The 72,089-nt window shown below is 38.9% G+C and overlaps 1 protein-coding gene and 1 pseudogene across 2 annotated transcripts; one reads left to right on the forward strand and one right to left on the reverse strand.

Annotated features, from left to right (window-relative positions):
- Window positions 1-20,815: 20,815 nt before the first annotated feature.
- ISL1 (ISL LIM homeobox 1) lies at window positions 20,816-33,018 on the forward strand. Of its 2 annotated transcripts, XM_003899654.5 has the most exons (6): window positions 20,816-22,036; window positions 22,866-23,055; window positions 25,816-26,075; window positions 27,992-28,278; window positions 29,568-29,735; window positions 31,794-33,018. In XM_003899654.5, exons 1-6 carry the CDS (start codon window positions 22,009-22,011, stop codon window positions 31,908-31,910), a joined length of 1,050 nt encoding a protein of 349 aa, XP_003899703.1. In that variant the 5' UTR covers window positions 20,816-22,008; the 3' UTR covers window positions 31,911-33,018. The 2 variants fall into 2 exon arrangements, with proteins under 2 accessions (XP_003899703.1, XP_009206656.1); XM_009208392.4 differs by lacking the exon at window positions 31,794-33,018 and having other exon boundaries at window positions 27,992-29,662.
- Window positions 33,019-67,560: 34,542 nt separating this feature from the next.
- LOC116275024 lies at window positions 67,561-68,286 on the reverse strand (annotated as a pseudogene).
- Between the last annotated feature and the right edge of the window lie 3,803 nt (window positions 68,287-72,089).

A 72,089-nucleotide genomic window follows, 5' to 3' on the forward strand; every position in this document is an offset into this window, starting at 1 on the left:
GATAGGGGAAAATCACTCCTTTTCTTTCTTCTTTCACCATTAAGACCCTGTTAATATGTCCCATTGGCTAAAGCCAACCAGAAGCCAGGGGAAAAGAGAATGTGGTTGAGACAGTGTGAATAGTTCAGCCTCTCACAGGAGGGCAGAGAAGGGTGGAAAGTTGATCTAGGGAAAACAAATAGAAAATGGTAACATATCCACGCATTACACATTAGTTACACTACCTGAAGCATATTACTTAACTTATGCTTCTGCCTCAACATCTTTAAAATACTACTGTCCAGGCACAGTGGCTCATTCCTGTAATCCCAGTGTTTTGGGAGGCCAAGACAGAAGAATCACTTGAGGCTAGGAGTTCGATACCAGCCTGCACAACATATGAGACCCGCCCCCCATCTCTACAAAAAATTTAAAAAAAAAAATAGCCCAGCACAGTGGTGTGAACTTTTAGTTCCAGCTACTCTGAAGGCTGAGGTGGCAGGATTACTTCAGCCCAGGAGTTTGAGGTTGCAGTGGGCTATGATCGCGTCACTACACTCCAGCTGGATGACAGAGCAAGATTTTGTCTCTAAATAATAATAATAATAGTAATAAATAAATAAATTATTGCTAATAGTATCTAATTTTTATTGATATTGTAGAAATGGCATATGAAAGTGGGTAGAAAATCATAATAACTCAATAAAACCTAGCTGTTATAATTTTTCCAAGTCAGTTTATGAAAAATCTTAAAGTATTCTTGCCATGAGATGTGGAGAGGGTAACTTGGAAAGTGGCAACTTTAGAAAGCATTCGAACATAAAGGACTAAATATATACAACAGTTAAAATTCAATGGAACACTGGGTCAATAATTTTTGTATCCTTCAGAAAAGAAAATACTTTTCAAATTATAAAAAGCAATTCCTTCTTAACTGTAAAATGTATAACAGTCTTTAGTTTTACTCTCCCTATAGCAGAGATGTCAACTTCTTTCATAGGCATAGCTAGTTGGGATCTGTGGTCTGTACACAGAAAATTCGCTTCCTAAAGATGTTCACCTGCCAATCCTCAAAACCTGTGAATATATTACCATGCATTGCAATGTATGGGATTAAGTTAAGAATCTTAAAATGAAGAGATTACCCAGGTGGGCTCAATGAATCAGAAGGGTCCTTATGAGAGGAAGCAGGAGAGTCAGAGTGAAAGAGGATGTGACAATGGAAGTAGAAGTTGAAGTGATTGGAGGAAGGAGTCAAAAGTGAAGCAAAGTATGTAGCCTCTAGAATTTGGAAAAGACAAATAAATCAATTCTCCCCTGAGCTTCCATAAGGAAGGCATCCCTGCTAATCTGTTTTCTTCTTTTTTCTTTTTCTTTCTTTTTTTTAGATAGACTCTCCTCTGTCACCCAGGCTGGAGTGTATGGTGTGATCTCAGCTCACTGAAACCTCTGCCTCCTGGGTTCAAGTGATTCTCCTGCCTCAGCCTCTTGAGTAGCTGGGATTACAGGCATGAGCCACCACATCCAGCTAATTTTTGTATTTTTAGTAGAGATACAGTTTTACTATCTTGGCCAGGCCAAGATTCCTGACCTCACATGATCAGCCCGCCTCGGCCCCCGAAAGTGCTGGGATTACAGGCATGAGCCACTGCTAACACAGCCTCCTGCCAACCTCTTGAATGTAGGACTTCTGATCTCCAGGACTGTATAATAAACTTGTGTTGAAATTAGCCTCTAAACTTGTGGTAATTTGTTACCACAAAAATAAAAAACTAACACTAATTGTTTTTCTCTGATTCAGCAGATCCACTTCCATCCTCTTCTGACTTGGTCTGTGCCACAGGAGGCTGACCTCTGGCTTCTAGCTGAGATCAATGAATAGAAGGTACTGGCAGGCAATGGGAAGGCTGGAAGAAAGAGGCCATGGTATTTATCCTTTTGTTACCTTTAGATCACTGCAGTTTTGGTATTGATACTGTTTCCCTACAGCCACCACTCATAACACCATCCTCTCTCCTCTAGCTTTCAGGATCCTAGGCCAGGACTCAGAATTCCCCACTGTTGCTAGTCTCGTGTGCTTCCCTAGCCCTGTTGGAGTATATATAGAATATATTACATATTATATGTAATATAATACATAATTCCTTCTTTAATAGTCCTCTATTAAACCTTTGGAGTGTGCTGTCTCTTTGATGCCAGTCCACTGATTCAACATAAAATATATTTTTCATAACTATTCATTTAAAACTCAATGAGTTGAGTCTTGAAATTCCCCTAAGGTACTCTGAAAGAATACAAAGCTTAAGGAAGTTTACGACAGCACAATGGTTCATCAGTAATTCAATTTTTAATTTTTTCACCTTTCAAACTGAGTTATAACATAGCTGCCCTTTGGCTGGGTGAGGTGTCTCATGCCTGTAATCTCAGCACTTTGGGAGGCCGAGGTGGGCGAATCCCTTGAGTCCAGGAGTTTGAGACGAGCCTGGGGAACATGGAGAAACTCTGTCTCTACAAAAAATACAAAAATTAGCTAGGCATGGTGGCACATGCCTGTAGTCCCGGTTGCTTCGAAGGCTGAGGCAGGAGGATCATTTGAGCTCAGGATGTGGAGGTTGCAGTGAGTCAAGATTGTGCCATTGCACTCCAGTCTGGGTGACAGAAGAAAACCCTGTCTCCAAAAATAAAAATAAAATAAAGTAAAATAAACCATAGCTGCCCCCACTTCAGAAAAATTGAATCTTACCATTTTAAAAAATTATGATTGTTCATATTTACATATAAAAATAGCATCTATAAAAGAGTTACAAAAATGTTTTCAAAGAACAAAAAATACGTTTTATAGGTACTTTTTTTTATTAATTAGCAAAGGTATAAAGAAGAATAGAGACACTTTATGAAGTTACACAATTTACTGCAATATAAATGGATCAGATAATGGTCAGATACATGGATCATTACAGAAAGGTAAATAGAATATGATTTTTCAAATGTATGTGCCTATCAGTTGCACATCTAATTTGTGTGCAGTCTATCAAAACTATTACCATAGTTGCTTTTTAAAATTATATCAATTCAATGCCAACTATCTGGATTGATCAAAAATATTTAGTCAGCCAGGTAAATAATATAATTTTTAAAATGTATGTTCCCATCAGCTGCACATTTATTTTGTGTGCAGTCTATCAAAACTCTTACTATAATTGCTTTTAAAAGTTATATCAATGCAATGCAACTATCTGGGTTGATCAAAATATTTAGTCAGCTGGGCATGGTTGCTCATTCCTGTAATCCCAGTACTTTGGGAAGCCAAGGTGGGAGGATCACTTGAGGCTAGGAATGTTAGAGACCAGCCTGAGCAACATAGCGAGACCCTGTCTCTACAAAAAAAGTTTTTAAACATTAGCTAGGCATGGTGGTGTGCACCTGTAATCCTAGCTACTCAGGAGGCTGAGGTGGGAGGTGGGAGGATTGCTCAAGCTCAGGAGTTCAAAGCTGAAGTGAGTTACGACTGCACCACTGCACTCCAGCCTGGATGACAGAATGAGACCTTGTTTCTTAAAAAGAAAAGTCTATTTTCTAGAGATTTTGCTCTCATACGAAAATAAATATTGAAAATGACTGTTACTTTACATCCAGCTCTTTTGAAATTGGTTGATCTGTATATAGACAGACCAACCTAATTATGCCCTGAAAGAACTGGGTCAAAGTTGCCAATAGAAGGAAATATATTTTATTATGTATTTAAATCACAAACATCTACACTTCATTGAATTAGATAAGTTAGGTAAAGTAATAATAAATCATAATCCTTAAAACTATTCACCAGTCCCTCAAATTGGTTGAATAACTGTATTTCATACAAATCATGGAGTTATCTCTCCATCTCTCAAACATCAAAACCTGAAGGTTAACTTCTGCTCTAAGGCATATGGTGAAAGACTACGGAAAATACAGCCAAAGTGGGCTTGAGACTTTTCACACGAATTAAAATTGTCTTAGGTTACCATTTTGCTATAGCTTCTACCTCAACTCTGAACTCCACTTGCCTCTTCCTACCTTATTCATGAATGAATATCACAAAAGATAACAGGATTTGTGGATGACTAAATACACATTATTGCTCCTGGAAATGCTACAGAGGCTTACATATAGAGACACCATAGGGTCAGTTCTACATTCTCACTGAAATGAAGGTACAAGAACAGGCTTTACTCTCTAGATAAGGCATATTTTTTAAATGCCTTGAGACAAAGTATTGTGACAATATAAAGTCAATTAAATATGCACATTAAGATTATAATTTTAGCACTTGCATTTACCTATAAAATAGGTTCCTATCTCTACAGGTATATTAAGAGCAGAAAAGATTTATGCCCATATTGTCTACACTAATCGTTTGTTTAAACTACCCTGAGCTGCTTTCCTTAGATTTATTGGTGGTACTCGTTAGTAAAATATTACATAACATGCTCGAAGTGTACAAATAAGCATGAATGCTTGCCTTTCTAAGGTCAATTTAACATTTTACACAATATTATAATACATAATTTGTGCTTAGCAAAGAAATTAAAGATAGGTTTCTAATTAAAATATATGATAATTGATGTCTTTGATATGAGGTTTAACTCCATTTTAACTTGATGTGTATTTTATTATAATGTGTGTGGAGTCTACATTAAAATTTTGTCATATAATATTATGCATTACACCATGGCTGATACTTATACACGTACAACATTAGTGATTATGTGTTCACATTAGTATTTATTTGCATATTATACATAATATGATATAATATTTTATATTATTTTCCTAGGATCACTGAGAAAATAGTAAATATATATATTTCTACAGAGCTAGAATAAATCATCAGCAAGTCATTAACAATTAAATCTCTAGTGTATTTCCCCTTCTTAAGTCTTCTGCCATTTGAACAGGAATTGACTATCACTACCACCAGTAATAGTAACAAGAGTAAAATAATAGTAATAATGTTATCACTACTATTGTAACTATACTGCTTACAGAACTAAGCTGCTTTGTATTTACAAATTATTTTCACATCAATTATCTTATTTTTGCAGATCAACCATGTATATTGAAATATAATATTTAATGGTAGAGGAACTTACTGCAGTAGTAGAAAAAGAAAATTTGCTTTGTTTATGTCTCATCTGTATTGCCACTAAGACTTATATTAACCTTCTTTAGGAGTAGACTTTCCATTTCTGCCTTTGTGAAATCTGCTTCTTTATTGCTTCTTTATGAAGCAATTACCTGCAAAATGCTTTTTCTGGTTTGGTGCTGGAAAACCAACCAAACTTTAAATGACATGGGGCTGCCTCAACCCACCAGAGACATTACCTGAGAGTAATAAATGCACTTCAACAGCCTGATCTGATAGATGTTGGGAACAAGCCTTAAATAGACAAATCAGGGCTGGGAGGGAGAACTTGCCCACCACCCCCCTCCCCCACCACCAACTTTTTGGGCCCTTGAGCTCTATTGGAACCAGCAGGGACATCCAAATTCTCCTCAGAGTTTAGAGACTGTCAAGATGCCTCAGCGGGGTCCTCATGCATCCTGGTCACAGTACCTGACTGAGCAATAGAGGACATATTAAGAAGAGGAGGATGCTAAAAATCAACTTGCTTCTTCATTCTGCCTTCTCAAGAGTCATTCCTTTCCTTTCAATTTGCCATGTGAACTGGACATGAAGCAGTATTCCAGTTTACAGACTGTGGAAGGCAAGAGGATAGAACACCTGTCAAGAACAAAGACTGGAAGACGGAACGGTGAATTTGGTTCTCTTTTGTCTGCTAAGCTGATCAACGGTAATTTCTTACTAATGTCAAGCAAGGACTAGATGTAAACTGCATGTTCTGTGGCATCTTTCCAGGAGTTACAGAGGGGAAATAAGGTGCAGTAGCATGCTTATATTACACCTTTTTGAACCATATTACATGGAAAATTTTGTGAGAGATTTCATCCTTTGGATACTGGAATTCCATACAGAGATAACTTTCATTTTCTGAATTTTCTTCCCAAGAAATTACAAGTTATCTTAACTAATGTAGACAAGCAGCCTATATTCCCTTTCAGATAACTCTAATTACTGTATAGACAAGATTTATAACACTTGCTTGAAAGACTAGGTACGTGAGATACATACATTTTCCAGTGGGAACTTCAGAATAAGTTTGGAAGGGGCCTCTTTCTAGCTGCTGGAGTGGAATATCTCTTGCTCCAATTTTAGAGAGAAAATCATTATAGACAATGTATTTTGGGCCAAGAACGTTTAGAATACTAGATAAGAAGAGAATTTCTCTGTAAATGTTAGAGGAGAGTGGAACTGTTCTTCATTTTGTTTCTGCTGGAAGTATTTATTTGCCCACCCAAAAAGATTCCAAAAGTATAGCTTACTGAGATTATTTTTAAAAGGTAAATATTTAGAAGAACACAACGTACTCAACATATTTTTAGAAAATGTTGATATTAGCAGCAGCAGCTAGTTGTTTATTTTATACAATTTTGAAACAAAGACTAATCAAGATAAATTCTACAAACTCTAACTTCATACTGATTCAGAATGTGAGAGTTGATGCTTTCTCTTTAAAAAGTATATATATTATGTATGTTATATACATTTTCTAGACATAGTTATGCTGTCTCTTTAAAAGTATATTTATATAAAATACATAGGGAACGTGTTTCATATATGTATATGTGTGTACATTTTTGCATATATGAAACACATGTCCTATGTTGATAGGAGAATATATATATAGCTCCCACTAACAAAGGACATTTTTTGCACAACATTGAAATGTACCTTAAAAAGTCTGGAATTATCAACCACAGTATGACCCTATATAATATGAATTATATGTGTAATGGACAATTTATAATTCTTCCATCCCCAATGCAGTGCAATATATCATATAATTTGTATCTTTCTTTTTTTCTCATCAGAGATGTTGTTTGGGATGAAAATAAAAACAGCCCCTGACATATGGGAACTGGTCTGACACTTACAGCTGGGTCTCAGCATTATCAGGAGTAGGCCTGGCTATCATAGCCAGGGCTTGATGTTCTCCTCTTGGACCAGACATTCTCAGGGAATATCAGCATGAGACGACGTAACTCTGTGACTGAAGAAGTGATACAAAAAAATAGATGATTCATGATTTTGTCTAAGCACAAGAAAAAAACAAGGTCACTGTAGAAACCACAGAAATACCAAACATCTTGGTCTCCTGGCTAATTTAAGTGATTGCTTCTGCTTTATCAATTACAGTTTTATTTTCCTTCTAGTCTTTCCTCCTTCTGGAAAAGATTTATTAAGGTGCATAATAATAGAATTATCTCCATTTCCTGATAGCATCCAACCCAAAGTGAGCAAACCCCCATTTCCTTGAACTCTCCCCAAATCACCCAAACAAAGCACAAATTCTCTAAATCCTAATACCCTCTTACTCAGACACTCACAATACCCCATGACGTTTAGTCTCTCCTGTGGCAATGAACAAGGAACCCAGTTTGTTCAAGTGCAGGTGAATTCCTGGTGGTCTTTGGCTGGGAGTCATTAACATATGTTAAAACTTTACCAGAATATTATGTATTGTATGATTTGATTTATAGTACATAGAGATGTGTAAAGGTTTATGAATATACAATTATGTATGTCATTATATATAATATATACCTATTTGTATTGTAAGTCCACACTTTTTGTCCTTTTTGGGCTAGGATAATAAAAAAATGGCTAACAGTGCCTACCCTGAGGGAGTAAAGACATATTGGCATATTTGAAGAAGAGACTTCACTTTTGAATCTACTTTTTGAAATTTATTGTTATTTTTTGAGACAGGGTCTCACTCTGTTACCGAGGCTAAAGTGCAGTGGCGCAACCATAGCTCACTGCAGACTCAACCTCCCAGGCTCAAGTGATCCTCCCACCTCAGCCTCTCGAGGAGCTGGGACTACAGGCATATGCCACCACGCCCTGCTAACTTTTTTAAGTTATTTTTTTAAGATATAGATGGTCTCACTATGTTGCCCTGGTTGGTCTCAAATTCCTGGGCTCAAGCAATCCTCCTACCTCATCCTCCCAAAGTGCTGGGATTACAGGTGTGAGCTACCACACCTGGCCTCAATTTCTTTCTTTCTTTCTTTCTTTTTTTTTTTTAGACAGAGTCTCACTCTGTTGCCCAGGCTGGATGGAGTGCAGTGGCAAGATCTCGGCTCACTGCAGCCTCCGCCTCCCCTGTTCAAGTGACTCTCCTGCCTCAGCTTCTCAAGTAGCTGGGACCACAGGTGCCCACCACCATGCCCTGGCTAATTTTTTATTTTTAGTAGAGATGGGGTTTCACTATGTTGGTCAGACTGGTCTCAAACTCCTGACCTCAAATGATCCGCCTGCCTCAGCCTCCCGAAGTGCTAGGATTACAGGCGTGAGCCACTGCTCCCAGACTGAAATCAGTTTGTTTTTTTTTTTGTTTTTTTTTTTTTTTTTACTCAATTATTTCTTTACGTTCCCAGAATAAAGGAAATAATTTGTAAAATTAAGGGAAATAATTGAGTATATCTTACTCTATTATTTTCCTTACATTTCCAGAGCTTGTAACAGGAATTGTTTGGCTGCAGGTATTAGAGATGTGCCTATCTACTTTGGTAAAGGAAAGGAAGGGCTTATCATCTTAATGTGCAGGAAGTCCACAGGTAAAGAATTGTGATAGGCAGAATTCAAAGATGGCCTCCAACAGCCTCACTTCCTGTTTATACATATGTCATTTGAGTGTGGACAGGACCTGTGAATATGATAGGATGTCACTCTCATGATTAGGTTACCTTGTATGGCAAAAGTGAAAGGATTTTGCAGACGTAATTAAGGTCCCAAATCAGTTGATTTGGAGTAAATAAAAAGGGAGATTATCCTGGGTTAACAAACTTCATCAGGTGAAATCCCTTAAAAGAGGAGCAAAATTCCTGAAGAAAGAAAGATTCTACTGTTGGCCCTAAAGATGCTAATAGCCATGTTATAAACTATGGAGATCAAGGTCCTAAACTAGTTGTTGACAAGTAGTCTCTGACCAACAGTCAACAAGAAAACAAAATGGTGACCTCGGTCATACAACTGCAAAAAAAAGAAAAAAAAAAGAATTCTTTCAACAATCTGAGTAATTTCGGAAGCTGATTCTTTGCCTGGTCAAGACTCCAGATGAGAATGATGCCTGGTTAACACCTTGATGATAGTTTTGTTAGACCTTGGGCAAAGGCACTGGTCAAGCCATGCTCAGACTTCTGACCCAAAGAAACTGAGATAATAAATGGATGTTGTTTTAAGCTGCTAAAGTTGAAGTAACTTGTTATACAGCAATATATAATTCCACAGTCCAGAGACAATATGATGGTTCTTGAAAATAATCAGTGATCCAGGCAACACCCATTGCATTTGAATTCCATCCTCAGTGTCACCCCAAAGTGAAAAGAAAGTGATGGAATTCCAGCCACAATACTCGGGTTCTAGTCAAGAAGAAGGGAAAGAAAAAAACGTCAGAGAAGTTTGTGTCAGTTGTCTGTCCCTCTTGTAAATAGTTTTCCCCGAAGACTCACATGACAACCTGTATTTATAAGCCCCACTCCTAGCTATAAGAGAGGCTAGAAAACAGAGTATTTTAGCTGGGAATATAGCCAATAGGTAAACAAACACAAATATCAGGATTATATTAGAAAGGAAGAATGAAGTCAAGGGAACAAGGACATTTTTTATACAAATAGCAATCTCTTCCTCAGAGAGGAAAAAAATAGGAAAAATTTTCCTCACATCAATCTTTTAATGCCATTTTTTTTTGTTTTAAAAGTTTCTGATAAGAGAAAATTTGCAAAGCAGAATGCTTCTAGCAAACACAGAAATATATTACAAGACATGTCAGCTGCGTGCTTCTGATCAGAGTGTAAAGAAAGGATTCTAGTCAATACTAATGCTCTTAATCTAGCTCCAGCTCTTCTGCCCCTAAATGCTTCATACCCATCCCTCTCCTTAATGAAGTTATTTGCTCCCTCACTGGGTGCATGTCCTGCCCTGTGGAAGGACTCACAAATATGATCCACAAAGCAACTGACTGATCTTTTCCCTGATCAGTGATGTTTAAACCCCAAATCCAAAACACGGAAAGAAATCTTGTATTTAAACACATTACAATTAAGTCATTTCCCTCTCCCTTCCCTCTGCCTCACAGAAAAGTCTGTGGTTGATTGATTTACTATAGAGCCAATATGACTACTTGAAAATCAGATACTGAAGTCAGCTCATAGCAAATTAAGTTTATGAGAAAAAAGGACTGGGATATGGACATACTGGAGCCTCATTCACAAGGGTCAGAAAGAGAAGGTGGCGAAACTGTCTAGAAAGCCTTGGTACGCAGCCAAGTGTCAGAGGGAGTGCCCAACGGGTATGAAGAGCTCAGATATGGATCAGGCTGACTCCAGGGTCTCATGGGCCAAGAGAAAAGGGTACCCAGGAAACGGTGTGTTTGTTCAGGTGAGCATTTGGGTGAACCAGTAGTTGATATCTGAGGAATTTCAGTCAAAGGCAGCAGGAGCCCAACTATCTGGCTGGGGGACCATTTGATAATTCACCAAAAATTTGTAGAGACAATAGTTTACAGTAATGGTTCAGATATGGACTCTCTCCTCAAAATTGTTTTTTTTTTTTTGAGTCTTGGAAGATGGTGGTAAACCCTATATGTAAACAAATTATAAAGTGATGTGTCGAAAAAAATAATACTCACAGAGTGCTAGGAATTATAGAATTAATTTGACCTTGGGAAAAGTAAAATATAGAGATGTTTTCTGGAAAGCCTATCTTGGGATCCTAAATAGTAGTATTACAAGATAGGAAAGTGCTTAAAATTGTAGTATTAGGCAATAGAAAATTCAGATTGGTGTTCCCGAGTAACCACCAACCAAACACCAATTAGGCTGAGCTAAACTCCTTTTTTTCTCCCTTCAAGTACCTTGTTTCATAAATGCGATGCTGCGTATTTGCCCTTTCCCCAAAACTTTATTGTAAAAATTGTGTAATAATGCTAATAACAATAACAAAGAATAGGACAACACAATGCAGTTTCTTTTCTTTTTTAATAGCTTTATTGAGGTATAAATGATATACAACGAACTGCTCATATTTAAAATATAATTTGGTAAGTTTTACCATAGCATACCCCCATTAAGCTATCACCACAATCAAAATAAGGAATATAAATAAGGAATATGTCTATCACTTCCAAAAATTTCCTCCAGCCCCTTTTTAATCTCTGCCCTTTACCTACTCCATCCCACAGCCACCACTGATCTGATTTCTTTCACTATCAGTTTGTCAAACATTAGTTTGTATATCCTAGAGTTTTACATAAGTGGAATTATAGTGTCCATTTTTGTTCCGGATTCTTTTACTCAGCATATTGAGACTCCCCCATGTTAAAGTATGCATCAATTGTTCTTTCCTTTTAATTGCTGAATAGTATTCCATTGTGTATCACTTACTTTTAGGCCTATCATCTTTGTTTCCTTTTCAACTCCTTTCCTTCTTTTTTCTTATTATTGACATGCTTATTATGGAAATCTTCATAATGGTACAAATGGGTAACGAAGCAGGAAAAATCAATTATAGAAAGCTTTGGCATTAGAATTAAAAACCAACCAACAAAACTAAACTAAACTGAAAACTAAAGAGTCTTTATTATTGTCAAAGTAGTAAATCTTTCTTAGAGTTATTTGAGATGCTTTGACAGACACAGAGGGGCTACTATTTCAGTCTGGGTGGCCTTGCCTAGAGCCCTCTAAACTGCACAATTTAGTGGCGCCTATTCAGTCTTACAAAGACTGTCATGTAACATGTTTTGCTTATACAAATGATCTCAATGAGGGGAGATTATGAAATGAGGTAAAATGTTAAATCTAGAAAGATAAGAGGAATACATTAAAAGTAAGGTCCTGGAAAGCCACAGGCTAATAGCTACCAATATTTTAAAAATGGTATTACCCCAAAGTGAATGTCATGAGAACTGAGGGAGAATGCAATTTTGATCACATGTGTTATCAGGAGTATTTCACTGTTGAAACACAAATTATTTTTTTAACAGTAAAAAATCCTTAGGTGTTCTCCATCTGCCGTGGGAAACACTTAGCAGCTTCTGCTTTTAGCCTAGCAAAGATCAACGCGACCTTGGCCAACCAGCTTGTATTTTGAAGAGTGTATTTTGTGAAACCTGTGAGTACAGAAGGATTCATGCTTGGTAGAATTTGTTGTCTCTTTTGCTCAGTATCTTACCATGATTAATCCCCAATCCATCTTTCTCTGCTGCTGCTGTTGCTGCTGTCAGACTCATATTTCTTTTCCATAACAGACGCTGTTCAAACGTTGCTGGATTCTGGCTGGGTGTGACCTTTTATGGGGCACTGCTGCCTCCTATCAGGCTTTTATGGGCATGTTGGTTTATGCACATGTGCATTCTGACCTTGTGACCTCCAGAATAGATTCTAAGAGAACAACTGTATCTGATTTTTCTGACATTTTGGGCACCCAAACTCTTCCCAAGTGCATAGGTGCAATGAATACTCCCTTGTGGTTTGGGTTTACATTCTTCTCACATCAGAAGAACTCATCTAGGAGAATGTGAAGCCAGGTCAGAACTGCTAACATAACAACAGTGTTGCTGGCAGCCATTCAAGTTGTTTTGCATAAATTTGAGCATGAGGCAGTGTTTTCACAACATCTTTCCCTTTTTATTGTGGTTTAAGTAAGCAGTGCAAATATTTGAATTACATTTTCTGATATAACCAAGTCTGCAGAAAGGACAATGGCTAACAAAACTCTGGAAAACTTTGAAACCATTTTTTAAAATTTCTTCTCAGACCTGGTCTTTTTTCCTTTCCGAATCCTGAATCTTATTGTTAGAGAAACCTAGTTATATTAAAAAGAGAAATCCGTATTATGATATTTCTAGTACTTTTAGTTTGTATTTTCTGTACTGACAGTATACCGATAGTGAGTTTACAAAGCTGAACAGTCTAGTATGACTAAAGATGTGACAAAAGTTTTTCAAATTATTGCCAAATACGCTGCTTTTCTACCATTAAAAAAAAAAACCCTCAACTCAGATTTTAAAGTTTTAAATGCCAAGTTAAAATAATTATGAATCTACTGTTCCCTAGTTCCATCCACTACCTGTTTTGGATCTGGGTTTTGCCCTTAAATACCTATTCTATCAGAATGAACTGGGTTACCATGCCCCATCTCTTTATGTTCCTCTTGACATTTACTCCATGTTTTCTTTTTCTAAATAAGCTTTTCCTTTCTGTTTTCAAAATTGAATACTTTTCTCATCTTAGCCAAGCACCTATTTTCACTCTTTCTTCTGATGGTTGATAAAGTCACCCACACTCAATTCTTTCTCGAATACTATATTCAAAAGTGTAATTGTTTCCATCCACTTACATTTTCCTCTGCTCTGAGAGCTCTACTAATGTTTCTTCCTCACTGATGGTCTAACCCAAAAGAAAATGCTTGCCCTCACATGGCATATCCAAAGTTACATCAGATCTGCTATGGCTCAGGTATAGGACAACAAAGAGACATATCACATGACATTAGGGACAACTACACTAACACTTCAGAATTGGAAGAAACACATCGTCAAGACCTAAAAGATATGACTTACACTTTTTCATACATTACATGACAATCCAAAGTCAGTGAAACTACACAGAGTGGTTCTCACTGTCACCAATGGTTTGTGCAGCTTATAACACGGAGAGTATAGAGTAAATCCAAAGACTGGGTCAAGAAGATAAAATAGCACATTGTACTACGTTCTGAAGTGAGACATAAAATAATTTAGGTCCTGATATTTAAGTGAAAGTCAGAAGGATTCTAGTTATGGGTAACGACATAGTTTCTGATTTAGCATTACTGTTCAAGATGCAGGGATCTTCCTGGGCTAGTACATGTATCTGGAAAGAGGAGGGAGATTCTTAAAATATAGCATAGCATCAATTTAGCAACATTCAAGTGATAGCACACATCATATGATAGTTCAATGTGTTTATAACTAGAGTTCAGTCATTTTAGAGTCAGAGTTCAGTCACTCTCCAATAATAGAGTGATAGCTACATATTTGTTACACATATATGAATCCTATTATTACTATATTTTGGTAATAGGTCCTTAAATAGACATTACAGAAAGTAAAGCAATTTGTTATACTTGCTTTTATTTTACATTTTTTATAAATTAGGAGGTGATGAAATTATCTACTCATATTAATTTCAATATATTAATATTTGCATTTAAAGATCAGCACAACATTGTTAAGCTACAAAAGTTAAATCGTAGTTATTCCTTACACATTGTCTAGGACTGATTGAGGTTTTATTTCCTGCTGAAATGGTGTGACTCAAGATTTCAGAAAAATAAGTGGTAAAACACACACTGAAATGCACAACTTTAAAATGTGCATTTTGTGCACACAGAGTTACAAAAACAAGAGTATTTTATGTTATCATTAACTCAAAGCAACCTAATTATGGACCACGTTGCTTGATAGGATTTTAGTTCATGAAGCTTCAGATTTTGTTCTCTTGATAAAAGCACCCTTGAATATCATTTTTAAGCCTGACAATTATTTTCCTGTAAAGAAGAAGTTATATATATCAAAAATAGAACTTTAAGTTTTCTATAAAATTACCTTGTAACGTTAAACGATGGTATCATTAGCATATAATTATAACATATATAATTATACATACATGATATGTTATATACTTTCGACATCTCCCCTGTATATGAGTGTCAGGTATAGACTATTAACAAAGCCAGGTAAAATTAAAGTAGACCTATTATCATTATTACCTTTTTAACTGACGATTTATTTTTCATTTTTGGATCGAATTTTGTACAATGCAAGCATACCAGAAATAAGTCAACAATAGATGGTTAAGAAGAGGCAAACAGATAATTGTTCCATCTTGCCTGGTGAACTCTTAAATCAACAAAGGAGGCCGCCCCTCTGGCTAATCACCCAGTGTGGGTTCTGCGCCTGACAGGAAAGCACAGAAGTGCATCTCTGCTGCGGGGAGATTTCTCTTGTTTTCTAATTCAAACATTTGCAACACAAAGTGAATAAACCTGAAAAATGCCAACTAAGAAGTTGGGTATCTGTATTTTGGAGTGATATTTAGAACTAAGTTAGTCATGAAAATATTCTGTACCAATAACTGTGCAGTTATCGTTTCCGTACGCTGCCAACAAGGCAGACAGATGCAGAGGAAACGTCCTTACAATTTTCTGGAATGTAGACACGAAGCGCAAATTGAACCTCTGGCAGATGGCAGAAAAGGTGACTTGACAATGAGTTTGAAACAATTAAAGTGATATTCTCATGCATTCATTTCCACAATTTTATTCATTTCGAGGAAAGCCCAGATGATTGGAACATGGACATAAAGGAGGACAACCTAAGACTGCGAGTTTCATCTTCCGAAAGGTTGCATTTACAAGCAGGCTGCCGGAGGCTGCGCGTTCTTTCTCATTCTTTGCATCCAGGAGGCTGGAGGGTCTTGCAGCCTACCCCAGCTCCCCCACACTCCAACCCCATAAGGAAGGGCCACCGCCGCCCCTTGTTTAGTAATCCTTGGGTTTTCTGATCACTATCCTCTAGGCCAGCGATCGGATTCACCTCTTCTTTCGCGTCCCTACGGGCAACCAAGGCCATCAGGGGCCCTGGTCCCGAACATGAGTAGCGAGATATTCACAATAAGGAACTAAGTGTGGACTCTCAGGGGTTGCGCTCGCCATCCAGGGACTGAAAGAGACCTGCGGGATGATTTTCTCCTTTCCTCTAGTCAGGACAAGGGGCGTGGATTCGGTTCAATTTTTCTGCTTCGGTCAATGGGAAGATGAAATAGAAAAATTCCCTTTCACTCGCAACACTGACTTAGGGGGCTATCTAGCTAGAAGGCTGGCAAATTGAAAAACGGCGGGGGCCAAAGGGACGATTGGGGTCTCTGTTTACCACTTCTCTCATCCCTGGACTCAGGTTAGGTTAAATTTCCAGCGACGTGTGTGCTTGACAGCAGACAGGTGGGGTTCTTGGAAACAACATATAGCAGAGTTTCTGAGCCCCAGAAGGACCTTAAGACAGGAGTTCCTGAGCCCTGAATAAGAGGCTACCTCGGGTAAAGCGATTGATCTCTGTGCAGTGAGGCTGGGAAGGGAAGGCATTGTTGACCTTTTGGGGAGCAAGTGAATAACTCAGTCGAGTTGATGAACTGACGTTCTTTCTGAAAGGGGTCGTCTCCTGGGCCCCTTTTCTTTTCTCAGTCGGCCTTTAGCAGGTAGGGAGGCAGGGCAAATTCTTCTCTCAATGTGAAGTCACAAAGAAGTGATGAGTTTTAACAGTATGGATCTTAAGTCGTAGATAATTCTAAACACACCCGCGCCAGAGTTCACACCCTTGTTCCTCTCCACGGAGTCGGAGCAGACAGCGACCTTCAAAATTGTCTCTAAAATCCCTCTCGAACTGACTGGGCACTTACTGGGATTTGAGGGGTTTTTCTTCAGCTTCCAAACTACTATTACGCGCAGAATATACTGGTAGTTGCCAGCAATGATTGCCCCCCATCTCTTTTTAAAAGTAGCCCCCGTCCACGCACCATTCAGCTTACACTGAACTGTCCCGACATGCCTTAGCCGTCAGTTTAATTCACAAAGTAGCTGTAACTCTTGACATCACCTCCGCAGCCCACCCGAGGACTCCTTTCCAGGACACCTTATGAGGCTGTTTTTCGAGCGCTGAATTCTGAGACTTAAAGGAAGGTTACTTGACGCATCCTGGTAGATTTCCGGGCTTCCAACTCCCTCCCCTGCTTGGCTGGTAATTTTCTGCTGCTCCACCTCCTCCCCCACTTGACCTCCTCCAAGGTACCTTCGCCTCCCCTCCCCCGCTCGTTCCCAGTAAATCTCCAGCGGGTGGGGGAAATCAACTCTTTGGCGCTAAACTCTGAGCTGCCCGTTGGACACGATTGCAGTGGGGGAAATGGTGTCCGTCCTTTCAGAAAGAATGATCAACTAGATGGAGGTAACTTGCTCCACGTTTCCCGAGATCTCAGGAGGACCTATGAGTGTTTTGCTAGATTCAGGGCAAATGTAGATTTCAGCTGAACCGCTCAGGACTTGAGAGATAACTATTTCACTCTCCGGACTGCAACCACTTCCGCGAGAATCTGATACATTTAATGAAGGCTTTGCCAGATGTACGGGTCAGCGCGTCCTTGGCCCAGCACAACTTAGGTCAGCACACTGCACTCACTAGCACCAACCTGGGCTCCACGCAGCAGAACTCGGTTAAAAAATCGTCTTTCGTGGTCACTTAGGAGTTCTAGGGGGCAGGGGGAAACAAGAAAAAGGTTTCACTTGACACTGCCGGCCGCTTTTGATAAGTCATAGCAAATACTTTCAGAAGCACAATTTTAAAGGGAGAATCCAAATTTCCGTCCTCGCTCGGCCGAACTCCCTGCAATCAGCTGCAGACCATCGCAGGCTCAGGACTGAACTGAGGTTTGTGGCTTCGCAGCTGCCCCGATGCGATGCCGGGAGCATGAAATTCTATCTCGGCTGAGAACCGAGCAACAGACCGCACAAGAACAGTGCCTTCTGGCCTGTCATCTGCCAAGAAATACCAGGAACGCTAGTGTCAGAAACAACTACCTGAACCCAGAAAGTAAGGCTAGGAAGCTCTGTGTGCAAAGAAAATTCTTGCTAATTCACCCAGACTGTTTTTACTGGTTAATAAAGCAACTGACACTCAACAAAACCACAATCGCAGCAGGAGTCCTAGGCATCAAAATAAGAATCACAACTAAAGGTTTGTTGTTGTTGTTAACAACTGCCTTTATTATCATTGCTTAGTATTTTTTTAAGTAAAAGGAAAGAAAAAGAGATAATCATTTCATACCCAGTGGTATCTCTTCCTTTTCTCCGAAATTAGAGCACAGATTCTCTTGATTGTTCCTCAATAAGCCACCACCACCAACGGGAAGAGAGGCAAATTGGTTCTAAACACCCACACCCCGTTCCGGTGGAATATAGTTAATCCTAACTCCTTTAAAACGCACATAATTTTATCTGACCCTTGGACATGATTAAAGATACTGAGGGCTTATATAGCCTTATTCTACATGACTAGAGACTACACATAAAAGATAAAAACGGGAAAAGGGATACATATGCATCTACTCAATATCCATTTTTAGAGGTAAATAAAATGTTCCTGTTTCACTTTGGCCCCCAAACTATATACGATTGTGGACATCAGAAAATATAAACCCTTCAGGTATATATATATTTTCATCTGAATACCTTACTCAGTGAAACTAGCAGTGTAACTGTTATTCTACTCTTTCAAACCTGATTCTGATGTGAGCTAAACATATAGCATCATCTCCCTGGGAACAAATTCCCAAATTTATACCTTCATTGGAAAGCTGATCAAAGCCCCTCTTCCCTTCCCAATCTTGGTTAAATGAGAAGGAATAAGCTGTCTGTTTGTGACTTCCCAAAGAACCAACTTAAAATTCATTTGTATGTGCCAGAAGTTATTGGGAGATCAATAAATGCTAAATGTGTAATTTTACCTTTCAATTGGAATTAAAACCTATTCAGATTTTTGAAGGTAGCTTGGGAGCATGATGTTTGTTCAGGAATCTGTATCTGACATTAAGTTTGATGTGGAATGTTTAAATTGTAATTAAAGCAGAGAAAGCAACAGTATACAAAAACACAGGTCTAGGAGCCCACCAGGAGGTTGAGTGTTAACAGCCACATTTTGGAAGTTGTATACGAGTGCACATGGGCAGATGCCACAGACGCCAGAGGAACTTACGTTTCAGTATCCCTTTTATATTGAAAGACACTGTCGGATATATTGAGGCAGCCTGGAGGTGATGGGGACTATACTTAATAACTACTCATACTCCTCTTTTTCTCAGTAAAGGAACTCAAACCAGAGATTCACACTATTGCCGTTTTCAAGGATATATTTTCGACCTAACAATATACAAAGGTCAAAACGAGTCCATTTTTGAGAGGACAGGGTCTAATCCTCCCTTTGAACACAAGAGGTCGCTCCTGTAATCAAGTATTAAGGAAAAATTGCTAATCAGTTTTATGTATTCTCTAGAAAACAAAATTTTACAGATATATTTGATGTACTAAATCCACATACAGCAATCAGCTGAGGAAATGAGAATAGTCCATGATCAATTTAGAACTTCAAGGTGAGGTAAAACTACAAAGCCTGCTATTCTAACTTGGATTTTAATATAAAATGTATCATGATACATGCACTGAACTTCAGAGCATGTCCATCATGGTGGGGGTCCCTCAAACGTCTCCTTTTAATGCGGGTATCTTCACAATGCGTCTTGCTTTTATCAGTTTAGGAACTTACTAAGAAAATACTTGTTTACAACAATGGTGCAGAATGAAAAGAAGAAAATGTTGTCTTCACCATTAAGGTGAAATTGCCTGTTACTAAAGGTTTCCCCCAAGCCACATGCCAGTTTTTCTACTTGGAATTGCTATCATCTGCAATAATTCTTTGTAATGCAATAGCTTATTGGTTTAGGGAGTTAAAATACCACACTATGTGTGGGAGGTGGGGGCTGGTTTGAAGGAAGATGGATAGTGAGGGTGCTTTGTGGATCTCAAATGTAAGTCATCAGGCTTCTGGTAGCTTCTGGTGTTTAATTCCATCTTATAAACGTGGCATGATAGAATATGACTGGGTAAAACTCTCCATTTTCTGGCATTGTGGTGGTTATCTTTTTTTTATTAGGGTCAACATGTTTATCTATATGGGAAACACGCCCGAATACTGGGAAGATTTGCTTCGTGTTGAGATTATCAGCATCAGCTTTGCAAAAACAGCTTGACAAAAGGCTCCATACATTTAATACCAGAGACTAGAAACAGACACACACACACACAACTGGTAAACTTATCAGCCTAGGTCTATTCAACTTTCACTTTCATACACGCGCTACAAAATAACCTATAATAAAAATGGAAGGGAAGAGAGATCCAATTTGAAATCCTCCTTGAGAAAAAGCAAAACAAATCAAAACGAGTTCCTGGGGAAGAAAGCCTCAGTTAGGTCAAGAGGAAACTTTTGCATCTTAAATTCCCTTTCTGTTTTGGAGAGGCATTACCCGTTCAAGCTCAGCCAATGCGACCGGCCAGGACTTACAGCTCTTATCAAGGGTTAGATTTTGCGAAAGATACAAAGAAAGGAGTTTCCTAACACACCGGGTCTTCTCACGGCAACAAGACACCGAAATTAAGCCTACTATGGTTTGTGTCTGTAGGCCTTTTTAGATAAAACTGGCAGTCCCATTAGATAAGAAATGGCTTTTTAGAAGCTTTGGGGGAAGCGCGGGGGTTCTTCGTGGCCTTCCTGTGACTTTGTCTTTGGCAGACTGTAAGAGATGATGGGAACACGTAAGAATGATTGAAAAAGGTTACCGGCGAGTTGCACCCAACAATCTTCTCTCTCCAAGTAGTTTCCTGAGAGAAAATTATTATATATCAACGCCTAGGGACGTGAAATAGATCTTCCACTGTTCTGTAATAAATCCCTCCCTACTCGCGCCCTTACACTAATGCATTGTTTAAAAATCTCCAGTCATGGAGACTTGTCCTTATAATTATCAAAACACCACAGCTAGCTGCACAAGTTTGCTTAAAAACAAAGGGCAGGAGACCAGCAGAGAGAGGAATTGGACAGTATATAAAAACCTTACAAACTTTAGACTACTGAAAGATCATTTCGCTCTTTGGCTTAGGGTTAGTGAACTTCAATTCTAGAGTTTAAACTGAAAAGCAGACCTCGCGGGTCTGAAAGACAAAAAGTCCGCGGAGTCAACTTCATTTTACCCGTGCGTTCCAACCTGATTGTCCGCAACAGCAAGAAGCGCTTTTCCTCCCACCCCACGTTTTTAGATATCTGAGGTCGGGGAAGACGGAGTTACGGTGTAGCAGTCACGAAACAGTTCCTCTGGGTTTAATCATCCTATTTCCAATTCTTCTTCCCCTAGCGCGCCGAGCGCAGCCCGTTCTGGAGGGAACTCCCCCTCCCAAGCAGCCAAGGCGGGCTAGGCCCCGGGGATGTGCGCCACGGCGTGGGACCAAACCAAGATAAGCGCCCTGCTCCAAGTTCCCCCCGTTTCCTAGAGCCCGGGAGGGACCTCGTCAACAGGTAGACCTACCCACCAGCCACTCGCCACGAGCGGCAGAAAGTGAGCCCCGCGCGCAACGCTGCCATTCGGACTGCGGGGACCCCAGGAGCGGAGGGCGGAGGAGTAGCGCGACAGGAGGCGAGGGCGCAGACGGCACGGCCGGGAAGGAACGCGGGAGGGGGCAGAAGGAAGAGGAGGTGAAGGAGAGGGAGGCCAGAGCCAGAACAGCCCGGCAGCCCGAGCATCGGGGGAGAACGGGCTGAGCCCGGAGCAAGTTGCCTCGGGAGCCCTAATCCTCTCCCGCGAGCTCGCCGAGCGGTCAGTGGCGCACAGCGGCTGCGAGACTGAAATATGATAATCAGAACAGCTGCGCCGGGCGCCCTGCAGCCAATGGGCGCGGCGCTCGCCTGACGTCCCCGCGCGCTGCGTCAGACCAATGGCGATGGAGCTGAGTTGGAGCAGAGAAGTTTGAGTAAGAGATAAGGAAGAGAGGTGCCCGAGCCGCGCCGAGTCCGCCGCCGCCGCAGCGCCTCCGCTCCACCAACTCCGTCGGCTTAAATTGGACTCCCAGATCCGCGAGGGCGCTGCGCAGCCGAGCAGCGGCTCTTTCAGCTTTGGCAACCCCAGGGGCCACTATTTCCCACTTAGCCACAGCTCCAGCATCCTCTCTGTGGGCTGTTCACCAACTGTACAACCACCATTTCACTGTGGACATTACTCCCTCTTACAGATATGGGAGACATGGGAGATCCACCAAAAAGTAAGAGGCTATTTTACGTTGTGGGGCTCGGTGTGCTGTTCTTGTGCGGGGTTCTCTCTCAGGCACCGGCTGAGGTGCCAAGGGCTCTTTGGAGTTGGAGTCATTGCCTGGAGAAAGAGAAAAGGTGGCTTTTTCTTGTTGCCGCCGCGCCTGCATGCTTACTGTCGGTTCTTATCTTCGGGAAACTGATCGTACCTTGTGTTTGAATTCGCCTGTGTACCCTCCAAAACCCTAGCTTTTTGGTGCTAAGCGGTGATTTCCTCCTGGGGAATCCTGAGCTCTCCGAGAAGGTTATTATGTTGCAAAGGTTTGCCTGCACAGTCAATACCCAGAGATGTGAATTAGCATTAGACTTGCAAAAGAGTGACAACTGTATTTATGCCTGCTCTTGCTAACAATATCCAGTCCTATGTGCTATTTAAGAGCGTGCTTCATGGAAAATATAGACATCCCTGCATTCACTTAACGCTTCTAGTCAAAACCTTTTCTTTGACTTGACTTATCCATAATCTTTCCCAATGATTATAGCAAAGAGGAAGGAGGGGGATAAAAAGAAATACAAAATGAGCGGGTTTGATTGCGTGCTAGGCGTACAAATGTAGACTATTCCAATCTGCATTTTACATATATTCCACCTCCTTTAAAAATGAGTTAAGGTTTTGATGGCACACTTCAATTACCATCCCAAAGTGCAATACTCTAAAAAAAAAAAAAAAAAAAAAAACCTCACAGAGTACGCCCTATAAGAGAACAGAGAACGACACTAAAAGTGTGTTTATCTCTGTAGGAAGTAAACGCTTAGTCAATCATGTATTTATTTTCATTTCAGAAAAACGTCTGATTTCCCTATGTGTTGGTTGCGGCAATCAGATTCACGATCAGTATATTCTGAGGGTTTCTCCGGATTTGGAATGGCATGCGGCATGTTTGAAATGTGCGGAGTGTAATCAGTATTTGGACGAGAGCTGTACATGCTTTGTTAGGGATGGGAAAACCTACTGTAAAAGAGATTATATCAGGTATGGCATTTACACTCCTTCCTTAATTTTGTGAGATTTCCCTTACTCTCCCCACTCTTTATGTATTATTTGGTGTGGCTTTGTCTTTTTGTGAAGTTTGCCTCTGTGGAGTCATGCAAGCCAAAGTTACCCTGTACATGTGTTACAAAAATCAAGCTATGCTGTTCATTTGATTTTTTAGTGGAGAAAAACAAAAACCCTTAACAGTGGTATTCATAATTCTGGGGTATTGAGGCTTGTTTAATTACTCTTGGAATTTATGATGCACAAATTATTTTCCTCTTTCACTCTCCCCCTTACAAAACAAAATTTTTAAAAGATGGAGAAGTTTGGGTCTTTAACTTTAAAATAGGGTCGACTTTTATTGTATAGTGCAGTGTTCTGTTTGTTTTAGTCCTTTTTAAAATTAGTAACTTACAAATTTTTTTGGTGACATCAATGCAATAGGTGAAATAAAAGTTTGACCGAAGCATATTTACAAATGTACTTTGAAAGAGCGAGTACAGGTATTGCTCCTTTTATTTTTTGGGTAAGACTTCCTTCTGAGAAAAATTTAAAACCAACCTAAATATTCCTTGCAGAAAACACCGGAAACTTAATCTTTTTAAATATTAACCCTTTGGTGACATCTAACTGTCTCTTCTTTCTTATCTTATCTGAGCTGATGAATTAGAGCAGATCAAATTGCCCATCATCTGTCTACGAACAATTGGTATATTTAGATAATTGAACAGCTTCCTTTCTCACATTAAAATCTGGTAACTGATAAAATGAGCGAATTGTCCAAATTGACAAGACTGAAACCACATAGGAACTTTCTGAGTTTGGTTTTGTTGTTTTGGAGAGGTTTTTTTTTTTTCCCCCTCCAATTTATTCTGCATCAGGCTTTGCTAATCTCAAGTTTTCTCTGACTTGTGTGTATATATCAGAAACTTTGTTTTTTGCCTTAGAAAGCCAGTAGTCTCCAAAGAAAATTGTATGTGTTTTATTAACAAACAGAAGAGATATCACCATCATTATTATGTTAAATAGCAAAATATCACTTTTTAAATGTCTGGTGGCTATTAACAAGTAATTAATTAGCTTTTGTAAGGCAAATGGTTTCTGAAGCTTGAGAGCTTTTATTAAAGTTTAATTAAGATTTAATATACAGTCACAGTTTGCTCCTGCTCACTTAGTATCCAGCATTTTTTTCTTCTTTTTTATAAATCATGACACGGAGAGGATAATCTTGGTAGATAAAATTAACCTGGTTGGGGGAGGTTAATACTTTAGAGAGGGAGTGAAAGGAAGTAAGGGAAGTCGGGGTACAGGAAGGGGGAGGGATTTTCTAAATTGTGTGGTCACCGCCAAAGTCAAGTCTTCACCCTATGAAATGGAAGATCTCACATTGAGTAGGCGGAGGGAGGAAAAACTTTTGAATCCACCTTCTAACCTCTGACAAATGAGCGTTTTCATGGTTTACTAGATTGGTGTGTAAACGCAAGATTCTAGAGAAGGAGAGTCCACTTCAGGAGTATCTTTACTCCTGTGGAAATAGTATTTTGCTCAATTGCACACAGGTTTGCATGTGCCTACTTCTGGATATACACATTTGTAGAAGGACCTAATCATTTTTACCTTCTCTCCACTCTCTCTCAACTCTCTCTCTCTCTCTGTCTCTCTGTGTGTGTGTGTGTGTGTGTGTGTGTGTAATCTTGTAGTTGTAAAAGCAGAACAGACTGAACAGTTAGATTTCCACATCTCTCGTTGGAGAAGCAGTATGCGTCCTCCTGTTATGTGGATCTTGTCCTCTCTCTTCCATTCTTTCTGTTTGTAGGAATGCCCCAGGTTCTGTTATTCCTGAAAGGTGGAGAAGGGGCCAGGGAAGTGCAGCCTAGATGGAACCTATAAAGATTGTCCCTTGGTAAGGAAAGGCCAGCAGTGAGAAAGACCTGAGAAGTGGGTCTTTGCATTTTTTCAGTCTGGTCATGGTTTTCAAGAAAATTGAAATAGAGGTAGATGATTCAACAACTTGAAAAAGATTGAGGGAACAGACACAGATTTTTTAAAAAATAATAATAATACAAGGAAGAATGAAGAGGACATGTTCTGTTAACATTGCTTACTGAAGAAAGTCTATAGTTGGAGAAAGACTGGAAAGTACTTGTGCAAAAGGAGATGTGGAAATGCTCAGAGGTTTCATTTTGTTATTCTGCTTGTTTATTTGTGAATGTTTGCAAACCTAGTGGGGTGACAATCCCCTTCTCCTACCTCCTTTTTCTTGGAAGGAGGACTTTGTGTTGCAGTTTTAGACATTTCTAGCAGCAGAATTTGGGGGATAGGGAAGTGAAAGTGTGGCTGTCGGTGGCCACCAGAGTCTTTCTGGCTTCCTTCCTGCCGAGATCTGCAAGATCAACCTGGGACTGATGGCTAGAGCAGCAGCCCGAGTCTGGAATCCAATACATTTTCCGTGGTACAGGCTAGGTGTTTTGAACTAAGAGTTACCGCCTAAGACAGAGGTTCATCGGAAAGGAAAGGGGAGTAAAAGGGAGGAGGGAGGAAGGGGAAAAGAGAGATGGGGGAAGGAAGAGAGACAGGGAGGGAGAGAGCAGGGTTTCATTTCTGTCCTTCTGTTCCCAACTTCTGTTTGGAAATGTTGTTTACTTGGGGCGTCTTACCCGGGATCTTGGGCCAGGGAAGTGCCCGCCTGAAGTGACCCCCTCTTCCTGTGCTTCTCTCCCCGCTCTGGGCCTCCCCGCCCCACCCCGCCCTGCACAGGTTGTACGGGATCAAATGCGCCAAGTGCAGCATCGGCTTCAGCAAGAACGACTTCGTGATGCGTGCCCGCTCCAAGGTGTATCACATCGAGTGTTTCCGCTGTGTGGCCTGCAGCCGCCAGCTCATCCCTGGGGACGAATTTGCGCTTCGGGAGGACGGTCTCTTCTGCCGAGCAGACCACGATGTGGTGGAGAGAGCCAGTCTGGGCGCTGGCGACCCGCTTAGTCCCCTGCATCCAGCGCGGCCACTGCAAATGGCAGGTACTCCTCTGCCCGGCTCGGGTAGGGAGGCGCCAGGTTAAGCCAGCCTGTGTGCCGGCGGCCAACAACAACCATGGTAGCTACAGGAGTGGTGGTAGTGTTTGCCTGCAGTTAAATGAAGTGTTTTGTATGCAATTTGCTTGCGCTGTGCTCTGCTCCTTTGCAGCAAGGTTCAGTGCACTCACTGTCTCCCTTGATTCCCCGAGCACACCTACACCGTCTGTGTGTCTATATGGTTACACATAAATGTACACCACTTGTGTACACGTGTATACACACGTCCAAACATTACTTCCAGTTCGCTTTGGTCTCCAAACCTTGGCTTGCTGAAAACGGGCTTCAGCTCTCAGCCAGGTATTCTCCTGCTGCCTAATTAAAGGGGCGGAGCCCCGGGTCCCTGGAGCTTCATCCTTTAACCCAATGAAGGAAGCTTAGGTGGCCTGAAGTCATTTAGTCTCCCAAATCCTTTTTCCTTGTGAGTTGCTTCACGGTCGAAAAATTTTTTAAATTTTTTATCTTTTTGTGAGATACCAAGACTGAAAAGATATAATTTTAAAAACTGCAGGCCATTGCACAGAGCTATAATTTAAAACTGTCAACAAGCTAATCTGCAGTAATTGCCTTTTAAAGGGAGCCTGTTTCTTTAAATCATTCTATATGATTTGGTGAGAATTTCATCTTCAGGCCCATGGTTGTAGCTCTAAATTGACCCCATAGGTGTTGGCCTGACACTAGGGGGTTGTAGAAGGTGCAGGATGTGTATCATATAGATAAGAGGACTCATTCCCAAGGAAGAGGAGTGGAAACCCGGTAAGGTTGGTCAGGACCAAAGTCGTGGGTAAGAAGGTGGACAGTGTTTCCAAACCTGACTTTCTGTCATGAGTAGATCGACTCCTTTGCAGTTTTAAAGTATAAATTCCCACTAAACACTGAAGGTGAGGAAACTATAGCGCTCCCTTGCCCTTCTGCCTTCTGGCAGCTCTAAGAATTCTGTTCAGGGGGATTTGTGACTAGTGTGCACCGGGGCAAGGCCAGGGGTGGTGCTCCTGTTCAGTGGAGCCTGCACTCTGCTTGCCGGGAAACGCAGAGGAAGCTAAAATACCGGGAGGGAGGCGGAGGACATATCCCAGCCACCGTTTATCTAGAGCCTAGGCAGCTCAACAGAGTTTCCGTTTTCTACTGCTTGGAGTCTGCCCATCTCAGGAACATCCATGTATTACTTTAGATTTAATACGAAGGAAGAGCAAGGATTGGAGATATGGCAGAAATAGCGAAAGTCTTCAGCCCCTTGACATGATTGTCCTCTCGGACTGAAGTTCAAGGTGTGCTGGCAGAGTTCTCAGCCTTCCCCTTGCAGAAATCCCTGCTCCTGTAGTATTTATGGCTGTCACTGAAGTGCTCTGCGTTCTTCCATGTGCCCTCTGTGGCCTTGGCCCAAGAGAAAATTCTGAGCCTGGAGAGGGTGGTAATCAATGTAACTGGGACCCAGTCTGGGCACAAGGAAACGTGAGAAAGGAGGAGAAACAGTGCTGAAAAATGCCATGCCTGCTGCGAACAGGGGGACAGATTTTAAACCTGCTTCCCTTGGCTAACACTTTGTTGACACGAGGAGGGGCGGGTGCTGCATTCCGGCCCGGGATTACTCAGCATTGACCTCTGCAGATTAGAGAGGAAGATTTTATTCTCCCTTTCACCCTCTTCGCCCCACCTCTGCCGCCCCCTGCTTTGTGTGCCGAGGCTGCAAACACTAGCCATTGTCCTGGAGTGTCTCAGGCGGGCGAGCAAGCGAGCGGGCGGGCGGGCGGGCGGGCGGGCAGGCAGGCAGGCGAGCGAGCTAGCGCAGGCGGGCAGGCAAGCGAGGGCGGGCGGGCGAGCGAGCGGCCAGCCCAGCGCTCATGGCGCTCCTTGCCCCGCAGCGGAGCCCATCTCCGCCAGGCAGCCTGCCCTGCGGCCCCATGTCCACAAGCAGCCGGAGAAGACCACCCGCGTGCGGACTGTGCTGAACGAGAAGCAGCTGCACACCTTGCGGACCTGCTATGCCGCAAACCCGCGGCCCGATGCGCTCATGAAGGAGCAACTGGTAGAGATGACGGGCCTCAGTCCCCGTGTGATCCGGGTCTGGTTTCAAAACAAGCGGTGCAAGGACAAGAAGCGAAGCATCATGATGAAGCAACTCCAGCAGCAGCAGCCCAATGACAAAACTGTGAGTGGCTCTGGGGCCAGGCAGGGAATGCGAGGGGGAAGTAGATGCGGCGTGCGAGGTGCGTTCCTGGTGCCCAGTCTGGCCGGCGCGCGGTTTTCGATCCTGCTCCTGGGCAGGAGTTTGTCCGGGACTGCCCCTCATCCCCACCCCCACCCATTCTTGGGGGAGAGGTTACCCGGCTCCGAGTGGGGAAGCTTGGAGGCTCTGTACGCCAGGGGAGCGGCAGCCAGGTCCCAACCTTGTGGGTGGGCTCATGCCCTTCCTCGTCGCCTGTACCTGCGAACCGGAGAAACGCCGTCCTCCCCTCCGAGGGCGGGCGGCAACGAGGTTTGGCCCGGGTTTTGCCAACCTTCAGATCGTCAGTTCCTCACGTACAGTAGAAGAGGGAGGGATACTAACACCTTGGGTTCCTACCTACATCCAGGGATTCCGTGGGCAGGTTGCCCTGTGAGCCCCCAGGGCGCACTGTACTTTTGAGTAAGGTACAGTGCGCCTTCAAGCTGAGGAGTTCCCCCAAGGTGACCCGCATGCCCAGAGCACCCTCTGCTCCAGGTGAAGCCCAGGCCTCCACAGAGACTCGCACCAGTATCCACTGTTATCTTGGGCCCACGGAAGCACCCACTCTGCAGGCTTCCTGGTGAAGTTAAGCTAGAGTTTCTTTTCTTTCTTTCTTTTTTTTTCTTTTACTGCTTTGGCCCTATTTTTAAATGCCATAAAACCTGCTGTCATTAAACTTGGCAGGCTGGCCAAGACTGGGCCAGGGCACTTTCTGAGTTGGTTAGTGCATAATAGCACAATAGGAACCAGATCCAAATGCTTTGGGGGCGATGGAGTCGGGGGCTGGCTCTTCCTTGAGGAGAACTACTTGGAAAAAATCTGCGGCTTACTGAAACTGCCCAGAAAACCACCCTGTCTAGAGGCAGAAGGGAGACCCTGCTTACCTCAGCTTTCTAGTTCTGGGAAGCTATGGCCTGAGAAGGCAGAGGGGAGGAATTGGGCTGAGCTGTGAAGGTAGGGGGAAGAAGAAAGTTAAAGTAGAATTTGGTTTAATAAGGTCCATGCAGACCTAATAGTCCAGCCCACAGAGGCAGAAACACAAAACAGAATAAAACAAAACTGAACTCTAGCTAATATCCATAGGTACAGCAGATTAACTGAGTCAATAAAGGCCACTATATAGATAAGATAATACCAGGGTATATTTGCTTAGCCTGTGCAGACAACGGAGGGAGGGAATTTGCTCATTAACATGTTGGGATTGGTGGGGGGGGGGGGGCGCCTATTCACAGAATATCCAGGGGATGACAGGAACTCCCATGGTGGCTGCCAGTCCAGAGAGACACGACGGTGGCTTACAGGCTAACCCAGTGGAGGTACAAAGTTACCAGCCACCTTGGAAAGTACTGAGCGACTTCGCCTTGCAGAGTGACATAGATCAGCCTGCTTTTCAGCAACTGGTAAGTGTCAGCTCCCAGATGGAAGAGGCTGAATTCCCAACAGGGGACTCTGGTTTAACTGTCACACACTGAAAGATTCAGTGGGGAGGGTGCCTTCTTGGGCTCAGGGTTGGGGAGAAACCAAGGAGATGGGTAATGAAGAGAAGGGAGACAAATGCAAGGAAAACAAACCTCTTATGCATCTTTTTTTTTTTTTTATGAGACTGCATAATTTGACCATATAGGTTGAATTTTCTATCAATCAGGACTTCTTTGAAGGATTAATTTCAAGGTACCTAACTCTAGGTAGCATGTGCCAGAAGATGTACAGTGTTGGAGAATCATACATCTTAGAATTTTAGAGTTGTCCAGGACTTCAGGAAATCATCTTGGCATTTCAATCAGCAATTAGTAAGTTTATCCTTCCTGAGCATCTAGAGAATGGGATATATAAGGACCCAAATCAAGGTGATTGTAGTTCATAATCAATGCTGTAATACATAATCAGTGTCGTTATCAATAAACAGCAGCCACATGTCTGGGTGCAGTTTTCAAATATATCAATAAAGATTATTCAAATAGATCAATACTTTTTGTTACGGTATCCGTTGCTGGGAATGTCTTAATCTAAAATGTAGAATCATTTAAACGTTTTCAAGTGTATGAGTTCAAATGTCATAGAGACACACACCTTGTACCATGTATAGCAAAAGGGACATGAGCTCTACCAATCAGAAGTAAAGTGTTTAATCTGTGAAAACCTTAACATGTTTTCCACATCCAGTGAAGAGAAAATTAATTCACTTTTTGCCTACAAAAGGCGTAAAGAGTCAAGATGAATAAGAACAATAAATATATATCCTTCGTAATATGCTGTATTTATATATATATGATTTTTTTTCTTGAAGAGTAATCAGCCTTATAGAATCTTGTTTCATAAAATGTAAAGATGTATCCCGAAACCTTGTTCCCTTTTTTGGAAATGAACCTTTAGTTGAGGTTAGCTTTTTACCCTCATATTTACCTGAAGGGTATTTGCTTTCTCAATGTCAACAGTTAGGTAATTGGCCAGAGGCAAGTGGTTAAAAGGGCTTGGCCCCAGGCTGGTGTTTGCAAATGCTAAGTGGGTACAGAGGCTAGAAGTCCCTTAATCTCATATTGGAAAAATTTACTGTAGAAAGAAATGTAGGCTCTGGAACTAGGAAAAAAAATTATTTTAAGGCCATTAATCTGTTGAGTTATTTGAACGAAACCTGAATCACAGAAGGAAGCTAAGGGGAGGGTTCAGGGCAGCCAAATGTTTGCACTTTCTGAAACGTTAGTGTCAGATGAGAGCTGTGGAAGGGAAGCTGAGGCAGGGGTGTGCATGGTTAGAGAAGGTTTACAACAGCAGTACAATGTGTTTATGGTTAAAGAAGGAGTCAGATATTTAAGAAGGAGTCAGATATTAGGGTTAAAAGAAGGAATCAGAATGGGATGATGTCATAATATATGGGTCTCATTTTGGAAGGAAGAGCCTGATGTAAAGAGAGAGAGAGAGAGAAAGGCCAAAAGGCAGGAGGACCAACAAGGAAGAATGCCCAAGCTATGAGCCTGCTGAGGAGTTAATCTTTGTTCTGTGGAGCCTTCTCTCAATCTCCCGTCAAAGGATCTGAGCCTGTTAACGGATTTTTCAACTGAAGAAGAGAGTCTTTGATGCCTAGAGACTGAGAGCTCGCCTACTCCCAGGGCAACATGTAGCCAGCAGGATAATTTTACCTTGAGCATGCATAGTAGAGTTGTGATGCCATTTTACAGTGGGAAACACATTTGTTCTTAAATAATTTAATGTAACATAATGTTGGAATTTCAGTTTCAGTTAAAACAGAGATCTTTTGGAAGATGGGAAAGCGAGAGGATTTCTTCTCAAGTTTTTCTCCTCTAGGCTTTCTCTAAGCTTATTAAAATTCAGTTATCTATGTGGGTATCTTTATATATCTATCTACACAAACATTTCTACATACACAATATGATGAGTTTATAATCTTTTTATGAATACTATTCCAGTGTCCTTTATTTATTTCTCAACCTTCTATGCAGGTCAATTTTTCAGAAGGAGGACCGGGCTCTAATTCCACTGGCAGTGAAGTAGCATCAATGTCCTCTCAACTTCCAGATACACCTAACAGCATGGTAGCCAGTCCTATTGAGGCATGAGGAACATTCATTCTGTATTTTTTTTTCCCTGTTGGAGAAAGTGGGAAATTATAATGTTGAACTCTGAAATGAAAGTATTTAACAACCCAGTCAATGAAAACTGAATCAAGAAATGAATGCTCCATGAAATGCACGAAGTCTGTTTTAATGACAAGGTGATATGGTAGCAACACTGTGAAGACAATCATGGGATTTTACTAGAATTGAACAACAAACAAAACGCAAAACCCAGTATATGCTATTCAATGATCTTAGAAGTACTGAGAAAAATAAAAAGACGTTTTTAAAACGTAAAGGATTTATATTCAAGGATCTCAAAAAAAGCATTTTCATTTCACTGCACATCTAGAGAAAAACAAAAATAGAAAATTTTCTAGTCCATCCTAATCTGAATGGTGCTGTCATTGCCTTGCCAAACAGGAGCTCCAGCAAAAGCGCAGGAAGAGAGACTGGCCTCCTTGGCTGAAAGAGTCCTTTCAGAAAGGTGGAGCTGCATTGGTTTGCGATGTTTTAAGTTGACTTTAACAAGGGGTTAGTTGAAATCCTGGGTCTCTTGGCCTATCCTGTAGCTGGTTTATTTTTTACTTTGCCCCCTCCCCCCTTTTTTTGAGATCCATCCTTTATCAAGAAGTCTGAAGCGACTTTAAAGGTTTTTGAATTCAGATTTAAAAACCAACTTATAAAGCATTGCAACAAGGTTACCTCTATTTTGCCACAAGCGTCTCGGGATTGTGTTTGACTTGTGTCTGTCCAAGAACTTTTCCCCCAAAGATGTGTATAGTTATTGGTTTAAATGACTGTTTTTTCTCTCTATGGAAATAAAAAGGAAAAAAAGGAAAATTTTTTTGTTTGCTCTTGCATTGCAAAAATTATAAAGTAATTTATTATTTATTGTCGGAAGACTTGCCACTTTTCATGTCATTTGACATTTTTTGTTTGCTGAAGTTAAAAAAAAGATAAAGGTTGTATGGTGGTCTTTGAATTATATGTCTAATTCTGTGTGTTTTGTCTTTTTCTTAAATATTATGTGAAATCAAAGCGCCATATGTAGAATTATATCTTCAGGACTATTTCACTAATAAACATTTGGCATAGATAAATAAATAAACACAGTGATCCAGGGTCCCTCTTTTATGTTTACAAACAAGCTATTCAAATGTCTGAAAGTAAGGATTGCATGTGAATTGGAGTAAACTGACACACAATTGGAGTGATGTTGTATTGCAAATAGTTAAGGTTGAGTTTGCAAGTTTGGGTTTCAATAGTTGGATCAAAGTTGGTTGGAAACCCCTTAGCTCTCAGCTATGATAATGCTACTGGTTTTGTGAAAATGAGATGCTGTTCTCTGTCCTGACCCCTCTTTCCTTCCCCCAATCTCTTCCTTGCCGTACCCCACCCATCCACCTACCCCAAATAGGAAAATGGTCTTCTTTAAAATGGCTTTTGATTCAGAGTCACTGTTTTATTTTTTTAGAATAAGTGATTTATACCAAAGGCTCCTGCTTGGGATTGTTGAAATGACCTGTATGTCAAATATATAAGCTCTTGGTAAAAGAGAGGCTTTCTGCCTAGCCAGTGAGGTATGACCATTATTTACCAGTGGCGGCTGTCAGCCGATTGAGAAATGCTGCTGTATTTGTGCAAAAGGAACAGGCCTAGAGAAGAGAGTATGCTCTGCAATTCCCAGAGCAGTCAGTGTATGCATTTTCTTGCCTCTTCTCCCCTCTCCCACCTCCGATTTGTCCCTTCCGCAAGTCCAATTTCAAAAATCTTGGGAAAGATGACTGGCTATGGGGAGAAACACGGCATATATTCTGTTGGGAAACCACCTTTTATGGGGTGGGGTAGCACGTCGTGTGCTTTGCTGAACCCATCAGCTATCAGAGTCACGGGCATGCTCTCTGGGATAGACTATTCCCCCGCCGCTCCCCGCCACTCCCCCCCCCCTCCCCGCCCCCAGCAATAGTTCAAGTGCTAGAGCCAGAATCCTGGAAAAGATAAATGGCACTGCCTGAAATTGGGCTTCTTGGTGCTTCTTCGTTTGCTGGCGTCGGATTAGGATTTGGGTCTCCACCCTGTTCCCTCGCCTCCCTTTACCCCCACCCCAGGATGATGCTTTAACTCTGGAAACTGCATTCATTTGTATGCGCGAGTGTAATGCCGTTTTCAGTACCTGACAATTCTTAATAAATGTGAAAGCTAAAGTACCCTAATCGTGTGTCGTGTGGCATACCCCTCCGGGCTCGATAGGGTGAGGTGGAGGCTATGCCCCCCAGCTCTCAAGTTGCTTTCACCCTCTCCAAACCTGCCGCAAGTCTGGAAGCCAGCCTCAATTAGGCTTTTGTTTGGGTTGGTTCTACATAACGGGTTAATTGCAGGCTCTAACGTGGGGGCAGAGAGAAAACAAACTTTGCATTGAAAATGTTACAGTGCATTAGACATGCCCGTTGATTACTTTGATTGTTGTGTCTAATTCTTGACAGAGGGGTAATAATTTGGCCGGAGGTAATAATGGCTTGCAGCCTTCTGCTGAGAAAAACAAGAGTTGTGTCTTATCTCACATGGATCTTCTTCGGGAAAGGTTTTTTGTTTGTTTGTTTGTTGTTGTTGTTGTTTTTAACTCAGATCTCCCTCCTCTAATCTCTTGCCAAGGGACTTTACTGTTTTAGCTTCCCATTCACTATTTCTATTGTTCTCTTTTTTCCTTTTTCCTCACCATCATAGCTGAAATGGCAACTAATATGCATGTGTAAGGAGGGCAGGTTCAATGTGAATATTGGTGTCATGCCTGCAAAGTTATTGAGAGTCCAAGCCTTTCTTACTTGGAAAACACCGGACCCGCTTCCCCAGCCATAGCCTCTGGTGGACTCAAAAATGTTAGGGACTAGAGATGGAAAACACTTTCTTTAGGGTTTGAATGCAATAGAGGTACTTAAGGGCGGCACCCATCTTTGTGAAGCTTTTTCCTCCTCGAATTGATTTCTAAGATTAAGAATATGTTTACATGTTTTGGTGGGCAGCAGTGATGTTTTACATATATAGATGTCAGTCTATTCTGAAGTCCATCGCTTGAATTTAACCACAATAATTTAGGGAGGGGGTGATGAATGATTTGGTTTCACTTGCTAGATTCAAGATATTTGTTGCCTGGTGGCTGAGAATGGACTAATGAGTCAATAGCATTCTAGTTCTTTCATTTTTTTATATGAAGGTGTGTCTTCCTTCCCCTTTTAGACTCCTCAGCCTGCACTCTAAAATGTGTAGCAGAGATGTCATTTTGTTCGCAAATCATCTCTTGCATACTCTCCTCTTCTCTGCACACCTCTGAAGACTGAGTTTTGAGCTCTGCTCTTGTAATGAAATTCCTCTTGTTCGTTATTATCTCTGATCGTCCCTCCCTTATTACTCTGAATTCTTCCTTCTGGACATTATGATTCATTTCCTCCAGCTTCTGCAAGCTAAAATTTAATGCAGCTAAAAACATCTAGTATGCTCCCCTTAAATCAGAAAATTAATATCAGTATACATAGTCTTAAAGACAGGATATTGTTTCCCCTAGAGTTTCAGCACAATACTGTCTTCCATTTCAGCCTATTTTCCCTCTATCCCATTCATGAAATGAACTTGGGTTTTCTTACAAATCAAAAAAGTTCTTTTCTAAGTTAGAATCATATTTAAAGATTTTTTTCTCCTTTGAAACAAGGTTTCTGGTTACTCATAACTCTGTGTGGGTATGTGTACCCACTTGCCCATTGACAACTTTCTTGGAGTTCAAGATTAAATAGATGACTTTGTGATGCTTGGCTGCTATTCACCCTGATCAACTTGTTAAATTCATAATGTTGACCTCTCTTCTGGTGTATCTTATCCTTTTGAAACTAGCTAAAAAGACAGTGTGCTTTCAGGTTACCTTGGAAGTGCTTTGTATTTCCCTAGCACCTTGAATTTTAAGTCATAAGATCGATCTCATGAAATGTAACTGTTGTAAATCCCATGTGGCTTTACTTAGCCTTTTCTTTTTTCTAAAAAAAAAAAAAAAAAAAAAAAAAAAAAAGAAAAAAGTTTAAAGAGCTATGTTTGGATGGCACCCAGCCACTTTGGGTTTGTAATCTCATTCCTAAAACAAGTGAACTGTCTAAGCAGAAAGTACTTATTTTCTTATTGGTAAAGTTCAGTTTAGTCAACTTTTGTAAGTGAGATTCATCATCCAAACGATGCCTGAGTTCTATTTCTCTAGGAATATTTACTTCCTTTTCACTAATCAACAACTAAAGATTTACGTCGCAACAGGGCAAATTTTTTTTGGGGGGGAGCACAAGAAGAAAAAGGAGGGAGCAATTTTTGTGTATTTATTTTAAAAGTGTTCTCTTAAAAAACGGCCCCACATCTTGAATTCTCAATAACTATTTAAAATGAAAAGTAACTTGTACAGTATGAGTTGGTATTTTTAAACTAAAATGCAAGTAGTTAATTCAAGGCTCTGGCAGCCGATTTTGTTTACTGATCTTTTCTGATTGTTGTTTTCTTGATAATGGAGCAAGCCACTGAATGGCTGTTTGAGCCCAGGCGCCAGAAACATAAACTTCACAGCTTACAATGTCCCAAGCCATGATGGAGGATCTCTCCACACCTCCCAGAGACTTCTGAAGTGTAGACAGAGAAGTTGGTTCACAGGGAGCGAAGGAGGGGGAGGGGCGGCAGGGAAGGCTGCTGAGTGTTTGCTGTGAGCATTGTTACTATCACATCCTTTAATTTTTATGGTACTTAAGCTGTTGGCTCCAAGAAGCCAGTTTCTGTGTCTCAAGGAAGCCAGTCTCTTCCCGGAACTGCACTTACGACTCCTTGATTCTAATTTCTAAAAATTTATTTTGCAAATCTTTCTGCTTAATTATCTGTCTGCAAGAGCGCTCAGCATTGATAAGCGAAAGGTTCTAAAAAGAAAATTATATATATGTGTGTGTGTGCATACCTACATATATACATACATATATACACATACTTATATTTTTCTTTATATCATTTATATGTGTATGTAAACACACACACACAGCCCCACAAAGAGACCACCTGGATTTGGAAGAAAGATGTGGGGTAAGATTGCTTTTCGCCAGGTGGGGAAGAAAGACACATTGACCCTCCCTTTCCGAAGCCATGTCACATCTGCTTAGCCTTAGAGCTGCTTATTCCTTGCCTGGAATCCTCTTTCCATTCCATTGATTAAAAGTTAGTGTTCATTTTGAAGTGATGTTATTTGTGGATTTGACCGAATTAGCTGCTTAATTTTGCGGGTTGTCCGAGTGCTTCTACTCCCAGGTGCGTGGCCGGAGTCCAGCAGGCAGGGCAGCGCCTGTCCGCACCCAGGTTAGGGGTGGGAAGTGCTGGGAATCGGGGACCCGGACACTAGTCTAACCAGCCCCGCCGCTTCCGCGGGCAAGTCAGCCCTTGATCCCTTAAAGCAGGGACAATCGACGTGGTCCGAGAGAGAAAAATAAGGGTATTTCTGGGCCCTTCTCTTTCAGAAGTTGATCAGGTTCGCAGATCTGGAGGGCTAATCCAAACAAGGTGCTTGACTTGTGAGGTCGCGAGTCTAGACAGAGCTGGTGGCTCGGCGGCTCCTTATCTTTCCCTGGAATCAGCCGAAGAGGCGCTCCCTGGCCCACTCTGCTCGGCTCGCCCGGGTCCTGAGCCACCGCTCGACGCAGACTGCACAACAAACACAGCACCTGAGACTTTACAGCTCACTTTATTGTTTAATAGAGAATGCTGCATAACATTCATTTGTCTTCTTGGTTCGGCGACCTGGCCGCTTTGCAGCCACAGACTCTGGGTGTGAGCCTGCGCCAGCGCCGGTCCGTTTTGGTCCCCACGTTGAGCAGCGCGTTCCACTCTAGCACCGCGCGTGTAACCGCGCACAACTCTGTCCCTGCGCCCTCAGGCCCCTGGAGAGGTACCCTACTGCAGTCCCTTTCTTGCTTCCAAAGCCCGAGGCGGAAGGGTGGAGGGACAGTGGAAGAAAGCTTAGGCGAGCTGTCTTTGACTAATCCAGTATCTCCTCTTGCGCCTGGAAATGACAGTTTTGCGCCAAAGCCATTTATGGTTCGCAGGGTCAGTGGGCTCTGACTCAAGGGCAGTCAATAAAAACATTTAGTTCAGTAATAAGCTGAGTTTTTTTTTTCCCCGGATGTACCGAGAAGGATGTGTTACCATCTTAGACAAGGTGTCCCTGCGTAGCCATCGCCCTTTCCCCACGAGTATAAACAAGTGGCGTGACTTTCCAGTGTTTTCGTGAGCACTTTACAGGGGACATCATAGAAGCCTTGGTGCTCTCTAACCAGCTGCCATCACAAAGAGACTGGCAGTGTTATCTACTTGGGAACAAGGGAACTATTGGGACAGATTTTGTAAAGCCCATTTTGGAGAAGCAAATAGCTGGGCTTGGAGATTTATAGTGAAGGATTTTGTGGCTCGAATTCCAAATTAATTGAGATTAAGTTGTTTATAATTTTGGCCCTTCCCTATGGGATTTGTTTTTTGTTGTTTCAAGAAAAGGCGGTTTCTAGTTACATCTGAGAACTGACTATTCTAGTTTGCAAGTGTGTGTGTGTGTGTGTGTGTGTGTGTGTGTGTGCGCGCGCGCGCGCCAGACAGAGAGAAAGAGAGAGATTGGCATAGAATAGGTAATACTGCCTCTGTCTGAAAACTACCTATAGATGTAGGTGAGAGTAATTTGGTTATGATCTTAACGTGGTGTTAATACAAACACCAGATTTCCCAGCTTTGGTGACACCCAAAATCCACACCTTCGTGTTTTCCTTGCCTGTTTTCTGTGTCACAGCTGTGGGTCACAAGGAAAAAACAAAAACAACAACAACAACAAAAAAAACGACAAAACAAGGCAAAACACAAGTTTTGTGAAATTGAAGAATTTCTGTAGGGAGATTTTTTAAATTAATATTTATTTCTTTCTTCAGAAAACAATCCTTAGCAATAACTCAGGTACAGACTTTTCTTTTTCTCATGGGTAAAGGTTACTGTTTATTTTGACCTGTCACAAATACAATGTGTTGTTTGAAACATGTTAAAGTTAGCAGGTATGTAGAGATAATACTAGACAGGCCACTGAATATGATAAAGTAAAATATGGTGGGAATTAACTTTTAAAGGCTATGAAAGATTTTACTTTTTGCTTTTTAATTTTCTTTCAAAAAGTATTATCTATTTTCTCAGAGTTCTGTAACAACAAACAGTAAACTTGTTCAATGCACACAGTAAAGATATGATTTGCCAAATGTTACTTGTGCAGGTTCTATTCTGTTATTTTTTTCCTAATTTTGATTACTCACATCCTCAATTAGTTTTAAATAAGTTTCCTTTCCGTCCATAAAAAAAAATTGCCTGCACCTAGGTAAAGACATGTTTTGTCTTAAAATTTTCAATTCTTATTTATTAGAACAACTATTAATTTGGTTTATTAATTATAAATAGGAGGTTTACTCTACAAGTAGTTTTAACCAAAAAAATTTATACCTGATTTTTGGAAGGATTAGGAAGAAACAGAAAAAAAAAATGAATTAGATTTGTAAAAATAATATATACTTTGAAACAGTGTGTTTTAAGTATGGAAAAATTTGGGGGCCCAAGTAGTAAAAATCTCATATTCAACTCTAAAAGCATAACTGATGGTTACTTAATTTTTTATTTCAGTAGTCCAAGAATTTGTGTTATGGGAGATCAGTTCTCAAAAAGAAATAGTTGAAATAAAAATAGGCTGGCAACCTAAAAAACAGTGTTTCATTTACAAAACAAAATGAGTGATTTTGTTTTTAAAATACAGCAGTTTACTTTCACTAACATGGAATGGCTGATATCTAAAAAGATTACATGTGGAAAATATGGATTAGCAGTTTCTGAAGAATAAAACTTTTTAGTAAATTTTGAAATAATTCATTTACTTTCCTCCGTAACATATGGAGATATTTTGGAGATTGCTACTTAGAATTCTGTTTTTGTATCAAGCACATTTCATATTTTAAGACTATGATGTAATCTTAAAATCTTTGTAACTTCAAAGGCATTAATCACGTTAACAGTTTATACATGGGCAAATTTCTATCTATTTACTAGAAGTTGAACACTTGGGTGAAGGATGCTTTACTGCCGATAAAAACTTACCTTTTAGTTCTGTTATCCCATCAGGATGGACTCATAAGTCTCATTAATGTTAATGGAAAATGTCCTTGTCTGTCATGTGCAAAAAAGGGCTTGGAGATATTTCAGCCAGCAGTTTCTTTGTAGCAAGTATGCTGGGGCTAAAACCACCTAAGAAGTAATTTTGATCCCATCTAGGCCGTGGGAATATGTTAGTCTAATAAATGAAAATAAGCATATGAAACTGCTTATTCCAGTAGGACTGAAATTGACTTTAAAGACAAATGCATTATAGAAGGGGGGGGGGAAAGGCCTGAAAATATTGTTCTCACATTTTAGAATTTTAGGAGTAACCCCTTAGTTAACTGATAGTTCATAAATACTGCTACTAGGTAGATGATATAACTTCTCTGCTGCTGAGATCTAGAACCAAAGTTGCTCTATACTGCTTACTTAACCACATATGAAGTTGTTTGCATTGAACTATTTACTGGAATTTGAGTGATGCTTTGTTTATGTTTTCATTTTGTAGTAGTGATAAATTATGTGAAATCAGTCTTGTGGATAAACATATGAATTCCTAATGTGTATTGTGGCAGCCTTTGGCTGTGGCCTAGAGTTTTCTCTAGGGCAAAGCTAAGTGACTGGTATTAGACTAGATTCTGTAACATTATAGAACTGAGTGATAGTCCAAGAGTATAAATGATGAATGTTGTTCACATTCAATGTTGTTTTGGTTATTCAAGCTAAAATATTCTAGAAGCACTACATAGACTTTTAATTCCTTATAGGGAACATCAAGAAAGGAGTCAGTTTCTTCTAGAGTGAGAGGTGCATAGTGGTTGTTTCTGCCATGGCGTAACACTTTTCTATCTGTAAAGAACTTCGCAGTCATCAGTTATGCATGAGAGCCACCAGAGCCCGTTTTCCTAATGACCTCTGTACCTGTTTTTCAGAACAACTCTTAGTTTCCTTGTTTTTCCTTCATATGTGTAATAGCAGAACTTCAAAGAAGTCCTTGGTGACTCGAGTGAGGACTATGCTAGATCAGATAATGAAAATTATTTTACCAACATTTTCAGTGATTTCCAGTCTTCTTCTAGAAAGTGAGGAAAGAAGATGAAAGGGAAAGGGATGGTTGCCAAAAACTGTAGCAAAACTATAATTTATCACCTTAAAGCAGTGGCTCCCAAATCTGCGTTACACTCTTAGAAATTATCGAGGACAAAAACGGAACATGGGAAGGAACAAATAAGGGAATAAAAGCTGGCCATGCTAGCCAGCAGTGGCAACCCGCTTGGGTCCCCTTCCATGCTGTGGAAGCTTTGTCCTTTCGCTCTTCACAATAAACCTTGCTACCACTCAAAAAAAAAAAAAAAAAAAAAAAAAGAAAGAAAGAAAGAAATTATTGAGGACCTCAAAGGTTTCATTTATGGGAGTTATATCTATGAGTAGGTACCATACAATATATTAAAATAATTTACAAATATTAATTCATAAAAAATAACACTATATGATAATGTAAACAACTTTTTAATAAAAATAACCATAGTTTAACAAAATAAAAAAATTTAATGTGAAGAATGGAATTCTACTTTTGCAAATCTTTGAAATATCTGACTCAAATGAAGACAATTGAATTCTCGTATCTGCTTCCTCATTCAAACTATAGTGATATCATGTAGCCTCTGAAACTCCAGGTTCACTTGTGAAAGAATGAAAGTAAAAAGGCAAATGAGGTCTTAACTTTTTATTTTTCCTTTGAGACAGTGTCTCACTCCATCACCCAGGCTGGAGTGCAATGACATGATGTTGGCTCACTGACCCCTCCTGGGTCCAAGCTATTCTCCTGCCTCAGCCTCCCAAATAGCTGGGATTACAGATACCCACCACCATGCTTGACTAATTTTTGTATTTTAGTAGAGACAGGGTTTCGCTATGTTGGCCAGGCTGATCTTGAACTGCGGTCCTCAAGTGATCCACCCACCTTGGCCTCCAAAGTGCTGGGATTGCAGGCATGAGCCACCACGCATGGCTCAACATTATCCTGAAAAGAGTTTTGACCTCACAGACTCCCTGAAAATATTTCAGGAACACCTTCTTAGAGTTCCCCAGAGCACATATTAAGAACCATTGCCTTAAAAAGACGGGCTTTGCAAAATGATTACAGAGAAACTGTTGCTTGAGGAAATTTATAATAATTGCTTGTATTAATGCTCTGGTAATACAGATTTGTTTTTTACATCAAATCTAGGTTGCAGTTTTATTTTGTGACTTTTCAGTTACATCATCAAACACTGTTCAAAAAGCCCCTTATACACAGGGCCTTGAAGAAAAATATATGGTGATGTTCTATAACTGAAAATTTAAGTCTCCACTTTAAGAAACTCTAGGAGAGAAAGCCATATGAACATTAGCTTGTGTATGTAAAATGTGCTGGACTTTAACAATTTTTAGAGCCTAATTTTGTGAAGTTGTGGAGGATATGATCACTGAAGAGAATTTTGAAATTCATCCCAAATAATTTGAACTTGTTATAGGTAGGAATTGCTAGCCACAGGATTTTGAGGCCAGGAATTAAAAGTCACAGTTATAATTCAGAAAAGTTATTTGGCTTTTGAAATGAAATAGGGCGGTAAGATGAAAGACTGAAGGCCAGGAAGATAACAAGTGAAGGATCCTAGTGGTTCAGGCATGGGGTGGCATGAAGAGAAAGGAAGAAATTGATCTGAGACAAATTCCAAGGAACTGACTCATATGGGGAGTCTGGTAGTTGTGCATCAGAATTTGTTTTTCCCTTCTTTATAAGCATATGGATAGGCTGCATATGCCAGGCTCCCTTACAGTTAGTTGGGTGGGTCACATGACTACATGTTGCTAATGGAATCTAAACAGATTTATTTTTTGATGTGAAAAAAATCCTATATCACTAGAGCATTAATACAAAAGAAGTACTATGGGTCATTCTAGACTTAGGTCTTGAGATAGTGAGTATGCTTCCTTTATGCTCTCTTTTTCCATTCAACTAGCTGGTACTCGCAAAGGTTATACATACAGAAGATCAACATGACAGAAATAACCAATGTCCCAGATAACATCAGGGAGTGGAGCTGCCTGCCACCTTGAAACATTCAGCTCAAACTGTAAAGGAGAAATATGTTTTAGTTTCTTTAAGCCACTGAATTATTGTGTCTTATTTATTGCATTTCGCTAGCCTAGACTAAGCCAGATATAGACTAAAGCATTAAGGTAGCATTAAGAAGTCAAGGGTAACTCAGAGGTTCTGAATGTGAATTACAGCATCTGAAGGAAATGTGGATTTACTTACTTGCTCACTGTTTCATTAATCCATTCAAATTTTTCTCTAGTGTTTACTATGTGTCATGCACTATTCTATGTGCTAGTTATATAGAAGTGAGCAAAACAAAAAGTTCTGCCTTCATGGAGCTTAGATTTTTGTGGTGCACTCAAAGAACATACAAATAAGTGCATACTATAATGAGGGAAGGGATAGACACTATAAGGAAAAGTCACTCAGAGGAAGGGGATATAGAGATTGATATCAAGTAATGCTTCTTTGAGGAGGTGACCTTTGAAGAGGTGATGAATGCTCAAAAAAAGTGAAAATGAGATAAATGTGTATGCATCAATTGTGTTAATATATTGAAGCTGTGTCTTTGAGTTTTGATATACCCTTGTTGTATCTAAGACTGTATATAAAGAAATAGATCAGTGTTATGTATCTGGAAGTTATTCTTTTATATCACAGTGAAAATAAAAGAATCCGTGAAGAAGTTGAAAAAGCAGAAAGACACAAGTAATGTAGTAATTCTTCCAAGATACATTGAAAGAAAAGTGACTGGAAAGGTATAAGAAAAAAAAGAAAGACATAAACGTGAGAAATAAGTGAAGAGATCAGGGTGGTGATGAGGAAAAATAAAAGACAATAGAAATGTCTCAGGAACTGAAGCCAGAAGCCTTCAAAGGGGTAGGTATGAAAAGCTGTGCCCCATACATCAGAAAGATCAAGGAAGATAAGGACAGAGAAAATGCCTTTGAACTTGGCTGAATGGAGGTCATTGGATACCATAAAGAGGCAAAGATGGAAGCCAGATTTAGGAGGGGAATTAGGGAGAAAATATTTTAAATATAGTTCATCTAACTCTTCACTATTGTTATTGGACATTTATTGAGTGAGGTGATTCTATAGAGCTCTACTCTAATAACCAAACATTTGCTGAGTCTAGTTACCAGGCTTGTGAAGAATGACTGAAGAAGTACCAAAGGCTGGTACTTCTATTAACCCTTTTGGATGGGTTCCAGAGGATAGAACTAACTAAAATATTTTTAACTCCTTTGGCTGTCTGACTTTGCTGAGTTCAAGAAGACTCAAGATTCCACAGTCTCAGCAAACAAACCAATTAGATGTTAAACTCCCAGAGGCTAGAACTAAGCTGTCAAAAGAAAGTGAATATGGAGAGGCAATTATCCAATAATTACAAGAGTCTAGGCAAAAATCTAAGAGAAATGTCCGTTGGCATGTTGTAAAACTGTTTAAGAAGTTAGCAATTTGCTTGGTTTCGTTGCCACTAGGCTAAAATATGTGGTGTTTCATCAGAAGGTTATATTCCTTGAACTATATATTACCATACTGTTAAAAACTCAGCTGCAAAGTCTTTGAAAACAAGCAACAGACTTAAAAACCACAATAAGTTTTTAATCTGTTGAGCCTTTGAAATTCAGGTGGCAAGAAGCAAAGTTTTTATATATTTTGTACTGCGACATATCATCCAGCTGATACTTTGCAAGCCTGATAACACTGGGCAATCAGAGGGTAAAGTATCATTTTGTGTTGCTGAGGTGTCCATGGTAATAGAAAATCAGTAATACTATCTGCTATAATTTACCTCTCCTGGGATGGATACCTACCAAGAATGTATAGTTTCTCTTAGTTCTTTGCTTTTTGCAAAATGATAGGGCATCTACACCTATAGGTGCACCCTAGAATGCAAGCTCGTTGGGGGAAGTAAAGACTAAACCTAGTAGCACATACAATCACACTAGGTTAGCTATTATTTGTAATTCAAAATAACTTTAAAAAGTTAGTGACTCACCACCCAATACTTTAGAGTATATACAAGAAGATAAATCATAAAGTCTCTAGTAAATGTGGAAATGAATAGAAGAAGAAAAGATGTATTTGAAGATTTTTGAGGGTCAGTGTAGAGCACATAGAAAGGAAAAACCCATCTGATGGGTAAGAAAATGCATAAAGAGTAGTGTAGATAAGTGTGTCAAGATAAAGCAAAATAATTTGATGAGTCTAATTGAAAACACTCAGTTTTAAAAATGTTTGGTTATCGTGACTTCTTTAATACCATTTCCTTCCAGAATGATAAGGACTCCATCTTTTTTCCTTTGAGCTCTAATTTTGATTATGCTAAAATTACACAAAGCAATAAAAATGAGAGTACTTCCATAATTATAAATATTTTAATTATTCCATTCCTTGTAGAATCCACATTTGACATGTAAAAGTCTTCTAATCTAAGTCTTGATTTTTTTCTGAATGAGCTATCATTCAGTGTTCACCCATGCGATTTCTAAAATGCACATCATGTACAAAGTATATTAATAATGGAAAAATAGTTTACCTCTTCTAACTGTATTAGTTTGATATTGTGATATTAATTCTCTGTTTTCAAAGACACATCTTGGTTGTCCATATGTGGGGGGAAAAAAAATGCAACAACTCAAACTACATTCATTTTCACCAAACTGGTGTTCTTCTAGAAAGGAAAAAAAACTATTTTTCTTCAAAATTAGTGATATAAAAAATGTATTTTTAAACTTGAGAGTTAATGAGAATCATTTTCTTTCTCATCACTCACTATCTCAGGGTGGTGGTCCTAATTATTCACTATTGCTTAGCAAGAATACATATACGACGTATCCTGGAAAGTTGTAGAATTAAATAAAGGTCTAGGTTTTACAAGGCATAATACAATTAACTGTCTCAGAAGGATGCCTAGATAAATTCATGACAGTCGGACTTTCTACAAGACTTCCCAGACCTCTTGGCATTGAACTGATTAGCTCTATAGTAAGCCACTCATAAGCCCGATGGGTAGCTAGAAGACAGAGCGAACAAGAACTTTTGGGGCACCTTTTGCTAGCCTAAGAATGTCCTAGCTGTCCCTAGAGTTCTTATCTTGAATGTGTCAAGACTTTTGACTTGAAGCTGTTGATCCATAGCATATATTCTTATTAAAACACAAACAAACATGAAGTAGGGGAAAGTCAGGAAGGCTTTGGAATCATTAGCAAAATTAAACTCTGCTCTTAGTGAAATATTCACATATTTGAACAACCAGTCAGGACTGAGGACCAAGTATGAAGCAAATGAGAAAATGACTTTTTCTGCTTCTTGTCACTGAATTGAGATTTAAAGACATTTGACTTTCTAAACTCTTCTACTATAGCTACCATTTAATGGTTATCATCTATGTGTCAGGCCCCTGGCTAGGTGATAATTTTACATTGTTTCTCATTCTCATCTGCAAACATGTAAGATAGGTTGCTACAGTTTGAATGTGTCCCACAAAAGTTCATATGTTAGAAACTTAATGGCCATTGTGACAGTGTTGAGAGGCAGGACCTTTAGGAGGGGATTAGGTCATGAAGGCTCCACCATCATGAATGGATTAATGGTGTTATTGCAAGAGAGGATTGGTAATAGCGAGAGTAAGCTCCTGATAAAAAGAATGAATGTGGCCCAATTTCCTCTCTCTGTCTCACCATGTGATATCTTCTGACATGGGATGACCATCACCAGATAACAGCTCTGTACTCTTGGATTTATCAACTTCTAGAACTGTGAGCCAAATAAATTTCCTGTCTTTGTAAATTACCTGTCTGTGGTGCTCTGTTCTAGCAGCAGAAAACAAACTAAGACATACATGTATTCCATTTTGCAGAACAGGAAAATCATCTCTAGTCAAGATAACATGCCCAAGGCCTCACAGAATTTGTGGATACAAGCAGCAATTATTTAAGTTAACTGCATTAGTAATTTGCACAGCAACACTTAAGTTAGATGTGCTTATTCAAAAAGCAGTTTTTATTTATTTATTTTAATACAAAATTATATATAGTTGGTTAGGTGCAATGGCTCATGCCTGTAATGCCAGCACTTTGGGAGGCCAAAGCAGGTGGATTACTTAAGGCCAGGAGTTTGAGACCAGCCTGGTCAACATGGTGAAACCCCATCTCTACAAAAATACAAATATTAGCCAAGCATAGTGACTTATGGCCTGTAATCCCAGCTACATGAGTGGAGAATCGCTTGAACCCAGGAGGTGGAGGTTGCAGTGAGTTGAGATTGTGCCACCGCATTCCAGCCTGGGTGACAAAGTGAGACTCCATCTCAAAAAGAAAAAAACAAAATTCATACTTACTTAGGAGCTTTCAGAATGTCAACAAAAGAACTGCAAGAACTGTAACTTTGTTTTTTGCAATCACAGTGTAGTATTCTGTTAACGGCACAACAATTATTTCCTAATATAAGCTGTATCAGAGACAACTGAAGGTGAAAATACTACTATCCCCATATAAAACTAATTTGTGCTGTGCACCAAGAAGAACATGCTTTAAATTTCCATGCCAATTTACAACGCTCATACTGTACCAGGCAAAGTTAATGCTATTAAAAATGCTACCAGGACAGGTCTATCTAAAGACACATTCAGCAGTGTGCTGACTATACACAAAATGAATAGTTTAAAAACAAATCTTAATCTTAGATTTCAGGTTTTTTTTTTTTTTTTTTTTTTTTCCTTAAAAGGAGGGTGTTGTATACAGGGGGGAGTTAAATGTTTTATAGACAGAGGAGAAAAACTGTTAGAACCATCTTATTCATCATTCATCATCATCTTTTTTATTTTAATTTTCCTCCTCTTCCTTCTTTTTCTGGCTTTTTTCAGCCTAAGTAACTCCCCTTTTTGTTGCATCAGGCTTTCCTTTAGCTTAGTATACAGCAATATCCTCTTAGTTTTCCTTCAGCTTTGCAGCCTTCTTTTCATAAAGCTTCTTGTCATCTGCAGCAGTGTTATTCCGCCTCTCCCAGTTTCTTTGCGACATCACCTATGCATAGGCCAGGATGTTCTTTGATTTTGAGGTGACAATCAGAAGAGAACAAGAAGGCCAAAGGAGGCCTATAGGGTACACTGGGATCCTTGACTTCTTTTTTGTTTCCCTTGTAGGAGGGATGTTTGTTTTCATTTCTCTTTCATAAACTGACCTTGTCTGCCTTTGCCCTATCTTCAGATTTCCCTTTCTGTTTTGAACCCATGGTCTTTCACCTCTCTGAGCATTTCTTAAAAAATTCTGAGAAGTTGACGGAAACATCTGAGTGCTGCTTCTTGTGCTGTTCCCGGCAAGATTTCATGAGGAATGCATATGATGACATTTGCCTCTTGGCTTCTAAGGCTCTCCTTTGACCATGCTTAGTTATTTTTTTCTCAGTGAAGAAGAGTTGTCCAGGGACTGTCCACCTCTCACTTGTCCTGGCACTTAACTCTGTAGAGCTCAATGTATAGCAATGGCTGTCTCATTAAGGCAGTTTTTACTGTTGACATGCAACAAGGCAAATCCTAAAAAGTGTTATGTGTTGCTTTTGAGATCTTTAATCATTTTTTCCTGGAAAAGCAAACCCTCCAGGTCTTTAAAAATGTTCCAGTTACAAAAGTTCTGATGGTTATTATCGCACTCTTAAGTCTGGCTAAATGGATCACTTTCAAGTTTCTGGAATGTACCATGGTCTTTTATTTTGGTTTTGTTTGCTTTTGTTTTTAACTTCTTTTTATTTTTTTCCCTTTCACGGTCTACAGAGATTTTTTTGCTACCTTGCAGCATTCATCTGCCTTTCCTGTCTCATCCTTTAGTTTCTCAGTTCAGATGCCAGTTTCTCAAGGAGCATAGGTCATGTGCTCTTGTGACAGACTGCATTTGGCTGTTTGCATATTTGTATTCCTGACATGTCTGTAGGTTCCCAAAATGGTTTTTTTTTTTTTTTCAGCTTTGTATCTCACAATCTTTGTACCGTCACAATGAATAGAAGATACTGAAATATTTATTTACTGGATATGAACTAAAGTATGAGTAAATATCAGACCTTCCAATGCCAGATGAAATCTGTACTGCTTTATTAGAGGCTAAGGTCAAGGCAAGAAACAGAGAAGAGGGCTACTTCAAAATTATCACTGGGACTTAAAGATTCTGAACAGCAGAGAGAACGACAGAGAGAGACAGAGATAGACAGAGAGGAGAGAGAGAGTGAAAGAGAGAGAGAAAGAGAGGTTGTAGCAGAAGTTAAGGGCATGGAGTCAGGCAGTCTGGGATATGAATACTTGCTATTTGACCTTGGGCATGTTACTTAGTTTCTCTGAACCAGTTTCCACATGCAAGATAAATGCTTGCAGGATAAATCTGATGTGTACCTACTATGCAATAAACCCTATACATGCGATTGTTATTAATATTATTAAGAAGGTGTGAGAAACGCATTATTCTCTTGAATGAATTTACTTGGTGTTCTTTGCATCTTTCTTTTTTCTGTCTGTTGAGATGGATGCTAAATCTTTATGTTTTTCCCTAAAGATGAAGTGGGAAATACTTTGTGTTTTTACATTTGATTTCTTTCTTTTTTCACTGTTTCCTTCATAAGAATGCTTATATACATATATTAATACTTTTGTAGTTTCCTTTAACTGAGGAGAATATGCAACATTAAAGGAATTTTAGCAAGTAATTAGTTACATCAGTTGTCCCTTAAGCGTTTCTCATTGGTTCCCATGGTACCGTCTAAACGCAATGTTTCATCTAGCATTATTGTGCATGTTTCATTATTTCATCACATTTCTTGTGGGATAGTTCCCTAACCTTTTAATTATGGTGAAATATTCAAAAAGTTAATCAAACGACCCCCAAAGGAGCTTCTGGTACAATGTAGTAGCAGAGGCTTATTGTCCCTGGCTTAAAACTGATTATGTGAAAGAATAGTGTGCACCTCGAGAAAGGCTAGCAGTTCTGCCATCAGATAAATGATTGCAGCCTTCAGTGGACTGGCTCTCCCTTTATTTTTGCCACTGGCTGTGAAGCTGGGAAACAGAGGCCTGTATGGAGAATGAGGGCCTAGACTTTTTTTTTTTTTTTTTTTTTTTAACTGAAATGTCAAACTATGTGACTGTGCCCAGCAGAAGACGACCCCCTGCGAGATGTGATAAGCCCCAGGCCTGCTCCACACACTACACTGAAAATGCCGTGGGAGGGCTTCCCGGGCTGATGGAACTAATGACAGTAATAGCTCTGGGTAATTTGTCTTTTCCCTTACTGTGCACATTCTCTACATATGGTGCACTTTACACCTACCACCAGGCACACATCTGGAATGCTATGACCCTCTCAGGCCTGATCCAGATAGGTTGAATTCTCCTGTAAAGTAAATCTGACCTCTAATTTTCTTAATAATTCAGGATTATGCTAATGTTACTCAGCAACCATTGTAGAATGGTGCGGGAACACTGAAGAAAGCTTAAGCCCTTGTACTGGAAGCGTGACCGAGGTTTCTTTGCATATTTGGCTATAATGTTTCCCCTCTGTCATTCTAGTAGAGAAAATGTAAATTTTGAAAAGTGTATAATTTACATTATTTATTCATTGTTTGAAGTCGTAGGACATCCTCTACTTAAGAAGAAATTTTCTGTTTCCTTTCTTTGGTGTACAGATTTTCTGCTAAGAATTTATAAGACTACTAATGATAGGTTTGGGTTCTTAATTCTAACCTGTAAAAAATACTTAGATAGTTAAAGAAACTGACAAAATAATTTCAGGGATGGATAAAACAGACTTCACAGCAGTTTAATCTCATCAATGCAGAGTGCTCTTAGGAAGATTTTAACAATAAAAATCCTATTTTAGTGCTGGCTCCATAGCAAGATTGTACATTTAATATTGTATTTGTATCCTGTATCTTCTGTATTTATGTAAAAAATAGCTATATTATTTAAAGTGTAAACATCTAAACATATCTTTTAGAAAAACATAAATGATCTTAAGTTTTAAGAAATGTTCACACTACATTAAAAAGATAGGTTCTTCAATCCTAGCTCTCTGTGAATAAAAAGAGAATAAAAGTATCTCTGTAAATTAGTATGTGCAAGATTCCCCCAGAGAGCAAAATATTTTCAACCATTGTGGAGGTATGAGAACCACATGTTTGCCTGGAAAAAAAAGTATGCTCATTACTATGGATTTCTGAATCATTCTGTCAAAATATTTGTAGTTATTTCTAAGTTACAAATAGACAATTAATTTTATTACTTTTTTCCTTTAATTCATATCACTAGGAAGGTGCTAGTGAAGCATTTCCCCCCTGCAGACTAAAGATTATACACAGAAATATAATAAACAAAAAATTGCTTATTTGGGTCAATAATTTATGTTTCTCACAAACAATGTAGATATTGTAAACTTCTTTCTACAAATAATATCTGTGTAATTGACCAATAACAAGGTAATAGTTTATCAAGAATGCTAATCTCTCTCCTGGCACCTCTGACCACCAACTCAGTTACTCAAACTCCACCCCAGTTTGAAGGCAGAAAAGTGTGTGTATCTAAGTATTGGGTTCTCCTAGAATTTAATCATGGATTCAGACCACTCCAGAAAACTCCATGTGTACCTGCTGGATGGATGGTACAGACGGATTGTAGAAGAGGTTTTTTTCCCCCTAATTTAAATATTCTAAAAGGTATATCCCTACCCAGACACACTTATGGAAAAATCAATCCAATTAGAGAGAGAGAGATGAGGGAGGAATGGTATGCCGAGTGTCCCACTGCCCTCTCAGTACCATTCCTTCTTGTCAGGCCTGAGTCTTTTGGAAGGATTGCTCTAGGAAAGTAATGACCACCATTATCCCTGGGTGAAGCAAAGCAGGCTGCAAAAGGACTGCTAGACAGGCTAATTGTGACAGGTGTACTGTATTGACTCTTCCAGGGCCATGTTCCTTTGGGCATGATTTGTGCACAGAGTGGATCATTTGACCTATATGACAGATTGTGTGAAGTACGATTACTGACAGCTACTTAACTCATGGGTTTGGAATTAGATGAAAGTTTGAAACATTTTGAATATTATACTCTCTTTTATACTTAATGCTTTACAATATTTGATACAAAATCTCCCCAAAGAATAACAACAAATTAGATGATATCTGTGTGACTTCAGCAGAATCTGCACAGGCTGAAAAATCAGTCAGTGCTTTTCACTGAATTATATGATAATCCAGTAACAAGAAATATGCAAGGACCCTCAGCTCATGACAATGCCAAAGTTGGTGACACTGGCTGTTATTACCAATACCTCTAGTTTGTTAAGCCAGGGACTTCACATGCATCATCTTACACAGCTCCTTAAAACAGCTCCAAATGGCCCATATTGTTATAGAGAAGGGAGCTGAAGATCAGAGAGGTGCATACAGGGACAAGAGTAAGATATAAACTGAGATTTGTCTGACAGCCAAGCCTTCAGCTCACCTTGTCCCTCATCCTCTAGTCCACCCTCCTTCCTTCTCCCTGCCCACTTCCCCAGCTCTTGGTGGTTTTATTCCTGATAGACAGCAGAGTGCCAAGAAAGCAGAAGTCTGTAGAAACAATCAGGTATATAAGGCCTTGATGCCAGTTCTGCCAGTTCAATGACTGTGCAATTACCCAACCCCTCCAGATCCCCCTGTTCTCCTCCATAAACCACAAACAAGCCCAACTCATAAGAATGTTGTTGAGAAGACTAAGTGAGAGAATGAGTAAACTGCTGAGCATAGCACCTGGTGTACAGTCAGCACTCAGTGAGGGCTATCCACTAATTTATAACGATAAACCTCTCTGTCAAAGTTTAAAGTTGTTTTTTTTTTTTTCCTTTAGGAATCTGAAGTAGAGGTGTTTATAAAAATATATCACTTTTCTTTAGAAGCCTTATAAAATGGAAGTACGCTTATACATAAAGGCATATTTATTTACATTTTTATAAAACATAACCTCTTAGGATGCTCAACACTTTTTGGACACAGTTATTATAAGTAAAATAGTACTTTGGAATATTTTTCTTTAAACCAATTTCTTTCATTTGGAAAAATGGTAAGTGTGGCATTTTGATTTAGAAAGTAGTTAAGGTTTTATAGCTGATTTAGCTGATTCTTGAGAAATGTTGATAGTCATTTATCTTGAATTGTCTTCCTCTCACTACCATCTTTCCCTGAGAGGGACTTCCTTGCATATTTAGGATGGTGTGGAGTTATGTTAACTAGCGCTTAGAAGAAGAGCATGTAATGGGCAAGCATTGTATTCTGGATGCTATCCACTGCTATATTTTCATTGAGTCATAGATTCAGCATATGTCTTAACAATGCCTAAATTACAAAAATATGAAAAAAAAAAGGTCCATTGACCTAAAGCAGCTTCTTGCTGAGTAAAGGAGCTGAAGCATTGTATATAAACAGATATCATCCTATGCACAGGGGAAAAAACTGAGTTAGCAGGAGGAAGGAATCACTTCCCTAAAGGGATTAGGCTTCATGGACAAGTGATTTGTGAACTTGGTTATAGAGCAGGCATGATTTAGATAAAGATAAGGCGAAGACATTTCAGGTAGAGAAGGAAGGAATAAAATGGACAAAGGCACGAGAGTGATAGGGCTAGGGTTGTGTGCAGGGAACAATGGGAGTCCTGCTCCGTTGAGCACAGGGGTGGTTTTCATCTTGAGTTTATAGCAGAATCACCCACAGGGCTTATGAAATGTACATATTCCCAGGATTCACTCCAACCTTCCAAGAGTCTGTTTTAGTCACTCTGGGGTGAGGCCCAGGAATCAGCATGTTTAACATGGAGCCCAGTTAATTTTGATAGAACCACTGAGAAGTACAAACATTCCCGAGTCGCTGGAAAAAATGGAATGACTGGAGTGTAGGCAAATGGTTCTAGGCCCAAACAGTGCAGTAGGGTCACACACAGAGCCTGCTTGCTCTTTTTCTCCTTCCCTCCCTTCTTTCCCCTCCCTTCTTTCTTTCCTTCCTTCCTTCTTTCCTTCCTTCCTTCCTTCCTTCCTTCCTTCCTTCCTTCCTTCCTTCCTTCTTTCCTTCTTTCTTCCTTCCTTCTTTTCACCCTTCCATCCTTCCTTTCAGTACCTGAGTCCCAGACCAATTAAGTTAGAATCTCTGGGGGTGGGGCCTTTGTATTAATACATGTTTTTTAAACTTTTTATTATGAAAAAAATTTAAACATATACAAAAGTAGGCAGAACAATATAGTGAATGCTCATGCACCCATCACCTAACTTCAATAATTAGACACTTATGGCGAGTCTTGTTTCATTTGTACTGCTACAGCTCCCCCTACCTTCTATATTATTTTGAAGCCAATCTCTGAGATTATAATACTCCATCCATAACATTTCAATATGTATCTCTAAGTACAGACTTTAAAGTGCCACAATGCCATTACTACACATTATAAAACAATAATTTTTAAATATCATCAAGTGCTCAGTGTTCTAATTATTTTACTTGTTCATAAATGTGGGTTTCTGTATGCCTGTATCAAAACTCTCATGTACACCATAAATATGAACACCCACAAATTTTTAAAAATTAATTTAAAAATTTATCCAATACTTTTGATTCAGATTCATTGTAGGGTTTTATTTTGGTATCTCCTTTTTCCCAGGTTTCTCCAGAATCCCAGCTCTCAGTGACACTAGGAATATTAGAATGAGATTATATAATGAAACGTTTGCTTTGTCCTACAATGCACAAATGGAAGTTTTAGATTAACAATATTAATAATACGTTTTCTAATTATCTTACCACTCGAAAGTATTTGTAAAAAATTCTTTTTGTTCTAGTGCATATGCCACTAGAGGAAGACAGTCAATTTGCTCTGCCTTAAAGTTACTTTGAATCATTTCTCTGATTACACCAACTGGTTATATGTCAAGGCTCATCTATTTTATTTTATTTTCATTTTTAGAGATGAATTTATAAATTTAATTTTGTTTTATAATAACATATAGAATATTTATAGGGTTCCAAATTTAAATTTGCAAAACAAATTATTGTCAAAGTAATCAAGTCTGTTCCTCCCATCTGCTTCCTCTCTCTATAGATCACTATTTAAACAATGTATGGTTTATCATTTTATTGTTTATTTTCAGTAAATAATTATAAAACTCTCCCAGCTTCTTGTAAGAATCTCTCCCTTCTTACAAGAAGTCAGATTGGAGATTCCTTACTGTAGAAAATGATGAGCTAGAATATTTGTCTAATGGAGCTGGGACTTTTTACACCATTTATATTTTCTACATCTAGATTAGTGGCTGGTACATTTCACGTGATCAGTAAATATTGAATGAGTGGATAAATTCTTATTTGAAGTTTGAAATCAGAAGAGTGAGAGGACCAAAATTCTATTTATTTTTTGACAAGTTAATCTAATAGCAGTGGTTAAGGGGGTTAGAAAGACTGAAAAGTGGATGATCAGTTTGGAGACTTATTTAGTTAACTGGATGGCAGTAATTTTGAATAAGGAAACAAAAAACTGAAATGTGTGTGTGTGTGTGTGTGTGTGTGTTTTGTGTGCTTTTGCTGTTAAATAAAACACTCCAAAACTTAATGCTTAAAACAACCGTTCACTTAGTTCACAATTTTGTGGATTGGCGCATTTCTTTGTCTAGGCTGGTTCCATAGGTGTCTGTGGGGTTCACTCAGGTGTCCTTGGGCAGGTGGCAAGTGCTGGCCTCACATCACGGGCAGTTGGCAGGGTTTTACCTGGGGGGCTGTCTGATGGTTGTCTGTGTCATCTCAGTTCTCTCCCTTGAGGTCTTTTATCTTTCATCTTCCAGCGGATAGCTTGTATTCTTCTCCATTGGTGGTGGTCTCAGGACAACAGTTATAGCAAAAGGCTGGTAACGTGCAGGTGTTTTTCAAATCTCAGATTGTGTTCTGTTTGCTGATTGGCCCAAGGACCACAACAGTAACAACTTTGATGTAAAAGGTAGAGAGAAATCACCACAGTTAAAATGGCTTATCTCCAAAAGACAGGCAGTAACAAATGTTGGCAAGGATATGGAGAAAAGGGAACTCTTGTATACCGTTGTTGGGAATGTAAATTAGTACAACCACTATACAGAACAGTTTGGTGGTTCATTAAAAGACTAAAAATTGAGATACCTTATGATCCATCAATCCCACCACTGGGTATATGCCCACAAGAAAGGAAATCAGCATATCAAAGAAGTATCTGCATTCCTGTGTTTGTTGCAGCAGTGTTTACAATAGCTAAGATTTGGAAGCAACCTAAGTGTCTATCAACAGTTGAATGGAAAAAGAAAATGTGGTACATGTATACAATGGAGTATTATACACCCATAAATAAGAATGAGATCCAGTCATTTGCAACAACATGGATGGAACTGGAAATCATTATGTTAAGTGAAATAAGTCAGACGCAGAAAGAAAAAATCATTACATGTTCTCACTTATTTGTGGCATCTAAGAATTAAAACAATTTAATTCATGAACATGGAGAGAAGAAAGATGGTTACCAGAGGTTGGAAAAAGCAGTAGGAGGCTGGAGGGTAGGTAGGGATGGTTAATGGGTACAAAAAAATGTAGTTAGAAGTAAGACCCACTATTTGATAGTACAATTAGGTGACTATAGTCAATAATAACTTAATTGTACATTTTAAAATAACTTGAAGAGTGCAATTGGATTCTTTGTAACTCAAAGGGTAAATGCTTGAGGGGATGGATACCTCATTCTTCATGATGTGCTTATTTCACATTGCATACCTGTATCAAAACATCTCATGTAAATACATAGACCTACTACGTACTGACAAAAATTTAAAAAGAATGAAATGTAGAAAGAAAGAGACTAGCTCTTGATGGAGAGGGAAGAATTTGTAGCCACTTTCAGTTTCCCATGGTGTGGGATGTGTATGAAACAGATACGTGAATGAACTCAGTGACTCCTCATAGCTTTTAGTTCCCAGAACCTTATATGATTATTAATTTCTACTTCTGTGTCCTTTCTCGTGTTCTTCCCTGAAATGTTTCTCATCCACATAGTCCATTTTGAGTTCCATACCCTCCAAAAAACATCCTTTTACTAATTTTTCACTTGAACATTTCATTAAACACTTATTCCATATTTCTGGTTTTTCATTTGGTAATTTTCTTTTTATTATGTGCTATTTTACATGTTCCCCTTGTTTTCTAAATTTTTTGTGTATGTGTTTCCTGAGTTCTCACCCGATTCATCTTATTTTGCTATTGTAACACACAATAAAGTTAGACTAGTACTAAAATCTAAGTACTCTATAATGATTGTTACTTGAATTGGGGATTGACTTAGATAATCCTTCTAAAATTGGATATTGCCAAAACTGTCTTTACTTTGGTTTTTCATGGGTCTGTCCAATTCTGATTTTGCCATGCCTAAGTTAGAAACATCTGGTTGAATTCAGTAGAATCCCTGATTTTAAGCATTTTGGCAGCTGGGTTGAATCTGTTAAAAAGAATAAACTTGTGATTGCTTATGTATAATTGTGTTTTGGTGTATAATAAAACCAATTAAAAGTAAGACATATACAATACGCTTGCTAAGCCATGTACGGCTGAGATGGACTCTATCAGTGGTCCTGAGTGGTTTTTAAAAAGGCACACAATGACGAGTTGATGGGTGCAGCAGACTAACATGGCACAAGTATACATATGTAACAAACCTGCATGTTATGCACATGTACCCTACAACTTAAAGTATAATAATAATAAATAAATTTAAAAAAAAAAAAAAAAAAAAAAAAAAAAAAAAAAGGGCACACATACACACACACACACACACACACACAAACACACACACACACAGCAGTGACTGCAATGACCTAGAGTGTGTGTTATTGGGAGACCTCCTTTATTTCTTTTAAAGCTAGGCCATATTGTGGGGGATGGATCTCAAGAAGGGTTGGTGGTGTTTTTGTGAACTGGAGAATCAAGATGAAGGCTAAGAGAAAAAGAGAAAAGGAGGAAGAAAAGAGAGAAAAGTAGTGCAATGCTTAGGACATCATTATCAACTTCTATGTGACTCTGATTTAGCTTCCTGTGGTCTGGGAAAGAGTACTCAAGAATTCCCAGAGAAGAAAGAACTAAAGAAGTCCTTTCCTTCTCATCCTTACTGAAAATTTTAGACAAGAGTGAAACAAGGGGAGATGTTGCTGAGAGAGGTGAGTCAGAGATCTTTATAGGTCCTAGGCAGAGGAAGAAGGGGAGGTAAAATAAAATTTTTGTGAAACTCTTCCCGTAGACCATTAGAGCTCTTTGCACCATGGTTGAAGAGATCTGTACACAATTAGGGGTGAAGTAAATTCAAGTGAAACTTGCCTATGAGGTCTGGCTTTCATAGGTTATTTGTTAAATGCTCAACCATTTGGAGGGTAGGGTGGTGGGTGTATTGTAAATTGTGCAATTTTTCTGAATAATGAAAGATATACAGAAAGTTCATTTTGTGTGTCTGGAGGCTTTCAACCTAGACTAAAGTGAGCATATGGGAGCATAAAGGAAAAGGACCCTAAAGGAGTTCCTATGTAGATATGGAAAGAAATTAAATGTAACAAAATCCATAGCAATTCATCATTGAGAGCTGCATTAGAATACAGAGTGTAATGGATGTTATCATTGTCAATAATTGTTGGAGATTGCTTGTCAACAGATTGGATTGTTTATCATGGATGTTGACAAACTATAGCATAAGATCCTTGAACTTGTTACATATGTTTTAAATATTTCTATAAATATGCATGTGCACATGTATATTTTGGAGACTAAAGTTTTTATGCAATATAAAATTCCATAATTTGTGTAATGAGGCTTAAAATATTTTTACTAAATGATAGAACTTACCACAACATTTACATATTCTATCATCCAATCATCTTGGTTTTAATGAAAATATTTGTCTTAAATATTTTGAAAGTAAAGCATCTTCATTGAATCAAAACTGATATTTTAATTTGAACTTTCCACTCTGAAAAGAATTTGTAGTCCAAACTTGTCATGAAGAAAACTGAATTAAATGAAAAATAATGATATGCTGGATAGCTCTAAAAATATCCAGAATAGAATTCTTGTGATAGTATAGTTATTTAATATTAAGTTCACTTGTTTTACTGCCATGCAGAGATTAAGTGGAAGCCAACTTTCAGTATAGCAGAAAGGGTCATGGACTTTAAGAAGAATTCCATTTATGATAGAGCTGTCTCCCTTATTTGTGAAAAGACTTTGTTCAAGTCACTCGGTCTTAAGACAATATTGTATGGAAAATTACAAATAATATGTAAATATAAGATTATTGAAGATATACTTTACACATTTTCTAATAAATGGTATTGTTTATAAGTAGGTTATATACAAATCAATATACATTCATTTCCATTATGTTTTCTATTGTAAAAGGGCTATGTGGTAAAGGTAAAGAATGCAGAAAATTAAAATAGGCAAAACGAAGAAATAGAGAATCACCCAAAATAATTCCAAATAATTGTTATCACATGTCCATATAATTTTCATCTAAATTTTTATATGTGCATGTAGATTTTTAAAGTATACTTTCTTCTTTATCTACTGTTATTGTGATGTTCAATATTCAATACATGTTTTATTGCTTTTCCCTTAACGTTATACTATGATCATGTTTTTTGGACCATGTGTGTACATGCTTTAATTGTATAAATTAATATATACTACTTAATGTAAGCTGTCATTTACAATTCATTTAACCATTTTCATATTAATTGAACACAAACAATGATATTTTCAGTCTATAAGAGGTGAATATTCTTTTGTATTAACTCTTGAATATGTTCTTTAGTATTACTGGATGAAAGAATAAACATTTTGAAGCTTTTGATATAAATTGGGAACCTGCCTTACAGGCAGACTAGCAGTGTGTAAAAATGCCTATTTCCCCACATCCTAGTCAATGTATATGTGTAATATATATAGATATATACACCAGTTGTCATTCATTCTAATTTTGTTCCACAATGTTTTTGTATTAACTCTTAGGGTAGCTTTACATATTAAGGTTATGAATCCTTTTTCGTATATGTTTTTCTATGTTTTAAGTTGCCCAGCTTTACTGAGGTAGAATTAACTACTAAAATTATACATATTTAAGGAGTACCTCTTGATGATTTTATATATATATAATATATAGTGAAATAATCACTAAAATCCAATATTTGCCTTTAACTTGTGTTTACAATGCTTTTAAAAATGGTATATGTGTTTCTAATTCATAGGTAGTAATGCTATATTTGTCTAACATTCTCTAAGAATGAAGAATTCTACCTGAATAAAGTCTCTGGATCATTGAGGCTTATAGTTTTTAATGTAAAACCTTAAAAAGAGAAAACCTTTTTTTTTTTTGGAGACGGCGTCTTCTTCTGTCACCCAGGCTGGAGTGCGATCTCTGCTCACTGCAAGCTCCGCCTCCTGGGTTCACGCCATTCTCCTGCCTCAGCCTCCCGAGTAGCTGGGACTACAGGTGCCTGCCACCATGCCAGGCTTATGTTTTGTATTTTTAGTAGAGACAGGGTCTCACCGTGTTCGCCAGGATGGTCTCGATCTCCTGATCTCGTGATTTGTCCGCCTCGGCCTCCGAAAGTGCTAGGATTACAGGCGTGAGCCATCACACTACCTGACTTCAAACTATACTACAAGGCTACAGTAACCAACACAGCATGGTACTGGTACCAAAACTGAGATATAGACCAATGGAACAGAACAGAGTCCTCAGAAATAATACCACACATCTACAGCCATCTGATCTTTGACAAACCTGAGAGAAACAAGAAATGGGGAAAGGATTCCCTATTTAATAAATGGTGCTGGGAAAATTGGCTAGCCATAAGTAGAAAGCTGAAACTGGATCCTTTCCTTACTCCTTATACGAAAATTAATTCAAGATGGATTAGAGACTTAAATGTTAGACCTAATACCATAAAAACCCTAGAAGAAAACCTAGGTAATACCATTCAGGACATAGGCATGGGCAAGGACTTCATGTCTAAAACACCAAAAGCAATGACAACAAAAGCCAAAATGACAAATGGGGATCTAATTAAACTAAAGAGCTTCTGCACAGCAAAAGAAACTACCATCAGGGTGAACAGGCAATCTACAGAATGGGAGAAAATTTTTGCAATCTACTCATCTGACAAAGGGCTAATATCCAGAACCTACAAAGAACTCAAACAAATTTACAAGAAAAAAACCAAACAACCCCATCAAAAAGTGGGCAAAGGATATGAACAGACATTTCTCAATAGAAGACATTCATACAGCTAACAGACACATGAAAAAATGCTCATCATCACTGGCCATCAGAGAAATGCAAATCAAAACCACAATGAGATACCATCTCACACCAGTTAGAATGGCAATCATTAAAAAGTCAGGAAACAACAGGTGCTGGAGAAGATGTGGAGAAATAGGAACACTTTTACACTGTTGGTGGGATTGTAAACTAGTTCAACCATTATGGAAAACAGTATGGCAATTCCTCAAGGATCTAGAACTAGAAGTACCATATGACCCAGCCATCCCATTACTGGGTATATACCCAAAGGATTATAAATCATGCTGCTATAAAGACACATGCACACATATGTTTATTGCGGCACTATTCACAATAGCAAAGACTTGGAATCAACCCAAATGTCCATCAGTGACAGATTGGATTAAGAAAATGTGGCACATATACACCATGGAATACTATGCAGCCATAAAAAAGGATGAGTTTGTGTCCTTTGTAGGGACACGGAAGCAGCTGGAAACCATCATTCTTAGCAAACTATCACAAGAACAGAAAACCAAACACTGCATGTTCTCACACATAGGTGGGAACTGAACAATGAGATCACTTGGACATGGAAAGGGGAACATCACACACCGGGGCCTATCATGGGGAGGGGGGAGGAGGGAGGGATTGCATTGGGAGTTATACCTGATGTAAATGACGAGTTGATGGGTGCTGACGAGTTGATGGGTGCAGCACACCAACATGGCACAAGTATACATATGTAACAAACCTGCATGTTATGCACATGCACCCTAGAACATAAAGTATAATTAAAAAAAAAATACACTTATGTGCTAGGCACTTCACACATATATTTGGTCTTCAAAACAACCTTGCGAAGTAGTTATTGTTATCTCCCTTTATCTGCTGGGGCCATTGAGGTTACAGAGTGAGTTTTAAACAGTTTTCTGAGGCTCACACAGCTTATGAGAGGAAGACCTTGATTGGAGACTAAGCCTAGATCCATTGGTTTTTATACACTGAACACACTCCTATTGTGTGTAAATATTCTGAGTTCCTCAACGTCTACATAAATGTGTAGGGCTTTATTTGCATGATACTGGCTTTGAGGTTCATGATTACTTCTTTACAATTTGTTTTTTATACGTGCCTCCTCAAGCACCTGGCTGAGGCAAGGTGACTGTAAATGTCCTGCTCTTAGCTGACAATCACAATGATAACAAATAAACAATTATAGAAGTGCCACTGTGTGCCAGCCAAAGTGATCGGTGCTCTGAGCTTTCCCCTACCAATGTTTCACTTTGCTAATCTTAGTCTATTGTAGCGTGGAAAACAGATAACCAGGTTTCTAAGAGCTATGTACAAAAAAAATGAATAAAACATTTTTTGAACAGAAGTCTGAGAGACTTTTCTATAGTAAAGCTCATGTTTTGTTTCAACCTGCTTCCCTCAAATACATCGGTATTTGTGTCACTATCTTCAGGAAACACTTTAGTGACTTTATCTCATTTAGTCCTTAGTACAATACTGCAGATTATAATTATTATTCATTTTCATTTTACAACTAAGGGCACTGCAGTTTGAAGAAAATAAATAACTTACCCAAGATTCTGTTTCGTAGAGTTTATGGTTTCTGTTTGGAACTCTTTGTCTGCTGATTTTCAGCTGGGTTGTCAGATAAGTAACTTTAAAATAACCTATGAGTTACTGTATCAAAGCATTCAGCGGTAGGGTCTGCCTGGAGAATGTCAAAGATGGGAATATGGTCAAACTTTTTGTTTATGTGTGTCTAGCTATAAAGAAAATCGATGTATTTTAAAATAAGGTTGAATTTAATGCAATAGCATGATATCCAGGCTGAAAGTGTGTATTCCTTGCTGAACGACAAGTATCCACTCCTTTGCTAAAGATACTACGAGTGTACTAAAAAATAAGTTTCCTAATATGTTGAGAATGTTTATATACGATGAAGTACACAGAACTTACAATAGAATAGTGATAGTGATGCTTCAATTCAGTATGAATTTGTTGAATGCTTATTATTACATCCAGAACCATATCATATGATAGAGTTGGGGGAGATGTAAATATAAGTGGGCAAAAAGCACCAAAATATTGGATAACTATACATTACTGAATAAAGTTAGTAGGCATACCTGTAGTACAAATGGCTGTCACTTCAAATTTATTCCTAATAAAGGAAATTTCAAATCAAAATTCTTAAATACAAAATCTAAGAAGTACTATTTACTCATTTTTAACGGGGTTTTGATGAAGAAGGTGACTGGAATGAGAGATAACTTCTTCAGTTTAGGGGAGACTAATATTGTATTAGTTGGAGGTGTTTTGTGGCAACTCTTGGTAACCAGAATTAAACAGAGATACTGTGTAGAGGTAAGAACAGAAAGCAGAGTTTAAAAAGCTGTTCTTTGGAATAAAGGAACTAGGGGAGAATTGAGGGTCTAGGAAGTAGGAATTACCATCACCAGTGCAATAATTCAACTCCAACTGTTTACTATGTCTGTTTCATTCTGCCAGAGAAAAATTATCTGGATGTGTTAAAATCATTGTGAGGTGGTTAGAGAACTTATTTGTATCTTCCTCAGTCAAGAGCTCAATTCATAAATGATTTTAGTTATTTGATTCATAATCAGTACTTGTGATCAGAAAGTCAAATCCAAGGGCTTAAAATGAAAGATCTAAAGTGTAAGAATCATTGATTTATTCTATACATCATCTTGACTGCTCTTGCTGATTTTTCTGTTTTGACTGCCCTGACCATCCTAGACCAAGTGCACGCACCTCTCTGTCACATTGGCTTTGACCACACACCAGTCTAGACCTGTGGTGGCATCTGGAGACTGCCAAGCTGATTCCTAGCTTCGGTTCCTCATGGTTGGCCCCCCTTATTTTTCCAACAATTTTCCAGATTTAGTCAAATATGTTTGGCTTGAGGTTTAATCTGGTACTTCAGTGAAGAGAGAATATTATTGGTAATCCTTATTCCTCCTCTCCCTTCACAGCAAAACGGCACACATATCATTCACATATTTGTGCTGCTCTAATTTTTACACGTGTTCTGATCAGTAAAAAGGGAGGCAATATACCATTGTAGTAAAAAGCATGGAATCTGGAGCCAGTCTGCCAGGTTCAAATCTCAGGTCCACCTCATACTGTTTGACCTTGGGCAAGTCACTTACCCCCTTCAAATCTTAATTTTATTATGTATAAAATGGAATAATAGTACAGCCTAACATTTAGGATTGCCACAAATATTAAAAGAATTCCTCCATATGAAATTCTTATGTCTTTTCATGACACATATAGTTCCATATATACATTAACTGTCATTATTAGTGAAAAATTCAAATGAATCCTGGTCAGTATCAGAGAATCTTAGGCTCACTCAAAATAGATGGAATCATATTTCTAATAAGAATTAATCATTTAAAAAACTATAAATGTCTTAATTTTTAAAATTTCAAATCAAAATTCTTAAATACAAAATCTAAAAAGTACTATTTATTCATTTTTAATTTATTCTAATTTGTCAAAGTTATTAATTTCCTTTATCAAAGTATACTATTAATTCAAAGTATTCAAAAATGTTCTGAACATTATGGGATTTCTACCTTAAATCATTAGATAGCCACAACCACTTGTTGTAAAAAACTAGTGAATATTACATATATATTTCTTACATCATAGTATTGTAGAATTCATGCATATTTTCAAAGAGTAATTCCATGAAACCATGGCCAAGGCAGGAAAAATGGGCAACTAATATGGTTATAAGAGGCCTAAATGGGCACTTATGTGGTGCAAAGAGGCCTAGCGTTCTCTTTTCACCAAGGCAGAACACCCATTCCATGTTAGAGTTAGATGGCCCACCTCCATTCTGCTCAAATAAAGACAAACTTTTTTTTTTTTTTTTTTGAGACGGAGTCTCCTTCTGTCGCCCAGGCTGGAGTGCAGTGGTGCGATCTCGGCTCACTGCAAGCTCCGCGTCCCAGGTTTACGCCATTCTCCTGCCTCAGCCGCCTGAGTAGCTGGGACTACAGGCGCCCGCCACCCCGCCGGGCTAGTTTTTTGTATTTTTAGCAGAGACGGGGTTTCACCGTGTTAGCCAGGATGGTCTCGGTCTCCTGACCTCGTGAGCCGCCCGCCTTGGCCTCCCAAAGTGCTGGGATTACAGGCGTGAGCCACCGCACCCGGCCAAGAGAAACATATTTTAAACTTTAGCAGTGTACTTATGTATAAAAGGTGCTGTGGGGGTCTACTTTACATGGCATAACTCTTTCCGTCTTGACCTGAGGTATGGTGTGGTGCCACACATACTTAAAACCCTTCAATGGGGGCTCTGTCACTTACAGGATAAAGATTCAACCCTTTAGCTCACATACCCAACCCTCTTGGAGTTACAAAGTGCTTAGAATTCTTAAAAGGGGCCATGCATTTTTTTTTTTTTTTTTTTTTGGTACCTGTTGGCCCTTCCACCTAGAATGCCTTTATGCCTCTTGTTTGCCTGAAAAAATCTTACCCATTCGTTCTTAACTCAAATGGTATACATTCAGGGAGTCTTTGCAGATAACCTGTTAAAGCTAAATGCTTCTGATATAGAAGCACCTCTTCATCGTCTTGAGCCATTTATCTCATTGCTATAGGTATTGGTTTACATGTCCCCTATCAAACTTCAAACTTCATGAGATAATCATATAATCTATAGTATTTAGTGAAATTCCTGGCATTATTAACAACAGCAATAATACAAGCCATCATTTACTAAGTATTTATTACATAGTAGGCACTGTGCTGTTTTCCCCAAATTATCTAGTTTAGATTATCTCCATTTTGAAAATGAGGAAATTAAGCCAAAGAGGGGCTAAGCCTGCTCATAAAGGTTACATAAGTAGTGAGGACTGAGACTTGGTTATTTAGCAGTTAACAAACACTCTCCCACTTCTCAGTGGTTTACAATCACTAGGGTTCATTTCTTAGCCCTATTACATGTTTATGGCAGACTGGCTATCATTTTGCGCCATGATCTCTTCACTAGGGCATCCAAGCTCATAGAATTGATGTTTTATCTAAAATATTTTCAGGTATATGACAGAGATAAGAAGACATCCTGATAAACCATGGTGCACTGGCTCTTAAACATTCTACTCCGAAGTGAAAAATGTCACTTGCTCACATTCATTAGCAAGAACAAGGTTAGTCATGCTATCATAGGGTGGAGTAGTTGGATCTTTCCCCAGAGAGTAGCAGGGAATACCCTAAACAATAATATAGTCCACCACAGATACTAATTCAGACTTTCCAGACTCTAGGGCCCATATTTAACCCCTGTGCTATACATTCTCCTACTACATATCTATTTGTGAATAAACACTACCAAATAGATTTCAGGTTTCCAATCTTCTAATAAGAGAATGAATAGTAAAAATAATAGAAGAACAGCACATGTAAATAATGAAATAAAAACCATCCAGATGAACTAAATAGTCTATAGTACTATTTAAGTAGTACTTAAATGTCATTTTTTCAAGCCCCTTTCCTGGTACATTCACTGGCCAATAGAAATACAATGAGTTATGTCCAAGTTGGTTGGTAGGGAGGACCTGTATTATCACAATTTACTCTCAAAGTGAGACAAAATTTATTTCATTCAGAATTTGATAACAAAGCTATCAATCACTCTGTCTGAGGTTGAAGGAGGAACATCCATTTGTTCTCCAGATATAAAACAAATTTTTTTTTTTTTTGCTTTTAATTTACAAGGATTCTAATGAAGAATAAAGGTTGCTCTTTGGAAGGAAGAAAATATACAAATTCCTTAAATAAAATCAGTAAAAAGCAAAAAGAAAGTGACAAGAATTATATACTAGCCCATACTGGTATAGGATTCTTCCAGTAGAAGACCTCAGTCATCTGTGCTATATATGAATAAGTAATTAGTCTATTGAGAATATTAATGATTGTTGGAGCCTGAATTTTTTGTGAATTCTTATTGCCATGGAATTTAGAATATATTCCAATACTTGCAAGTGATATATCAAAGTTAGAGAGATTTTATTTATTTAAAATAACATGCACTTTACAGTATCTTCAGAAATGACCTTTGAGGCCCTTAGGATTACAAATAGGTTTTTAAGTTTACTTGTTATTCTTATCAATATTTATTAGACACAATCATTTATAGTTTATTAAAATATTACTCTGATATACACAAAAATTTTCTGATAATGTTGATTAAAAACAGCTATATCCACCCTCTTTGTGTCCACATCAATGTTTAATCTAGATTGGCTTAATCTTGAAGTATAATTCAGTAACACTGAAGACCATATACTTCCTGTTCAAGATATAAAATATACTTCCTGAACAAGATAATAAAATATTCTTAAGCCTTCTGGATCCTTGGATTGCTTAACATCAATAACAGAACCAATTTTAGATGTTGCGAAAGAAACGTGTTCATGTCCAATGACGATTTCAAACTCCTAGTCAGGAGGAGGCCACAGAGCATCATACTCTTTGGTAGTTTCACTGTCATTAATTATTCTCTTCAGCTCCTCCATCATACTTTTATATATGTAAACCTCTTTTCTGATCATGACATTATCCTTGTAATTACTGTCGTTGACACATCTTAGTTTTTTGTCTGGTTGGAATTCAATCTCCAGGAACTTGTGGTCAAATTTGTCCTTATGACTCATGTAGTAACGCAGACAAAAGTTACTCTTATGGCTTGCAAAAGGCACCCAAGATCAAAAAGCAAACTGTACCTCTGTGGTCTGTGCCCTACTCAAATAGGTGTTCGTTGTTGTTGTTTTTTCTGTTTTTTTTTTTTTTTTTTTTTTGACAGTTTCACTCTATTGCCCAGGCTGGAGTGCAATGGCGCGATCTCGGCTCACTGCAACCTCTGCCTCCTGGGTTCAAGCAAATCTCCAAATCTCCTGTCTCAGCCTCCCGGGTAGCTGGGATTACAGGCATGCGCCACCACGCCCGGCTAATTTTTTTTGTTTCGTTTTTAGTAGAGACGGGATTTCGCCATGGTGGCCAGACTGGTCTCAAACTCCTGACTTCAGGTGATCCGCCTGCCTCCGCCTCCCAAAGGGCTGGGATAATAGGCGTGAGCCACCGCACTCGGCCTCAGATAGGTTTTTAGAAGATTCGTCATGATATATTGAAAACGCAGATCAATAAAGGATTTTCTCCCTATCACAGTAGAATTCTCCATTTTCCTAAAGTGTGTTAAATTATACCTCATTGACAGAGTGGTTACTAAGAAATATAAAATTCTAGTTTAGGAACCCCTGCCAAAAGGAAGATCAGTCTGAAATCACAATGAGAAAAATGGACCCACATTGACAAAAATTGCATTAATTAGCATATCTCAGAACACATATTTATGAAATGAAGTTGGCTTTATCTGAACTGTCTAACAGAGGATCAGGGGAAAGGAGTTAAGGGGAAACTCTGGTGACTGTAAATCACCAAATAACCATATGCTCTTTCCAAGTGAGTTTTTCTTTTTTTTATATAAAAAAATTGAGTTCTCTGTAAATAAAGCTTTTTCGGGCTTGCAACCTCTTCTGAGGCATCTGTTTTGTTTGCCATCTCACCATCAAATCACTCTTCATATAAAACTGCAGAACCATCGTTCTTAATGTCCTCTTTAGCTCACACAAATCACTGCTTGAATCTTTGTTTCTGGCAGATGCAAACACTAGGATCAGTTCCCTCAACTATCATTTTTTGATAGGAGGTGCAATTTTATAAATTCAATACTATTGCCTAATGCTAAAGATTTAAAGTCAGTTTTATTTTCCAAATGTGAACTCTTCAAATGTATTAAGTATATGAAAAATTAAATTATATATATACACATTTACATGCATATATGGATATCAATGTGACTTCACAAAGTACCAAGAATTGAATAATAACTGCCTGAAAGGGAAACATTATCATCAAAGGGATAGCAATTTATCTTGATTGACAATTTTTAAGTATTATAGTACTGGTTACCCTTCACCCTGCTCTGCTGTCTTAGGTTAGTTTAGTTTACTTGCAATATTACTACCACTTCTGTTAATGAATTTTCTAGTAACACAACATGCTGAAGTACATTCTTCTTGTGAATGAAGACTTGATGGTTCTTTTCAATGGGGCCTGATACCAAGTTCTGTGCATCTCCATGTGTTCATCTCCAATGACGATAATGGGGGAAAAATAAAGTGGTCTTCTGAAAGTACAAAGCTCTTGCTCTGTTCATGCTCTAAATCCTTCAGGTCAATCAGATCTTTGCACAACTCCTCCTAAGAAATTGCCTTGGTATCCCTGCAAAGACAAACCTTGATGTAGGATTACTCAGCAAAGGCTTTCTGTTTAGAGTTACTGCTAGTTGAGGCAGCATTTACTGGGCCCAAGGTGCGCCCAGAACTCTGTTCTGCCTCTTCAGAGTGAAGAGTGGGACCCAGTTGCAACAACTTTAAGTACTATTTACATTGTTTCCTCCCTACTTATGTGTATAGATTTTCATCATTTTTAATAGTTACATAGTATTCCACACACTGATTAGCCATTGATTTACTTGCCTGTTTCTTATTGTTGGAACATCTTTGTACATAAATTTCTGCAAAGCGCTGTTACTACTTTCTTGGAATCTTTTCCAGATGTGTAGTTGCTGAGTTAAAGTATATGTATAGTTGTAAAATCTTTGATCCTATTGTCAAATTGCCTTCTAGAAATGTGCTAATTTCGAGTTGTACTAGTCACGTATAATCAATGTCCTGCCTCTTCTCCCAAAATAGGTGTTATTTTTAACATTCACTCTTAACACTTTATAGAAGAAACTATAATGCATTTATTAAGATAACGAATTGTTTCTGAGTTCAATGATGAAATAACCTTTGAAATTCTATTGCCATATATTTTTCCAATGCATGCTTATTATTCAAAATTCTGATTTTAACAATAATGATACCTTTTCTTCATCAAATAGTGAAAATGACTAAAGAAAAATTAAGAGTAAATTCTCCATTATACAATGGTTGATTGACTTATATATTAGAAAAGCTTTCATATTGTTGGAACTTTAGCTCACTGAAAGAAACTTTTGCTTCACTTTGCTTTTAATGTCTGTGAAAGACTAAGCAACAATTCAGTGAAGACTATATAACAAGATCTTAACTAATTTGAATTATTTATTCAAATGTCTTTAGCCTATAATAAGAAAAAAGGAAGCCCATGTATTTACAGTAGCCTTATAAGAAAATGAATTAAAAAGTCTATTTTTTTTTTTTTTTTAAATAGTGATGTGCTCTGATTTTTTCAGAATGGAGAAAGATAGTAGGTATAAAAAAACAAGGCTAGTCAGGCACGGTGGCTCACACCTGTAATCCCAGCACTTTGGGAGGCTGAGGCGGGTGGATCATGAGGTCAGGAGTTTGAGACTAGCCTGGCCAACACGGTGAAACCCTGTCTCTACTAAAAACACAAAAATTAGCCAGGCATGGTGGTGGCGCCTGTAATCCCAGCTACTCTGGAGGCTGAGGCAGGATAATTGCTTGAACACGGGAGATGGAGGCTGCAGTGAGCTGAGATGGTGCCACTGCACTCCAGCCTGGGTCACGTGACAGAGAAACTCCATCTTGGGGAAAATAAAAATAAAAATTAGAAAGGAACACTGACTTGTGTAAATTCTCCTTTTTGAAAATTTAGTTTTAGATTCTCTGCGATTATTGTCTCAACATTTGCACCATAGAATAATTGTATAACTGAGTTTAATAGCTGGTAAATGTGTGGCATATATCATTGAAATAGGAACAGCATTAAAATCAATGACATGATACGGTTTTTATTTAAGAATTTTAAGTCAAAACAGATGTTCAGGTTTTTAATTAATTTTATTAATTTTGTATAATTATTTCAAGAAGTACATTCCTTGAAAACATTATAATCTTTTTGTATTAACTTCTGCCAATTTTTGCCGCCTATCATTTTGCTGAAGTAAATGCTATGCCTCCAAGTAATATGAATATGTAAATCATAGCCTTCAAGGATGACCCTCTGCTATGTTAAAGTCAAAATTCCTTATTAGATGTATAATAGAAAAAAATACATTCTCGGGGGCTTCCTTCTCTTCTGCTGGATGCACAATTACCATGAACATAATTGGAAGTCTCACTTCTGACAAATAGGAAGTAAACATCTTGGGCCAAATTGCATGTAAGAGAGACAAAGTGAAAGTTTGGACAGTTATGCAGACAATACAGATGCTGTCTCTACTTTGGTGTGTGACTGCATTGTACAGACGATTCAATAAGACACATGTGTTTTAATACTCTCTTTCTTTTTACAGCACCTTATATGGTTATGTCAACGTCCTCTTATTATTATTTCATGTTGTTATAATTTTATAGTGTTGGATGAGAGGTGCTGTAAAATATACCCTCTTTCTCAATGGTAAAGAGCTGAAGAGAGGCAGCAGTAAGGTACAGGGATGAGATGTTTGAAACACACCTTGCCTATAAAGTCCTTGGTTGCTAGGAAGCAGCACAGCAAACAAACCACACTCAAACTGAAGAAAAAT

This window comes from Papio anubis, chromosome 5 (assembly GCF_008728515.1).
Source record: "Papio anubis isolate 15944 chromosome 5, Panubis1.0, whole genome shotgun sequence".
In the NCBI taxonomy this organism is placed as follows: Eukaryota; Metazoa; Chordata; class Mammalia; order Primates; family Cercopithecidae; genus Papio; species Papio anubis.

Excerpts from the sequence above, each read along its gene's own strand:
- ISL1 (XM_009208392.4), top strand. The coding sequence starts at position 22,009 with ATGGGAGACATGGGAGATCCACCAAAAA. Across the intron at positions 22,037-22,865 it reads CATGGGAGATCCACCAAAAA|AAAAACGTCTGATTTCCCTA; the intron begins GTAAGAGGCTAT and ends TTTTCATTTCAG. Across the intron at positions 26,076-27,991 it reads GCGGCCACTGCAAATGGCAG|CGGAGCCCATCTCCGCCAGG; the intron begins GTACTCCTCTGC and ends CTTGCCCCGCAG.